Source organism: Haemaphysalis longicornis, unplaced genomic scaffold (genome assembly GCF_048455015.1).
Source record: "Haemaphysalis longicornis isolate Haplotype H1 unplaced genomic scaffold, Haemaphysalis longicornis Haplotype H1 scaffold_1, whole genome shotgun sequence".
Classification (NCBI taxonomy): domain Eukaryota; kingdom Metazoa; phylum Arthropoda; class Arachnida; order Ixodida; family Ixodidae; genus Haemaphysalis; species Haemaphysalis longicornis.
Genome location: NW_027526203.1, coordinates 399,540,739 through 399,605,032, shown reverse-complemented (window position 1 = coordinate 399,605,032; position 64,294 = coordinate 399,540,739). Strand labels below are relative to the sequence as shown.

General features: G+C 48.3%; 1 protein-coding gene across 1 annotated transcript; it reads left to right on the top strand.

Annotated features, from left to right (window-relative positions):
* Positions 1-8,175: 8,175 nt before the first annotated feature.
* LOC144161128 (uncharacterized) lies at positions 8,176-63,878 on the top strand. Its single transcript, XM_077692091.1, has 13 exons — positions 8,176-8,620; positions 8,676-8,825; positions 14,529-14,532; positions 19,915-20,060; positions 21,113-21,373; positions 26,803-26,977; positions 30,753-30,870; positions 41,547-41,750; positions 54,952-55,093; positions 59,079-59,170; positions 63,261-63,324; positions 63,571-63,646; positions 63,746-63,878. Exons 1-13 carry the CDS (start codon positions 8,176-8,178, stop codon positions 63,855-63,857), a joined length of 1,989 nt encoding a protein of 662 aa, XP_077548217.1. The 3' UTR covers positions 63,858-63,878.
* The last annotated feature ends 416 nt before the right edge of the window (positions 63,879-64,294 follow it).

The window sequence follows — 64,294 nt, the reverse complement described above, 5'->3', positions numbered from 1 at the left end:
CCAGGATGGTGTTTTATCTACTGCGATACAGTGTCCCGTCTATCCTGACGCCTCTAAAACTTGCCTGTACCAAACCATCCGCACCCGAAGCTCACAGCCATCCGGGATGGCCTACAGGCACTAACACCGGCCACGCCCCCGTGGGTGCCATCTCTTTATACGGACTCCACAGCGGCGATACGGGATTTACGCCAAGTATCCAACAATTGCACTATTTCAAGGGACATCCACACACTACTAGACACGCACCCCTGCCCTCTCAGGCTGTTGTGGGTTAGGCGGAATACGCTCCCCGCTCACATTGCAGCGGACAGGGCTTGTCACCCTACGTATACATTCCTCGGCCGCTGCCAATGTTAACACCCGGTCCGATAGAAAAGTTTTTCCAACGGAAAGACGATCTGCGTCGCGCCACACGTTCCCTCATCCCACCGTGTTGAACGGACCTCCCCGGTAGACTTGCTCGCTGGAAAGATGTTTTGCTACGCAGACTTTGCGTTGGAGTGGCGCTTTCACCTGCTGTGACCCGGGTGGCCTCCACGCTACCATGCCCCGTTCGATGACACCTGTCCCTTCTGCACACCTCCTGCCGAACAAGCTGATGCATACCATCTAATATGGGCGTGTCCTTCACTGGACTCAGCCAGAAAGCGACACTTGAGAGGCACAGGCCTCCATCCTGGAAGACCCCCCGACCTCCAGCGGTGGCTCTGGGGGCCCCACCACCGCTCCCTTCTTGACTTCCTTCAAGAGACGGGTGCCCATCTATACTTGTAAATAAGTTATTTTTATGCCAACGGGCATTCTATCGCAAATAAAAAAAACGTCACACGTCGGGATACACGCTGGCACGGCGCGCTCCGTGCCCCCGTTAGTGTCTTGCACGTCGCTCCTAGGACGCGCCGCCTTCGGAGACCACCCGACGTTTGAGAAGACGGCCTAGTGGTTTCAGTTGTGGGCGACCACTGAGACGTGCCATTGGTCTGGGCGCCCGACCGGTATACGTCTCGGTCACAGTCCCACACGGCCTCTCTGTTGTTCTCCTTCCACGATCGTCCCTCTCGCCGACCGTTGTCGATGGAAGCTTCCCATTGGCCGGCTTGTAAATGTGGGGTGAGTGACTCTGCAAGACCATGATGATGGTGGTGGTCTCGGGTGTTTGAAACGTACCCGCAGAGCGTGTCTGGTTTATCGCCGTCCTCTTTCTCTTCAAGTCATGACACTCGCAAGAGTTTTTTCTGTTACCAACATGGTTACGCCTCCTCTCGGTATAAGCAGACACGTGGAGTCCCCCAGGGGTCTGTTATCTCCCCAGTGCTATTCAAAGTGCTTTTGAGCTCTATACCCATTCACCGAGATGTGCAGAAGAGAGAAAGTGTTTATTAATATGAAAATATTTACAGGGCATACATATGTCTATGCAGATGACATCACCTTTTTCTCTTCATTGCACGACATTCATTTCTTATTTCATTCCCTTCAATCATTGTCCTGGAAGCTTGGCTGGATAATTTGATAATTTATTTAACCATTAATAAGTGTGCCATCCTCGTGTTCCCTCTTACGGGCCAAATCCGTGAACATACAACATCTGCGCATTCATGACACCAAAGGAAAGCTTATACAACGAATACTTACAACGAAAACGAGTGAAATACAAAGATCAGTTGAAATAAAGTTATACTGTGTAAATTGTACATGTGAGATGAATCTGTAGTGTTCTCCGGTTTGTTTCCGGATTTGGAGACTGAAGCGTGTTTTTCATATCAGTTCAAGTACCGGGTATGCAAGACGACTCATATGTTCCAATCACATAAGAATTAGTTATCATCATCAGTTCTACCACAGAAATCTTTCCTGTCGAGCGGTGAATATGAGACTTACCCATTAATATCTCGTAATATTAACACACTACAAGATGGCTTGCCAAGTGCGACAAATAATTAAAACGGAGTGGCAAATATGGACGTTTAGCGCGCAGTTTTTTAACGATACTCTGTTTACTTACCAAACGTCTTGGAGCTTAACAATTACACTTATTCTGCAGTTCGAGCACGCATGCAACTCAGTGACGTTTCAAGTGGTCAATATTGTCATGGTGCGCCGAACGATGATTTTGTTTCCGCGGTTCGTGCAACAAACGTGTGGATTAAAGAGTCTAAGCTCAAATTGGCCGTCATAGACCCCTGCACGTGCAGTAGGAGTAGATGAGTCAACCTTTCCTGTGACAATGTGCTCCGAAATCAAGTTCTCACACGTCGCAGTGCACTGAAGGATCGTTCGGATGACGCAGACGGCGCGGGGACCGTGAGAATAAGAACCATAAGTTCGAAAACCTCATAAAAAATTAGCTTCACGTTGTGAGCTTGATTCTGCAGTAATACATGAACGTCTTGGATGAAGTCGCACTCGCTGCTCACAAGTGACGGCAGCATTAGCACTTGTGCAGCAAGCCGGGCGATATCAAAATCGGAGGATTAGAGCCCCAGCTCCTCTTGCAAGAATGCGGGAGAGGGGGGCTTCCCCTTGACCGCATCAGTCACGATTCCTTCTAGAAAGGGTGTCGCTCGGTTTTTCCAGTTTTACCGAAGTTTACTTCAGCTTGAGCATTTAGATCTCAGTGCATCTCCCGTCGCCAGACATCGCGTTACTATGGTGACCGTAGTTTGCCGCCGTTACGTGATTCGCCCTCTGTGGCGTGATGTAGCCCATGGAGCTTCATACATAAATAATGATTATTATTGTACGATACTCTACTATGCAGCACTTGGGGCACCATCTCCCAGATGTTGTGTGGCTAAGGCACGGCGGCCGCGTGTATCGACGGGGGTAAGCATAGGGGTGGAAGGCGCGATGGCCGCGATTGGAAGTAAATTTCGTCTAATGATGAATCACGAATAAATGAAATAATAAATGGTGAATAAATCAACTCCCCGGGGCCGTCTGGGGCTCATCGTAATTCTACAGGTGCCCGTTGACTGGGGGAGCCGTGCACCCCTATTTTCACATTAGAGGGAGCCGTCGCTCCCCCCCGCTCCCCCCTGTTCCGGCGCCCCTGTCAACAGCTGGGCCCATAAAGACTCCGCTCTTTTGCAGCGAAGCTTTCTTTAGCCCCCGCCCCCCTCCCAGATTTTTAGGGAGCTGTTGCTGCTGCTTTCTGGCCTGGTGTGCCGCTGGGTTTTATCTTACACCATGCAGATAACGATAAGTTGCCTCCGCGCATCGCACCAACGCCACCCAGAGAAGGTTTCAAGGCCGGGTTTCTTGTGGGCCTACGTCACCATCCGTCAGAGATAGCGGGCTGGCTAACTGAACCGAACTCATGAATGCGGGAGAAAGAGTTCGACCACGGCAGGTACGGACAGGCGCACACTTCGCGTCGGTGACGGGAAGAACATGCCGAGCGACTTTCCTCATTTCAGCTATTTGCTAGCTAAAACTCGTAGTTTGTGCTGAGAGTGTGCTGTGCGTTCCAAGTGAAGTGCTATGTGATGTGAAGTGCACGCGTGGAAGATGTGCTAATGTTGTGAGTCTGACGGAACGAGCTGCCTTGGTCACCGGCAAACTGCAACTACCGGTCACCTTAACTACGTATCGCATTAAAGTTTCTCTCTCTCTCTCTCTCTCTCTCTCTCTCTCTCTCTCTCTCTCTCTCTCTCTCTCTCTCTCTCTCTCTCTCTCTCTCTCTCTCTCTCTCTCTCTCTCTCTCTCTCTCTCTCTCTCTCTCTCTCTCTCTCTCTCACTGCAACGAAGTACACGATCGGTACCAAAACTGCACGTTTTTACTTTTCCTAAAAATTAGCCGACGTAACAACGATAGACGCGGGCCATCCATATCAGAACACTTAAAGGTAAGCACATTTGGCTGTGCCTTTCGGACCTATTTGAACGTTGAGATTCAGTATTGATTGCAGGACATGTAATGGCCGTGTTAATATCGCACGCACTAGATATACTGTAGCAGAAGTAACTCGTAATTACGTAAGAGCACATACTTTTTTGTGTGTGCAAGCGGCATTTCAAGACGGACGACATTCTGTGTGAAGCCAGTATGTCGACGAGGTAACACGACGAATAGTCACAGTGCCAATTTCCGGAGTACAAATTCGCGAAGCACAGTTTCTCAGTCATATCCTAGCTACTTGTGCAAAAAAGAAGACGAGAGAACCGTGTGGCGAAACAAAGGCGATTAGAAATTGCTTCCGCTCGCCCAGTCAGTTCTCACTGCCTGAAGCCGAGAAGCCAAGGGGGAAGCCAAGATTCGTTGCGCAAATAGTTGTATTGTGTGCGTCAGAACCCCGCCGTTTAATATCCGGATCGCTATCGAAAATAGCGGCAGCATAATTCTGCTGCACATTACTGACAATGAAGGGCTCAACGTCACTGAGAGTCTGCACACGACAGACGACTGCGGTAACTTGCTTGTCCCAGCGCTTACGCGGTATGCTGCGCAGTTCGCATTGCTCTTCGAAGCGGCTGAAGTGCGAAAGCTGCAATCGATGCTCTGACAATAAACAATAGCAGCACGGTTTCGTCAATAGATTCCTAGTGCAGCCTCTTTAAGGACATTGACAGAGGTGAACGCTGTGGCCGCCAACTATGTGTTGTCGTTCAAAAACTTTCTACAAAAACCAGAGACAGCTGGTCCCTGAACTAGCGCTAGAACGCTACAACAACTGCGAGGGAGCACGAAAAGGGGAAGTGATGTTGAAGCATGTGCTTTGTTGTAGCAGGAAATTTTGGGCTCAATTAAGAACCACACTTGTACGTAACGCGTTACGACTAATGGATTGCTTGTAATCGATAACACATTACTGTAATTTTGTAACATGTGCAGCTTCCCCGCTCATGGGAGTGCTTTCAACAGTGATTACTCTGTAGTTATTTAGTGAAATGTAAAATATTTTATTTTGCGCAGCTAATATTGGGGATGAAAACTTGCTTTGTGCGCAGCTTCAAGTCTTGCACGTTGCACGACTAAGCTCCAGAGCCATGAAAACTATCTCATATAAATGCATGGGGAGTAAGATTTGACAGTGAATTACACAAAAAAATATTCAGAATCCTGGAAAGTTATTTTAGAGTTTTCATATCCACGTTGACTTTCATATCCACGTTGGCATATGCTTTATGCCAAATATCACTTTACTGTAGTGGTTTTGCTAGGTTCCTGAGAGGTCGAAATTTTGAGCGAGAAAGCTGGGTATGTGCTTCAATTACTTCCTTTCAGGAGTGACGACCCTTGTAATTCAATTACGTTGGTCCTTTAATCGATGACAAAATTTCACATTACAATATTTCTCGACTGAAGTATCTTTCTTATTACTCACAGAAGCGGTGCTGTGCTTCTAAATTGGACACGATAGCGCGCACGACCAAAATAAACTGATGACAATTTGAAGTAGTACATACGTGCTCGCACCGATTTTTTCGATTAGATTTTCTGGCCGCCTCGCTATTTATGTTCCGCTGTATGTGTATATATGTGCTACAGAAGTAGAAAAAGATTTTATAAAAAGTAACATGAGAAGAAATTGATTACCCTAGAGTTATTTTTCGATTGCTTTTCGATGGCTGTAATGGCAATCAGTTGCTTTTTAGAGTGAAATAACTGTAATTGCATTCGATTACTTTTTTTCAGTATTGTGTAGAAGTCTGTGAAGAACCTCTGCTGGCTGCTCAATAACAAAGTGTGTGACGAAGAGAGCCAGTCTCGAAAAACTGAACTCCAGACACGGGCAAATAAATAAGCCAAAGTTTGTTTCCTACCAAAAAAAAACCTGTCTGTGTGTGTGATACATCTTTTTTTTTCCTAGTAATTCGACAAGGTAGAAGCGGGCCGCTGCCGCGGAAACCATTGCAGTCGCATTGCTTCTCTAGCATGTTCGTGCGCGGCCGGAGTCAGCCCATTAGCGCCAGCCCCCTCATCCTTGGCAGTAATGTACTCGAGAGTTGACGCCGAGTCGCAAACCACACCCCCATAGTACCTTCGATGGCCTGAGAGCTAGAATAATTGTTTGCGACAGGATATACTCAGCCATGTGGATTACAATAACAATAAAGCCTTTTTATATTCATTTCACGCCAGCGTTGCTGTTGCTTGTGGCAACATCATTATAATAATTATGTTTTTTACAAGGGGTGACTCAAGGTCTAGTCAGGGATAAAGGAGGTGAGGACGTCTACATCCTCTTGAGTATTCCCGTGGTACTTTCGAAAGTCCACAGGGACATGACAGTCTCTTTCGGGCGCGCCCGACGCAGAGGAGGCGATGCTCAGTCCTGGAGGGTCTTGATGTTCGGCGGAAGATCGGTTCGTCTCTCCGCCGCGAGCCCCGAGAACTCCCACAGCTTGCGGTGCGTTGTGGACCTCGTTAGCGCGTGACATGAGGAGCAGGTCACGATGGTATGTGGTTCTCGGGGGGTTCCCTCAGGTGTCTTGAGCGGCGTGTATAGAGATGTGAGTTGATGAAAAAAAAAAAAAGCAATAAGGAAGAAAACGTTTTTCTTTTTCGTTTTTTTTTTCAACCAGGGTAACCCTGAAAAGAAAAACAAGCAGAGCTTCACCGGGGAAATTAGTTGTGAGGCGACCAATCTGCAGTAAAGGAAACGCTTACTGAACTCAATGATATGACGTGAAATCGTGCGGAGATCTTGAGAGCGGATGCTCTGCTGAGACTTCTGTGAGGCAGCATGAAACAATGATATTCTTTTCAGTGCAAACAGAAAAAAATGATCGGGCACTTCAGTCTCTTAAGTGATTTGAAGGCAAAAGCTAGCTATTATCGAAGACCTTTTCACTGCTGCATCGTGTAAGCGGCGCCGTCACGTTCACTCGTCATGCGGCACGCATGCGGATAATGCTTGTTCCATCGCTGCACGGTAAAGGGTTAGTGCTGTAGTTACCACACTTGGCTGCGGCTTTTGGCGACCCGGGTTGAAATACAATTCGAACCCAATTAAGATTTTGTATATATTTTATTTACTTACTTTCTTATTTACAGATGCCGCAATTTGGTTTTATTCATGTAGTCACCATCAACTACAGTCACGTTTCGCGTTTGATAAGACGTCTAAGGCTTCCGCCTTAAGAAGTATGTCGAATTTTTAATAGATCTGTGCGGAATCGCCTTTTTTCAATTTTTTAAATTTTTTTCTGAAAAAAAAACAAGAAACAAACCTTTTTTTTTTTTTTTTCACGCTCCTCAAAATTTCATGAAAACTTTCGTCTCTAGTCGTGGAACGTATGCCCGCCCCTTTGCGAGCACGTCTTCGTAAGAGCAGCCCCGGCTCTTATTTTGCGCCCGAGGAATTGGGCTCCCCTGGGAAATCTATGGACGTTGCTGTAGGCAGTGGTCTTGGGTGATGAGATGTTGCGGCGCGGGGCTTCGCCCTGCTCTTTTGCTTGACAGCGGCGCTGCCGTCCGCAGGGTCAGGGTCGTGCTGTTCTAGGAGAACCGGGTTCGATGGGTCGGAGCAGATAGTACTTGTTTCGGCGCACGCCCACGCATATGGCCTCGTTTGCGACGCCGTCGCCCGAGTGTTCCGCTGCAGTCCAGCGGCACGGTAATATGTTTCGTTGTGCGAAGTCTCTTCGCAGTCGTCTTGATGAGGCGGCTTGTGGAGCCGCCGACAGGGGCGCCGCCAAGTCTTGCCACGTCCGGCCCCGGCGCTCCTCCGCCTGGTAGCGATGTGGTTCGCCGCCAGCAGTACTGCCTCCAGTTCGAGCTGTGCTGGGCGTGGTGTCGAACTGAAACGTCCGCATCGCCCGCGCTAGCCCATCTGCGGTGACACGATTGGGGGTTGCATCGACGGCGGCGTTTCCCCTTCTTTAGTGCTGTTGCAGGTCGGCTCGCGCCGCGCTCCTCTCCGTGGTGGTCCTTTCTGAAGACACTCGACATGGGCTTGGGGGTGCATAATAAAACGAGGACTTCAAACATCAAAAGAGGAGGGTGAGGATTTCAGTCAAGTAAGTGCAATGGTATACATTTAAAGGAAATTGGGAGTGCCATACAAAATTAATTCCTCACCAGGGCAATCGTCACAGCCGTGAGGAAGAAGGCGACGACGATCAGAGCTGGGCGCCCGGCCGCCCAAAGCGGAGGGGGCATGATTCGGCTGCACTAGTTCGATCACTAAATTTCTCCCGCCCGATTCGGGTCAAAATTGAAGCCCTATGTCCGAGGCCAAGCCGAGTGGTTCGAGCCCCTCGCCGATCGCCGAGGATGCGGCCAGGCCAGCGGGCGCGACCAGTGACGGCGGCGGGGTGCCCGCTGCGCAGGGGGGCCTGGTGCGCTCCTCGTCCGCCTGGATGGGCATCAACTGGCCGCTCCAGAACTGGCCAAACGCCCGCCGGGGCCACTCGGACGGGCACGTGGTGCCACGGGACGCGGCCACCAGCGTGTCGTGCGAGAACGTGGTCGCTGCCGGCCGGCCGGCCGTGATCAAGCGCAAGCGCATCATCGACGTCGGCCAGAAGACGGTGAAGCAGATGAACGAGCTGACGCGCTACCTGAACGTCAGGGGCCCCTGCGCCATCTGCAAGCTCCCGGGGGCCGTCGTCACGCTGACGCAGATCAAGAAGCGCAGGCGCAAGTTCATGCGTTATTGGTCTAAGCACGGTGAGCGCGTTGCTGTGTGTGCCCCGAGTGCGACAGGGTGGACGGCTGCGTGCAGGTGGAACCCAAGCCACCAGGTGCACCCCCGAGGTCTGGTCGCCGGAAGCCTCCGCGCCAACGCTTCTCGCGCCCGCGCCCAAGGCCACCAAGTCGGTCTCCTGGTCGGAGCAAAGTGAGGTCTGCGCTTCCGACTGCAACCCTGCGCGCGGTATACAGTGCCGGTCACGTGGGTGCCTTTCGTAACCTCCGTTTGGCCAAAAGCAAGCAATGCTTGCGCGAACCAGATAATTAACCGCGCCTCTTGCGCCTGCATGTTGAAGCCGGCAAACTTATGCGGCCGTCTACCGTGCAGCGCGACTCACTAATGAGGCCAGGCATCAGAAATAGTCGATACTGTTTGTACAAGCTAAATCAAATCAAATCAGCTTATTTTCCTCAAGTGGATGGTTCCTTAGGTAAAAGCCACTTTTGCAGCTTGACAAAGCCCGAGGAACCGGTACACCAGACAACGGTATGCAATCGGTTTGCATGTGACACGGAAACAGGACAAAATACATTCCATGATAAAAAGAAAAAAAAATCGCCACGTGTTCTACGTTTGCGAAAAATGACAATAACAAATTGTGCAATTTCTTCGTCTTTTTGTTGGGTATTTCATATAGAACTACATTTGCACACATCAGTGCATATATTTGTAGACATTTTTATAATATATTCATATATACTTATACATATCCCATAAAATCACGCACATAATATATGAGCATACGGCAACAAGAAAGAGAGAAAAATAAGGAATATATAAACAGCAAATAATGTGAGAGTGCAAGATGAAAATAAAAATAAAAACCCAAATGATATTTCTATCATAAGGGAACTGTGCGCAAGATAAGAATACGCTTTGCACGCGTAAGATAAGGATAGTAATTAATTCACATGATAATAACCTTTTGTTCATACTCCTTAAAAAAAAAGAAAGATGTTAATCGCAACAAGTAATCATTCCTGTAACAGCACGAAATGATTTCGCAGCTCCTTGCGAGTCATTCCGCCTGTGTTTCTGTGCTGAATCAGCAATGTTGGAATGTTATATGTTAATGACTGTAGTTTATAGTTTGTGCGGAATAGAGGCACAGCCCATAAAGTTGGATTTCGTGTATTAACATTAGTGTAGTGACTTTGCAATCCAGTTAATTGTTTTAGAAAGTTTGCAATAACAGGTGAAGCGTAATACATTGTATCTAATAGCCGGAATTTGTACATGTTATCAAATCGAACAATATTGTATTTAACAAAGGCCTCTTTTGTTGTTTGCACTCGGTCGATGTTATCAATGAGACGAATAATTTTCTTTTGAAGGATAGTAAGTCTATGTTGGATGTGGTTGTTGTCCCCCATACTAGGCTGCAGTTTGTTAAACGTGAATGAAATAAGGCATAATATATCTGTAGTTTTGCCTGCAGTGGGATTAAGGAACGACAACGAAATAAAACTCCATTTACCTGAGCCAGTTTCTTGCATATATAATCAATATGGGTGTCCCAGCTTAAATCTGATGAAAAGTGAACGCCTAGTGAACTCTTGTGAACGCCTAGTGAACTCTTGTTTGTCACTAATGGGTGGCAAAAATGAAAATTTAATAGCCAGGGGCCTGCAGGAGCCACGAATTTCATGAACAGTTTAAGTGGGCAAATCCCGATATGCAAAAAAGAAAAGAAAGTCTGGCTCTTTGCATAGTGCAATATACATGTGTGTATATACATATGAACACTCGCGTATTGTAAACAAAGCATTGGATAAGGGGGCACCCAACAAAGGCTTGTCGTCTTCGAGGCAACAGCGTTCATCCTTCGCATGCCTAATATCTGTAGCTAGCTTGAGAAGGATAAAAAGCTTGGACGAAATGAGCTAAATGGGAACGGGGTTTCTTTTAATTTGTGAGGTGTACACGTGTGACGCCACATATGCGAATGCGCCAGCCAGTACATAGGGAATGTCGCTGTCAAATGCCGCTCGCGAGGTATGGCCTTGCACGCAAATGTAATAAACGCCGCTGAACAGTTACCTGACAAGAGGAAAGGAAGCACGCTTGGGACTTCCAGCACTGTAACATTTGCAACGACACAACGACAAAAGACAGGAAGGGCGTGCAGAAAGTGCAAATAAACCAAATGCTTACATGCTGAAGGGAAGACAAATCGTTAAGAACAAGGAGTCTTTTTTTTCAACACGCCAGACAGCTGCGTCTCCAGCGAGATATGGATCTGGACGGTGGAAACACCACAGTGATTGTATACAGGTTTCCGTTGGAGACAATAGAGAGTTATAGCAGATCGGAGAACCGGTACCGGTACGGTACCCGGTAGGCGACCGCCGTTACTGCGCATGTGCAGACGCGGAAAAACTGGTTGTGCGCATGCGCAGGTGTACCGGGTTTCGTACCGGGACCGGTTCTCCGATCTGCTGTAACTCTCTAATAATTCGAGTGTTGAATTTAATAAATATGATTATCGGTATTTGGTAGCTTTAAAGATCAATTGCGGTGTATGTAGCCTAATTTTGTCAAAAATGTTGCCGTGTTGGTCAAGGTGGGGTGGAACCGTTATGAAGACTTTATCAGCGGCATCTGCCCAGTGCCCGTTGGCGTGTGCTCAGTCACGAACACTGCATTGCAGAAACCGCATGTTCTGAGTGAAGTTGACTTGACATGGTTGATTTCATATATCTTGGGGTCGCAGGTGCGAACCCAATCAGCACCCTCCCCTTATCCGCTCAGTGTTCTGCCAATCCGCCCCTTTCACAACGCTACTGTGCATGCGCGTGGCCCTGGCGGAGGAGGCCGGAAACAGTGTGGCAGGGGCACGGCCGGTCGGCTCCGCGGTGACCCCGCAGCTACTGCCTGCTGTCACTGAGTCCGTTTAGTGAAAGCAGACCAGCGGGCTCGGCCGCCACCGAGCAAACGGAATGTGCGTTTTGCGAATGCGACTGGTGTGCAGACCATAACATGAAGCGGGAAATTTTTGTTTCTGTCGACACGCGCCAAACCCGACACGGGAGTGAACAAGTCCGAATCTGTCCGTCACGGCAACATGCATAAACGCACCGTTCTGCGTCTCGCCATAGTCACGCCGAATTCTCTAAAAAACGGGCGTCGCTTTGAAACGACGGTGTAGCGCCATGCAAATGCATGTGTTCTGGGGTTGGGGCCGCCGCTTTGGGGTGTTTATCACAGGGACTGCGCCGCAGAAAAGCAGAAGCTACGAGCCAAACGACGGGGGGCAGTGGGTGTCACTTCGCGCCCTTGCCACACTGCTTTTCTGCGGCGCAGTCCCTGTGATAAACACCCCAAAGCGGCGGCCCCAACCCCAGAACACATGCATTTGCATGGCGCTACCCCATCGTTTCAAAGCGACGCCCCGTCGTTTTAGAGAATTCGGCCCCAGGCCGACACACCGCTGTCGACAACCGACTCGTATGCCGAATCCCGAGATCGCTTTGCCATAATACGCCGACAGCGACACAAAAACACCCGCCAACTGAAAGTCGACATGGCACGTCTGGCTCGCCGACTGAAGACGACCAGTCGGCCCTGACAAGATTCGTGCCGCGATGAACCTGCGTCTGTATAGTTTCTTCTTTTTTTTTTTTTTTGTAGAGCGTGATAAGCGAGCTAAGATTTGCGATCATATTTGCTGGCTTATTCGGGGGGGGGGGGGGGGGGCGGGCTCGGGAAGCTTAGTGCACAAGCGCTATTCAACGAATGATCAGTTTCTGTGCCAGCAATAGTGTAATGAAACATGTTCACAGTGGTGCACGATGTGAAAAGCTGAGCCTCAGTTTGGTGTACGCGGCATTCGGGAAAAGCGGGGTGCGTCACCGTGGCCGAGAGGTCAGGAACGGCGATCCGCCAAGCGGTGGGGGTTAGAATCACGCTGAGAATTTTTTGTCGGTTTTCTTTTCCTAGCATGCATGCGGAAATTGCTACTTTTTTTTAACACGAAAGTATTTTATTCCCGGATACATGAAGATTTCGCTGACGTCATATCCGTCACAGAGGTGACGCCAGTACAACGAAGCAAGCGGTCTGTAAGGGGTGCACCCCTGCATGCAGGGTCTTCTTGCGGGGAAGCAACCTTGAGTACTAAAGCGTTTTTAGGTTTTTAGGTAACTAAGGTTTTTAGGTACCTATACTTGAAAAGCGTGGACACGCAGTGGTTAAGAAAGACTAGAAGGCTAACGATGAAATAACGGAAAGAACAGTGGGGAATCCAAAACAGCCAAGGTAACCAAAAAAGAGGCAAGGCAGATTGAAACGAATAAATGGAGGGAAAAAATAGAAGCTAAAACGTCGTTAGAGATGTACAGGGCTGAGAAGATGAACATCAGAAAGGAAAATTTCTACGATAATTCCCAGGGCAGTGCTTTGCTTTTTGAGGCTAGAGCAGGTTGCCTGCGAACTAATAGCGCTTTCCATTGGGCGAACAGGAGCACTTCTAACTGCACCCAAAGTGCTCTCGCGAGTTCTGGCGTCTTCCAGTGGTCGGGCAGGAGCAGGGGCGTTGTGTTTCATTGGTTGAGGAGGAGCACTTTTTTGGCGCCGAGAGCAGCCGAGAGCAGTTCTCGGTGCTCCGTCGCCAGCGGCGGAGTAACAGGGAACGCCGAGGAAGTCACATGACCTCTTTTACGTCATTTCTGGTTTTATCCCCGGGTGGCGGTGGAAAAATGGCGGAATCCAGCAGCCGCGATAGTCGCTCAGTGCGTACGGCAGCAGCTAAGCGTGGCCGTGTGGACGATGCTGCTACTTTTAGATGATGAAAGCACCAAAGATTCAAGCGCAAACTCATCATCGGACAGCAGCAGCAGTAGCGACGACGGCGACGATTTGACATTGCATGAGTTTATGTTCGAGCGCATGTTCACCCCGCCGGAGCAGCGACCGAAGGTAGAGTCGTATCTGGAAAAGACGGCGGATGCTGTTATCGTTCGCAGCTAATTTTAGGGAGATACGATGGTGACCTATCATGGACATGAACATGCACTCGGCTTCTTCATTCGTCGCCATGCGGAAGGCAGACACAAAACCACCGGCACGTATCTGGCAAAACTGGCGAGGAACAGCGTGCGGACAACACGAGCGCGCGAAATGCTCCGGGAAGCGAGAGCGGGAAAAGTTTGGTCACATGACTCTTGACATCACGCCCTCCCCCTCTTTTCACTGCTCCCGGAGCAGCGCGAATGTTTCATTCGCGGAACGAAAGCACACGTCCCCGTTACTCCCGTGTGCTGCTCTGGCTGCTCGCTCCACTTGCTCCTGTTCTCCCAATGGAATTCGCCATAACAGTTTTGTGAGGAAGTATTCACAAAATGATGGGGTATGTGTAGTCTGCGGAAAAGAAACAGAAACTATGCGGCTGTTACGAATCGGCCAGCGCCGCCGTACATTCCCGCATCACTCCACGGCTGTGCGGCTAAGCCACTACGTGCGCCTTCGAAAACAGGCGCCACCATGTCGGTGACAAGTCGCGACAAGCCGCGTCAGACGCTTCGCTTTCGGCGCATTTCTGCCGGCGAGGCTCGTCTCCACGCTCTTCAAAGACACAGAGGCCCCGCGAACTCAGCGGAGTCCTCCTCTCTCCCCTCTCCCGGACTCAACGTGCGCCGAGGCTATGAACGGCTTACGAACTCTGGAAAGAGCGTTGTGTGTGTCTGTGACGTTCGTGGCGTGTTGCAGCTTGTTGCGTTTTGACCGTTACCGCTTTTGGGTATAAATAGACCCCCGCAAGCGTTGTAAACCATTTCCTGTTAGAGCAGCGAATCGATGCTGTCGCTCTGCTCGAGTCCTGTATTGTAACCTCGCCCGTCGGGGCATTGTTCTTTGGCTTCGGCTCACCTCTCGCTATGAAGTAAACAGTTACGTTAGCCTACGGCGTCTGGATTTCTTCACGGCTGCAACAGCGGCTGGCCGCTCGCATCATACACGCTACCACTCGTATGTCGGAGGCCACGGAGCTCGGATCGGGTGCCTCCGCCCGGTCGCAACACGGCACATAGTGTTAGAATGTGAGGGTATCCATCCAAATCTACATGAAGGGAATATTGGGCTTTCAGAAGCCCTAGGATTTAAGGGTATCAGAGAGGAAGTTAACTTCAATGCTGTCGAGGGGACGAAAAGAAGATTAGAATGCTGGTGGACGAAAAGCAGAGAGGGGAATATTGCCTAGGACAGTTACCACCTGTAACAGGGAAAAGAAAGTATTTCGGGCCTAATAAGCTTTAGTGCCTGCCCTAAGCAGCGCTAGTATTAAACCAAGAGTGTAAAACATGGTTATATTAGTCCTTTTTGGTAAGATGACATGTCACCACCCCACTTCAAAGGGGAAACCAATAGGAATCATCATCATCATCAGTTCGTTATACTTGAGGTTGTTCGTTTTCAGGTTTATATTTTAACACAAAAGTATTTTATGCCGGAATACTCCAAAATTTCACTGACGTCATATTCGTCACGGAAATGACGCCAGTACACCTTTGCCGAAGCGACCCGCCAGCAGGACGTCGCTCGCCAAGCACACCCACAAAACAGCCGCCGACCCGCAAATCATGCTCAGCGGTAGATTTCGCTGCACATTTCACTTTCGTGTTTTACTGGTTCCTATGAGCAATCAACCACAGTTTTATTCCCAGCGCGATCTGCACTCAGCCCTTCACTACTATAAACTAAACTTTTGTTCTAATGACGCGGAGCTAGTGATTTGAGTAGAAAAGTAGGTATAATCTCGTTAATTCAGCCTCCGTTAATTCAGAAATTCCGATAATTCGTCATTCCCACACCCTCCCTTAAAAAATGTACATAGCCCCATGGCAATAAACATTCGCTAATTGGACGCAAAATTGCCCGCGCCCTGGTTACTTCGGACTGGAGGCAGGTCCAGGGGGGCGCAACTGAAACGAGTTTTGGGAGCACGCATCGTTACCGTCTCAACCACGACTCTCAATCGCCTTCACGCGATTTTAGAGCGACAGCGACCACCGACCGGTTTTTCCGTCGCGGAGTACTTTCGCTCGCCATCCGTCGACGGCAACGGTGCGCTGTCGAAGTTGATGCAACGGTGCGCTGTAGAAGGTGCGCTGTGGCCGGCCAGTTTACCGATGATATTATCAACGCTGCCCTCGGTGTGGCGGATGAGGCGTCCGACGAAGAAGACCCGTGCGATGTTCTACGTCCGGTGCGTCGTACCACAAAAGAAGCCGCGGACGCTCTCGTCGTTCTAGAGGAGTTTTGCTACGATGTTCCAGACAATACGTTTGCGCTAAGGGATTGTCGCATGCCCGAAAACTAGCCGTTTCCGCCCAGCTGTCCGCAGAAAACAAACAAACAATCATCACGCACTTCTCAAAGTAAAGGTATGGAATAAAGGAATTTAAAATGTGCGTTTCATTCGATAATTCGACATTCAGATAATACGGACATTTTTTTCACTCCCTTGAGATCCAAATTGACTAGGTTTTACTGTACTGTGTACCACTTTTATCTTCGCTCGTCAGCTTGCCGCTCTTTAAACGGAATGAACCGATACCAACTTTCAGAACTGACACTGTTTCTAGAGAAGAAAGTGCAATCGTGCGAAAAGCGTGAAAAGTGCGGTTATGAATAAAAGTGTGCCATAAAAAGAAGTTTTCTGATATACGTTGGTGTTTCGGTTGCTTGGGGCTTTGGCTGCTTCGGTCGAAACGCTCCTAAAAGTACCCTGCGCGTGCATTTACGCTTGTTACGATGAGGAAGAGAGAGAGAAAAAATAAAGAACGACGGTATTGAACAAATATGCAGTCAGCTACAAGTGTCTGCATCGCTGAAACGAACATACGAGCCTCAAACTACTGCTTTTATGAAGGCTCCTTAAAGGAGCCATGAAGACAAAATACAAGTTGGGTTTATTATAAAGACTGCATAGTCCCGATAACAATGATAGCAATATCATCGCAATCTTCGAACAAATAACGGAGATATTAAAGAAAACGTGTGAAGCAGTCGCGACCCCTAGCCAATTTCCCGCAACTTTTCTATGACGTCACGGAACCTTGTTTGTGCGATTGGCGGCCGCCTAGCTGACCTGTCGCGACGACAGATGAATGGGGCCTCTAGTTCCATTTGACCGCATCACTTGAACGCTAACGTGCAGTTAACGCACTGAAAATTATATTTTATTGTTGGCCCGTATGACGTCATTATTTCTCATAACACGTCACTGTGGCGCAAAATTTGAAAGCTTTTAAATACTTGCTTTTTTTTCGTTAAAAAACATCTTTTGTGGCTCTAATGGAGCTGAGTGAGATACTGAATCCTAGTTCTTTCAAATTAAACAAAGTTGTATTTTCTCTTCATGGCTCCTTTAAAGGGCCATGAAGACAAGGCACAAGTTCGGTTCAGTCAAAAGATTGCCTCGTTAGAATCAAACTAAGAACACTTTTAACTTAAACTTCGCTCAAATAAGCTATATAATTATGAAAAAAGGGAATGGCCATGCGATTTACTAGCTCATTTCCCGCAGTAGAACCTATGATGTCATACCAGCCAGCTCTGCGATTGGCGGAGCCCGGCAAAAGCAAACGCAAATTTGGCAGAGCTTATAATCTTGACGAACGAGCTATTTGCGCTTAAATTTAGGGCACATTCTTTTTAAAGCCGTCAGAATAGTGGGACAAACGGTGGTAGTTACGAAAGCACTCGTAAACATAAAAGTACCGATGCGTACTACTGTTGGTGCAGCGCGCACTATGCTTGGTTTAGCTGCAAAGCACTGCTGGGCTTTGGGTTGTCTCAGAGAGACGACACTGGCCGATTGACGCAAGCAACGGTGTCTTACGTGACCATATTTGTCGAGCGAGCACTATGTTTAACGAAACGATTGTTTTCTCCCAAAACAAAAACAAGCCAGGTTTAAATACGATCAAAAACAAACCAAAGGCAGAAAACGGCTTGCCGCGGTATGGTGGCGCCATCTAGGTTCACTAACAGTAAACAAGGCTTCGCAATCGGCTGCATGGCGGTCGCTTCCTGTGATGTCATTGCAGACCACGAAAACACACTATTTAGCGGGAAAATCAATATTTTAACCTAAATTGATTAATTTCTCAGTGAATAAAGCATCGCTTGCAACCGGACAAGCGCTGGGGGCACTATAAAACACAAAATCTTTTGAATAAAACAAACTTGTATTTTGTCTGCATGGCCCCTTTGAGCCACTGCGTTTATGCTGCTGACTGACAGGGGCCTCCTATTACGAGACAGAAAAAAAAATTGACGTAAGAACATTGCTACAACAGCCTCAGCTAGCCACCCTCCTGTACTGACACTTGGTCATACGCAGCGTAATGAAACGAACGTCACACGCTTGTTGAGATGATTTCCACGTTAAACGTACGTCTTCAAGCATGCGTAGCATTCTTTGCCGAGTACTCCCACAGCCAGGACAGTGTAACGCCCTGCGGTTCCACAAAAATGCAGATATCGTGGAAGTTCCACCTGTAATTGCTATAATGGCGTAAATGGCGATAACTGGTCGCACGAAATTTTGAAAAACTAAAAAATAAGGAAAATATAAAAAATACAGAAAATGGAGAAATGTGTAACACCCTGCATTTCCACAACAACGCAGATAACGCGAAAGTTCCACCTGTAACCGCTATAATAGCGTAAATGGAGATAATTGGTCGAACGAAATTTTGGAAAACTATAAAAATAAAAAAATATATAAAAAATTACAGAAAACGGCAAACCGTGTAACACCCTGCATTTGCACAACAATGCAGATTTCGCGAAAGTTCCAAACGAATGTCGCACGCTTGTTGAGATGATTTCCACGGTCCGAACAATTATCTCCATTTACGTTATTTTACCGATTACATTTGGAACTTTCGCGAAATCTGCGTTATTGTGGAAATGCAGGCCGTTACGCGGTTCGCCATTTTCCGTAATTATTATATATTCTTCTTGTTTTTTGATATTCAGAATTTCGTTCGACCAATTATCTCCATTTACGTGATTTTAACGATTAGATTTGGAACCTTCCTAAAATCTGCATTATTGTGGAAATGCAGGGCGTTACATGGTTTGCCATTTTCCGTAAATATTTTATATATTTTTATTTTTATATTTCTTCAAAATTATAACGTAAATGGAGACAATTTGTCGGACGAAATTTTGGAAAAACTAAAAAATAAGAAAAATATTAAAAAAATTACTGAAAATGGCACAGCGTATAACGCATGACAATTCGCGAAAGTTCCACTTGTAATCGTTATAGTAATAGCGTAAATGGAGATAATTGGTTGAACGAAATTTTGAAACATCTAAAAAAATAAGACAAATATAAAATAATTACGGAAAATTGCGAACCGTGCACGTGTAACGCCCTGCATTTCCACAACAATGCAATTTTTCGCGAAAGTTCCAAATGTAATCGTTATATTAGCGTAAATGGAGATAATTGGTCGCACAGGATTTACAAAAACAAAAAAAATTGGCTGGAAAAAACTCACACTCAAGACAAGCGGCATAAGAATGCTACGCATTAGTAGATAATTCTCTGAATTTCTGCAGAATTTTTTTTTGAGGCTGCAAGGTGTACGTTCACACTTACGCAAACGCACAAAACGCGCTACGAATCGCCGATTCCCCTTCCGCTGGAGTGGCGGCCCACTTGCACCCCTGCCATATCGCTTCCCGCTGGTACCACGCAGCGCAATGAAAAAGGCGGATTGAGCTGCGAGAGAATCAGCAACACCATTTTTATGCTGCAACCGTGTGCGTGTGAAGGCATCCTAACTCAAGAGCAGATAGGGCGGTCCCTATTTCTTGCCCGTTGTCAGGACACACGTGCGTAGGCCAGGAACTGCTGACTGTCAGAAAAGCCCCTTAAGCAGCCGGCATCACGGCGACTGCCTACGAGGCCTTCGCTATGCAATTATCTGGTTATTTTTTTGCTCCAATGAACAAACTATAAAGGAAGAAGGCGGAATAGTTCATCCTTTACTTTTAATTTGGATGCTTTAGAAAAGGCGGGGAAAGAAAATGGCCGTATCACCCCGCATTAATCCTGCTCCACGAGGCTTGAATTCCAGCCGCATATATATATTCGCACGGCCGGTGACCCCATAGCCCTTCGACCAGCGTGATACGGAAGACCACGAGCCAGATATTGGCCCTGTGGCGAGTCGCGAATGTCGCAGGCACTAGGCGCTGATGATACGTGCCGGCGGCGGGGTGCGCAGCCCGACCTGGGCCGGGCGATGCTGAGCAACGAGACGGGCGCCTTCCTGCTGCTGGTGAGCGTGGTGGCCTTCATCGTGGGCATCCTGGTGATTATCAAGGCGACCGAGAACAACGTCAAGGAGTACCTGGGCCTCGTCACACCCACCACGTCCCTGTCGAGCGCCCTGCAGGGTGAGCGCCTCGCCCGCTCGCCGATCAAGGCCGTGCTGGCAGCGGACGGGCCGTAGTCACGCACACACCACGCGACACCGCTCGTTTACAGCCCAGTGCTCGACGTAGGAAGAACGGAGTCGCGGCCCGCACAGTTAGCTCGTGGGAATTACGCCGGCTGTCAAGAGCTCTTCCGGGTGTTTGACGTCCCTCCACAAAATTTTTCGTCTTGGTGCACAAGCGTTCGATAGAAAGGCGTATGCGGGTGAACACGTGCGACAGCCTATACCGTACCTGCTTACTGCCGCCGCATATATCTCCAACAATCACCAATAAAGTCGGCTCAGCCGGCGAGCAGGCAGACTTCCACGCATGCACATGTTGAGCCATGCACGCGCAAAGCGGAGAGGATCGCGGTGCATGGTCCGGCTGGCTGCAGCGACACGTCATCAAGCGCACCGCGCTGGCCTCAGGTAACCAGCGGGGCGGGCCTGTCTGCGAGGCAGTAGAATACGCAGACTTCGCCCAAATGAGTTCGGTGTACAGCCAACATGCTAACGTAGAAACTCTGACAAATAACCCGCACCAATTTAATCGCGAGACTCGAAAGCATAGCCCGCCGCAAAACTCGAAGGAGCACTCTGCGGCTTTCAATTGCATACCAGCGCTCCCGCATTTGAGCGCGTAAGAAGTGTAATCGTGTGTTTTTGTATTATAAATTTGTACTCCTGTCTTAGTTTCCAAACAGTTCTATAGCAATATCTTGCTTTCTTGTAAATCGCTTCCTGCTGCCTGTCCCAACCACAGGTTCACGTAAGAATAATAATTGCTATTTTACTAGTTAGTGGGCCATAAATATCATCGATCATACCCATGAAGCAGTTACGTTCCCAAGGCAGTTACGTCCCTCAGGAAACGTCTTCGTGCTTGTCCTCTTGGGCCCCTCGCTGTATATGCTTCATCTCCGCTGAGTTCCGCCTGAAATGCGCCCTGTAAATACTGATGCATTGAAAAGCGTGGCGCACTGTAGCGGTGGACAGCGCGACAAGAGTGCGCTTCCGCCGCGCGTGCAGTGGGCAGCGAAGAGCTGGCCGCGGAGACGGCACTGAGCGCGTCGGCCGAGGACGGCGTGGGGGTCCCGGTGGCGGGGCCCAGCAGCTCGCTGTTCGCGCAGGACCGGTCCTCCGGCCACACGCAGCGGTGGTACCGGAGCGGCCCGACCTCCTCTTCGCACACTGGACCCGAGACGGACGGCCCGCGACGCAAGCGCCTCGACCGCTGGGCGCAAACGCTGCGATCCTTCTTCAGCCGCAAGAGGCTCAGCCACTTGCGAGGTACGCTCGCTCGCCCTCGCTGTGCCTTTTGCGCCACGCGCGTGGGCCAACGCTATTCCCGCACAGCTTCAGCCCATTAAACACCAAATTTATGTTTGCGTTTTTTCCCCCTGCAACAGCGTCATTCAACACTCAGGTTCCACGAATGAGCTGCAGAGCGCACGAAACAAGCAGAGATAATGATCATCGCTTGTCGACTTCGAGATGTTAAATCATCTGAAAGCTTGCGGGGTGAATGTTCATTGACATTGTCTAAGCATTGCTTACGCATACTGTACGGCCCCACGCCCCAAGATTTGAATAATAATTAAATTATTCTAAGATACCCAGACTTCAAAACCAAATGAGAGCCTCGTTTCCTCCTAGGCGAGAGCATTCTTATGCAAATCTCAAACCAAGTTTTTCAATTGTCTGAACAAGTGAACAGTCTAGCAGTAAGAATGGATAATGGGGAGGCCAAATGTAGCCAACTCTCCGTTAGAGTCATGACGATGGATGCGAAAATTAAGCATCGCACGGTTGGCAAGATGAAGTCATCACGATTTGCTTTACGGGTCAGGTCGCGAGAAGTTGGTTCCGCGCGCAATTCTACCGCTCGGAAAGTAGAAAATGAAGAAGACTAAAGGAAAGCAGAAAAAGACTGCGACGTTAGTTCAATACAACTGTAGGAGTATTAGAAACAAGATAGGGGACTAGGTCGCGGGTTCGATTCCCGGCCGCGGCGGTCGCTTTTCTGATGGAGGCGAAAAGCAAAAACGCCCGGGTGTACGAGATTTCGGCGCACGATAAAGATCCCCAGGTGGTCAAAATTAATCCGGAGCCCTCCACTACGGCGCGCCTCATCGCCTGCGTTGCGTCGGCGCGTTACACCCTACAATCAATCAAGATAGGGGACTAAAAACTATACGTTTATAAACTGGACCAGAAACTGGATATCATATAGGGTTACAAGAGACCAACGGCCGGGCTAAGCTCGTGGGATACATTACATATACGGACCCTAGCGAAAAGGGTACTGCGATCTTGGTACGCATCAACGTGGCGGCTACACAGCACGTGACCGCTCAGCGAGGCTGCGAACATATGCCCATCGAAATTCACAGCAGAAGAGTGGGGGTGACAAGAACATTTTCGTCCTAAATGCGTATTGTCGACCGTCCAGCGGGGTCATTGACTTTGAAGGCACCATATTGGACTGCACTAAAGAAGCAAGAACAACACCGATTTTAGTGCTAGGAGATTTCAACGCGGCCCACACGATGTGGCAGGGGTTACAAGCATTCGTCCAAAAGAGGAAACCAATTGGTAAAAGCTATAGAGGACTACGACATGGAGGTGGTTAACTGGCCGGGCGTGCCGACCAGGACAGACACTAGCACGGGCAGAGACACCACTCCTGATCTGACGTTAGTACGAGGCAACCTCCATGTTACTTGGTGTAACACGGGGGAGAATCTTGGCTCAGATCACGACATCATTTTGTCACCCTCGGGGGAACCGCCATCAAGTCAAGGCGAAATTGGTTCAAGCCAACATTACAGACTGGGACCGGTTACGTAGAAGCGCCGACAGTGAAGGCGAGGACGAGAATCAAGACACCAAGACGTATGGGGCGTGGGCCAAGAAGCAACGCGAGTTTGTCAGGAAATTTACGCAGACGATTACTGCGACTACGCAAGTTCCTTCGTAGACAGCTGGCTTAACCACATGTGGGCGGCCAGGCACGGTCTTACTCGAAGCTGGCTGGAAGAGACGAAGACATACCAAGAAGCTTCGCAGGCGTATACATGCGCTTAACAAGCAGGCGGCCGAGTATGCAGAGCAGCTATGCATCGAAAATTGGATGAAGATATGTGACGACCTGCAAGGCACACTGTCTACGAAGAAGAGTTGGAAGCTGTTGCGGCACCTCATAGATCCGTTGAAAAACAAGAGTGCAAGCGCTCGAGACCTCACAAGAACGATCAACACTTACGATGGGTGCGGAGAGAGGCTCATCCGTGAACTCACAAGTAAATACCTCAAGACCGAGAAGCTCGAGCGGTAACCCGACTCTCAAGTACGAAGGGGATAGCAACGTCGAGATGGACGAAGCCTTCACCGAACTGGAGCTGGTTGCGGCCATCGACGAAAGTAATCAAGGCAGCGCAACGGGCATTGACGCCGTACTACGTACAAGATGCTTAAATATATGAGTGACCAAGTGAGCTGAACTGCTGAGCCTCGCCAACGCGGCCTGGGAGAAGGGTTCGTTACCCCAAGAATGGAAGGAAGCGAAGGTGCGTTTCGTTCCCAAGACAGTACGAAGGGGATAGCAACGTCGAGATGGACGAAGCCTTCACCGAACTGGAGCTGGTTGCGGCCATCGACGAAAATAATCAAGGCAGCGCAACGGGCATTGACGCCGTACTACGTACAAGATACTTAAATATATGAGTGACCAAGTGGGCTGAACTGCTGAGCCTCGCCAACGCGGCCTGGTAGAAGGGTTCGTTACCCCAAGAATGGAAAGAAGCGAAGGTGCGTTTCGTTCCCAAGACAGTGAACGTTATTATACGTAAGGCAACCAAGATGGCGCTGGGCATGCCCAAGCATTCGCCGACCGACAAGCTTCTCGGCATGGCCAAGCACAACGTCGTTGAAGGGTTAATAGAAGCTCACCTGTCTAATCAAAGAGTTCGGCTCCGTGAAACTTCGGAGGGACGTCACGTTCTTGCCAAGTTGGGCTGGCAAGAGGCAGACCGGAAGGAAACGTGGCCGTTACCCAGGTCATGGGCGCATAAAATCGATACTAAGCCTCTGCCTCGAAACATGAGGCCGAGTCGTAACGACGGCCGCAGAGCGTCTCGAATAGCGGCCTTGACGGAGACTCTAGATCAAATAGAAGAAGAGGAAGAGGAGTCACTCTCTTCACAGACGCTTTAACCCAAGTTTTTATCGAAAGCCATGCTGGCAGTTATGACGCTGGATGTGCTCGTAATCTGCGCCTCCATCAAGACGTCTTCTCCGGAGGTGGCAGAAGAGGCCGCAATAGCGATAGCACTCGCGCAGCCAAACGTATACTGTCAGACTCGCAAAAGGTATATAACAGCTACAGAAAGAAGTGGGTGTCTCTTGCGGCACTAAGTATCCTCAAGAGTAAACGCGACGTATCTGAAAGGAAAGTTGAATTGATATAGACGCCGGCTCACTCTGGGCTGGAGGGCAACGAACTTGCCCACCAGTTCACCCGAGAGACGGGACACCGTGTAGAGGAAGGTGAGCCACAGTCCATAATTAGTTATAGGACCATTACGAACCATTACAGGACGGAGCGGCGATGTTACCCCGATCCTCACAAATCGCTTCGCAGAGAACAGCAAGCGATTTACAGGCAGATACAGGCAGGATTCTTCCCGCACCCTTACCTTCAAACCAAGATGTATCCGAAATGGTACAAAAAAGGAATGTAATTTCTGCAAGACTCAGTTAGGCGCGTTCCAACACGCCATTGGAATATGAGATTTCTTCAAGCCAATCCCCCCCCCCCCCGTTACCTTTCCCCCTACCCCACCCCATCCTTCATCCTTCCATACCGAGCGATGGGAGACCTTGCTGACCAGCACCGCCCTGGAAGACCAGCTCGTACTTATCTCCAGGGGCCAGGCGGCTAGAGAAGCATATGGGTCCTGTGAAGAGGGAACCACTTTCATCGACGGCGTCTAGGAAGACGTCGTAATTAGGTCGGTTCAATAAAAGTGGTCTCTCTCTCTCTCTCTCTCTCTCTCTCTCTCTCTCTCTCTCTATATATATATATATATATATATATATATATATATATATATATATATATATATATATATATATATATATATATATATATATCTCGACTCGAGATTTCGGCGCACGTTAAAGATCCACAGGTGATCAAAATTAATCCGGAGCCCTCCACTACGGCGCGCCTCGTCGCCCAGGTGCAGCTTGGGCGCGTTAAACGCACAATCAAAGCAATGTTTCATACAATATCAAAAAATAGACAAAAAGGAATCAAAACCTGCAAAATTGTGTTTTTGTCGAGTTCGAAGAAGAATGATTATAATGTTTAAACATAAAATAAATATAAATTAACAGATGCATCAACAAAGTAACCTGGTCTAGTAATGTCTCCAAAAGCATCTGTTTAAAGATTTTTGATAAATATAAATAAAGACACATGATTTTATAACTTAGGAAGGGGGTTTCACCTTGTGAGGGTAATTTATCATAGTTGGTTTTCATTTTAGGTAATAAATTATTGCTATGAGAGAATTCTGGTGCCACTGTAAGGATGAAGCCAAGGAGGGAGGCTCTCAAGAGAAACATCAATAATTTGAAAAAGTATGGAAGGTAGCTTCTGCTGAACTATGTAGCGTAAAGGTAATATGTGAAGGCCAAAATAAACTGGAGCTGCATACCCGTGGATGCGAAAAAGTGTTATTCGAACTACCTGATTTTCCATGTTTTGTAAACGCGATAAATGCGATTTTGAAAGACAGTGGTGCAAGTGGCGGTGCATGAAAGTGTCGTAGATGGAAACGAGAGTGTTCTGTGGGAGATAAGAATGAATAGTAAGAACTCGCAATCCAAATCCAGTTCTTTTTCTATAAATTTTGTCTGTAAATCAAATGGTGTAAATTCCTAATGTCAATAGTGCGGCAAGCGGAGAATCCTAAACTTTGCTTTAGTGGGATTAATATGAAATTGATTTCCTGCTATGATAGAGTTCGTAGATAGGGTTTAAGGTGGTCACTCACGGTACATATAGAAGGGTGCTGGGTAAACACCATGGCATGGTCGGCAAATGGTATATTATGTACACTGGAGATACAATAGCTGTTCTTATTACGGACCACGACTAATGATATTGCAACGGTCATCTCATTGACTAAGCACTAAAGAAAGTATTCGCAAGGAACCGAGCGACGGCAGCTTGTACTTCGGACCTGTGATCAGTAAGAGGTCTGTGATACCCACCGTTGCTCAGCTGAGGCATTTCTTCTATAGCCCATTCCGCAAGCTGCGTGATGCACCGTGGAAGCTGCACACATTGCTGCCAACGCTCCACCCACTGAGCGCACTTAGAGCCACCAGATCAGGTGATTAGCTAGAGCCACTATACCAAGCGTGGCTTTTTTAGGGGCTCTAGCGAAAGGAAAAGCGACAGTCGGCGTTGGGGCCTGTGGTTCCACCTTCCCGTAGGGGAACGGTCATTCCAAGGCTTCAACGCCTACTGCGGCTTTTGCTCAAGGCGAGTTGGCGTGCTCAGTGGGTGGAGCGTTGGCAACAATGTATGCAGCCTCCACGACGCTGCACGCAGGTTGCGGAATGGAGGACTGCTATCCCGTAAGTCCAAAGCCAGACTGCTATCCCGCGAGTTGGCTGACGTGTCCTGCCACCCCTGCATCCCGCAGCGGGCATCCAGAAGCGGTGGGGCAAGAAGCGCACCGAGGACCTGGCTCCCCTGCAGGCAAACGAGGCACCGCCAGCCGCCGTCAGCGCGCGCAGCGCCCACTGCTCACAAGATCTGGCTGCGCAGGCCGCCGCGGCGTCCTCGACCAGTGCCGGCACTGCACCGGAACCAACAAGGTAAGGCTCATCCCGCTACTCGAGTCTCGACTTGTCAGATGGCGACGGTATACGGCACATCCGCTGCATGCGCCCACTCTTTCTTTGGCGCAGTTGAGCGCCAGTGCAGGCCATGATGCTCGGTGACGCGCAGCAGCTCAGCATCACGACCGGCTTTTTAGATAGCGACCTGCCCATCGCAGCCGGCGACAATGGGAGCCAGCGTGCCAGAAAATTGCCCTGTAGGGAAGGCGCGCTCGGTCAGGTGGGGCTAAGTTTTATCCCCAAACTCGCCGGCTTCGTTTTCTCGCAGTGGGGCCTGCGGCTGCTCGCATAAAATGTAGCGGTCGTACAAATCAATGCCGATGGTGACGACCACTACCTATAATACCGGCCAGCAACGAGAATTCACGGTAGATCTAGAACCGTTTCTTAGCTCTGCAAACGTCAGCGTACACAAGTAAGCCACACTGCTACCATATGCGTCTGTTTGGCTAGCGTTCTTTATTTTCGAGCGTTTTCGGTCGTTTAAACATGCAGAAACTTTGCCGACTTTCCCTTTACTACGAGGGGCTTTGTTTTGACATGAAGCTCGTCTATGCACGAGCAAAAGTTCATAGGGAAGGCTTGAATTTGTATAAACCCCACAGCAGTCCCATTCTGTGCGTGGAAGCGCCGTCATTCTTGCGGGAAAACAATGCTTTTCCAGCGAAGAGAGCACTAATTAACAGCAACCTTTTCAGCGGCTGCGTTGTTTGCACCATAACGGGAGCGCCACGCCGGTAGGAGCTCCGTCGGTGTGGCTTACAAGCCCAACAAATTGCAAAAATGGGTATGCAGCCATCCCAGGTCAATACTTGCGGTTAGAAAGTTATCTTCGAGATATCTTCCTGAGCCACTGCCGCCATGCCGAAGCGATCGGAACATGGTGAAAACAAATTGCCTTTACTGTGCGCCTGATCTTGTCCGCTGAACGCAACAAATACCATCGCTTACGATATGTTCACTGAAAGTACGGCGCAAAAATGTTGCAGGATCTTTCAACATATGCATTCGCGAACGCGCTTCTTTTGGCTATGTTTGTCGCCGAGCCAACAACCTACAACCTTGGCATCAGATTCACCGCAGCTATTTTCTCAAGTATCACTATTTATGCTACTGCTACACAGCCTCAGAAGATCAAGAACAACGAAAACTGCACGAGGAATATCTGACACGCGGTAGTTTTTTTTTTTTTTATATATATATATATACTCGTGCTAAGCATCGTAAGCAAATTAGACTATAGACAGTGCGCTGAGTGTTTCTTGCTGTTTTCCCCTTTTTTTTATTCCCTATCTAAAACAGTGCGCGCAAAGTGCTTCTTCCTGTTCATTTTTTCTGATCCATGCTATAGAACGAAACACGCTGAATATTGTTTGTTGTTTTATTCTTTCGGATGTGCGCACGCTATCAAACGCGTGGAATGCCGTGGAACGCGTTAGCAAAGGGTGACTAACTGTGGAGTTTTTCACGGGCGATATCCGGGTGGGTGCGCGTTCAGTGGACGCCGTCCAGGTGCGTGCTTTCGAGAGCCTAGCGAAGTAACAATTTCGCGTTAAAAATCTCTTATTTCAGCCCACCGCCGACCACACAGAATGCGTGCACTTCCCGCAGTGTGAATCGGCAAAGACTGAGCACAGTGGACCGAGAGAAGGACGAAATGACAACAATGGACTGCCGAGCAAACGCGTATACAGCGGAGAAATGGGGATTAAATACAGCGCCAGCCGGTGCAGGGGCGTCTGTAAAACCTTGAAAAAAAGCTAAACAAGCAATAACAAATTCGGCACGCGGAGTCAGCGCGCGTGGGCAGGTCGCTATCTATAAAGCCGGTCGTGTTCAGCATATGGAATAAACTGGGCCCCAATTTTGCGTTAGAGATTTTACGTTAAAGAAAGTGGTGAAAAAATGCCCGCCGGGTGGGATCCGAACCCACGACCACCACTTTCTTTCTAACTCAAAAAATTCATCATCCATTCCTATGACCTACCACATTACCCCCTTTGCTTTCCGAGGTTTTTTTGACTGCTAACCCTAATTCTGTCTTAATTCACCGAGCCCCTCATTTCCCATTTCTGATTCGCTACATGCATAGCGAGGGCCTCTGTTTTGGTCTTGGTGCCAAAGGTAGCTTAAGAGGGTGCAACGCTGGTCGACCACACTCGACATGTCGCAGACACTCGAGTCTCGGCTCGGGGGTTAAAAAAAAGGTCCCCTTCCCCCCGAGTAGTCTGAGTGGCGCTGGCTACCACCCCCAAGTGCAGGAAACAAAAATACCTAAACATAAATACCCCAGAAAGTGGAGGAGAAAAAGACCCGCCGGTAGCGTAGTGGTCATCGCACCAGACCGGTATTCTGGAGGTCGTGGGTTCGGATACCACCCGGCGGACTGTTTTTCACCACTTTCTTTCTGACTCAAAAAATTCATCTTTTCCTATGACCTACCGCATTACCCCCTTTGCTTTCCGAGGTTTTCTTGACTGCCAACCCTAATTCTGTCCTAATTCACCGAGCCCCTCATTTCCCATTTTTCTGATTCGCTATATATATATATACAGTCTAGTCCACTTATAACAATATCCAAGTGCCAAGAAAATCCCATCGTTATAACCGATAATCGTTATAAGCGGGTCGAGAAAAAAAAAAGCCACAAGAGAGATCAAAACATTTTATTAGCATGCAAGTGAGGTAGTGCAACTACTCGTTTGCAGAAAAGCCATAGTCAGTCAGCTTTGACTGCTTCACGCGAAGCTGACGCACATCTTTTTCGAGAGCATCTAATTGCTCCACATAGCTGAGCGGGAGGTCCTTCGCGAAAATGAAGTCCCGTAGGGACTGTATCATTCGTTGGGCCTCGTGCGATGACGGTACCTGGGTACGCTGCTCAGCCGCGTCGTCGTCGTCGTCGCTCTCACCGCTGTCCGCTGCACCACGCACACTCGCAACGATCGCCTCGTCACTGAGGCACTCGGACGTTTCCACACCATCGTCGGCATGGAGAAAATCGTCGAGACCCGACGCATCTTCGTGAAGCGCCGACCATAACTGTGGCACCCCTTCATCATCGGGTGCTTCCGTGGCCTCCCCTGGGATCGCTTCCTCCTCGCCTGCTTCCTCCTCGTGACGCATTTTCGCATTTTCGGCGCGCGCGGTAAGCGGATTCAATCGCTATATCCGATATCGCGGCTCGGGAGCATCGTAATAAGCGGGTTATTTTACCATAGAAAGCATACAAAATTGGACGGTGCAATCGTTGTCCATCGTTATATCCGATATATTGTTATAAGCGGTATCGTTATAAGTGGATTCGACTGTATATATATATATATATATATATATATATATATATATATATATATATATATATATATATATATATATATATATATATATATATATATATATATATATATATATATATATATATAGTCTGGAAACAAAAACTCACAGAGAGCGCGAAAAATAACAGGACACACGAGAAAGACATTAAAAATAAAAAATAAAAGTTTACTGACGTTTCAGGAAGACGACTTCCTTTCTTCAGAGTACTCTGGGATAGGGGGGGGGGGCAGGAAAGTGAAAACGTTCCACATGTGCCCCTGATCATTGGAAATGATCCCTTTTGAAGCTTTATGAGCACAGACAAACATCCCCCCCCCTTTCCCATGATGCATTTCCCCGCCGAAAGCCGCCTCTTTCCGACCCGGGCCCCTCGCGCATCTCTGTGCCCAAATGGCGGGAGCCCCCCTCTCAGGTGTCGATCGTGCGCAGGTCTCACCGCTCCGTGGCTGGAGTGGGCCAAGAAGGAGCGGGCCCACAGTGCAGCAGCGCCCGCCTTCTGCACCGTTCCCGGAGCCTCCAGTGACCGTCGAGTATCCGGCAATAAATTTACGCCCCGTTCAATGTTTCATTTGAGTCGCAGCAATCTGATTTGTGAGCCACTCCCCGTATTTTCCGTTCATAGTTCTATTCGAGTGACTCCCATTTTAGCGCGCACTGTTAATACAAGAGTCAGGCGACATCTCACGCTATGCGTCGATAAACTCACGTGGGACATTATAAGGAAGCGCTTGGGAGATAAGAGTCGCTGCTCATGTCGCACTGTACAGCCGGTAAAACGCTTGTCTATAACAGCGATTTTGACTTCAACCAGCTACATCCAAAAACCATACTCGTTCCAAACATGTCGGAGGCAAAAGCGAAGGGCTAAGACTTCAGAATTCCGCAGTAGTTTTATTCAAATCCCGCTCCGGTGGGGCAGGATAGGGCTGAGAGTACGAACGCTGTGTTATAGACAAGCCTTTTGCCGGCTGTACGAACGCGAAGTCCAATCGTAACAGGCGCTGTTGGTAAGTGCGCCAACGAACTGCGCAACGTTAACATAGTATCCAGTGTCCTGCGTGTCGGTGTGCCATATATCGGTGTAAGCGCGGCATGCGACACGTAAGGAAGTAAATTGCTGGCTAGCAGTTGGTTCGTTAGGTCCTGTGGAACCAGCGGAAAAAACGCAGAACAAGAAAGCCCCGTGTGTGTTGCCTTCTATTGTGTGAGTGTCTTCCGTAGAATTGCTTGGGATTGGGCGAGTTGGTTAATATCGACGTGAGACTTCAGCTTGAACGAAGAAACACAGGACGTTAGAAGAAAACAGGGACGCAATGCTGTGGGCGCGTCATTAGACTCTACACAACACGGTGGGCTCGTCAAATCCTATTCTACATTAGTATTCGGCATGTAAAGTCCGTGTCAAGCCTATTTAACATATAAGCGCGAACTAATTGAAACTTGAAAGGGAGCATTTTCAGCTATAGTTTATCTGGCTATAAGTGCCTATTTTGACTAAGGGCTTTTAAGCGCCTATTTTGACTATGTGGGCCTATATGGGCTCTGAGGCGCTTAAAAATACCTTTTTTGGGTTGTATACGCTTTTTTGTTTTTAGAGTCGATGTTCTGCAAGGATTCTTCTCGCTTTATAAGGCCGCAACTGGGCGTTTCTCGCACGCCGTTTACGAGAAAAATCCGCCTAAACACGCCGAGAAGCTTAAACCGCCGCCACCACCTCAACCTCGCCACATCGGCCGAGCCACCAGAGGCCCGTACGCAGTGACAACGCAGCCAACATCGCTGAGGTCGCCCCCTGTCCACACGAGATGTTTTGTTCTGCCCTTCTGATGCGCTGTGCCCGCGTACCGACGGTGAAAACGTTTGTCGTTGTGCCCTATCTATTGACAATGCAATCAAAAACAAGCAAAGAAGAAAATGACCTGGACACAGCCGTGCACATGCCACTCAAGGACAAAGAAGCGCCCTATAGGAGAAAACCACGTGCAAATCTGACACACAAAGTGTTGAGGCGACTCCACGAACAAGTGCACAGTCGTCCGCCCATCACGGGCACACCGCCGGCCGGCAAAATGCAGTAGTAGTAGTAGTGCCACTTTATTTTACATTGGGTTCAGGGTACGTGTAGGACGAAGAAGGAACGAGAAACGGAGCAAGTGCTGTCGTCGTGACAACCATCATTTGCCGTGCCTGGTAACCTTCAAGGGCATTCGGAAACCTAGCAATAAGGGAATTAGTTGCAAAGAATCTTGAGTGCTATTACAGTAAAAGGTCGTTAATTCGAACTCGAAGGGGACCATAAAATTGTTCGAATTAAACGGAGTTCGAATTAGCGGGCGGGCGCTATAGAATGAATGGACATCGCGCCATACTGCGCGGGCAAGCCACCTCTAGACTCGTTATCGCAAACTAGGCGCTACTAGACGTCTATTGCGCACTCCATATGACCGTAGGCCCAGACCAGCGACCGCGGCACAAAGAAAACTTGCAACGGTATGCGCCGGAGCACTGACACCGGCGGCGCGGCGGGCGGAGGCGAAATAAGCTGTCGCAGCAGCGTAGCGCGCCCGCTACGCTGTGTTTTTTAAAGACGATAGTCTTTCTTGGGGTATACTTAAACCCGGAAATTTTGGTCTGTCTGTATGTCTGTCTGTCTGTCCGACTGTCTGTCTGTAACTCGATTCAGCCACCCGGCCAAAGTAAAATGTAAACGTCTAAGCCCGGTTTATATGTTCATACTTGTCAACTTTGCTGAACAAGAACAAGACATTACGCAAATATAAGACAGGAAATTAGTACATAAGGAATATTTACAGTGTTCCTTTATTTAAAAAATTCCTGGATGCTTGGTTTTTCGATATCAAATAATATTCTACATCTACTGCAGAAAACCGCCGCCTGCTGTTGCCCGCGCCACCTCCTGGCGGCATATGAGAAATCACGCTGCAACAGCAACGAAAGGTTCCACTAGCTAAGTTTCACGCTTGGAACCACGGCAACGTGGTTCTATAAAACTTGAAGTCGGCCGCCTCGATTCATGCGCGTCTCCGCCGCACTGCAGCGCTGGCATCGAGGAACCCCGGATGTAGCAGTGGAAAGCGGTAAATTCAAATCGCCTTGAGCAAACCTTCAGTGTGTTTACCTTGGGATGAGCGCGACGGAACAGGAACAGCATGAGAGGTGAGCAGGAAAGCAAAGGGGGCATTTCCTTGGCAAATGTCTACAAAGTCTATCGTCTTTTGGTGACATTTTCAACGAAAGGAGCAGATACGCGGCCATTTTTTTCTGTTTCGTTCTTTTGCATCTCTAGCAAATTTGGTTTGGTCTAAGTTTGCAACACGTTGTAATCACTCTGGGCCGACTTCTTCTGCGAGAAGCGATAGAAAATCAGGGGATCCCAGTTCGAATTAACCGTTCTGGATACCGACGCGTTCGAATTATCGGGAGTTTTCCCCCACTGAAATATACAGGGCTGTGCCGGGACCAGGGCATCAGTTCGAATTAACTGTAAGTTCGAATTAACCGAGTCCTAATTACGATCTTTTACTGTATTGATAATCGGTTTATAGTGCATATTTACTGAATGGTGGCATTCCCGCAGCTTCGCTGGTCATTTGCTTCTGCAGAACAGAATAGTGCACAGAAAAACGGAATAGCTCAGTAATATGTACGGATTTATTGGACTTCCCTGTACTATCCATGAGATTCATTGGTGTTTTGAAGAGCTCAGGAGGTCGTTCTGGTCTGTTAACGATTAAATACCTGCAGTTGAGATGTTTCTTCGAGGCGCAGTTTGGTCTTCAAACAGCAGTTATCTGTATGGTGCCTCTTTCACCAGAGCCCGCTGTTACCCCTTGAAAAGCTCGGCTAAGGGCGGAAAACTACTACAAAAACCCTCGCCGACGGTATTAACAGCTTTGCAGTCGACAAAAGCGCCTCGGTCCAAATTATTGCAAATTATTGCGGGAAATTATTGCCGCAGTTGAAAGCTTGGGCGTCACTCTAAGAATGCTGAGCTCATTTCGAAGGTCCAGGACAGATCCGCCGCCTTCCCCATATATGACCGGTTGCTGATACAGCCATTCCTTTCTGACATAATTCCTGCATTCCCTGTGCTGAAAGAACTGCCGAAGGTTCTGAGCCCCAAACATTCTGATATACCAGATGGAATTAGATCATGAAGCGTCCCGAAGTACAAGCACGCTCCCCTAACTTCAGTGAACGTTGGGCGTTGTTTTTTTCGCACAGAATTATCGATTGAAAGGAGACAACTTCAAGCCGCAAATCATTGAGATGGGCCTGTTGTCATGGCTTTTGAGCCCTTCTTTTGTTGTCAATCACCCTGAATTTTATGTAAACCTATTAAAACATGAACTCTTGTGTGCCTTATTTTCACGAAGAAGAAATCACTTTCGCACAGCACAAGCCTTGTCCTCTGTTTTTACTGCAAGTAAAAAATGTGTCGTAAAATACGCTGCTGAAGTAAATAGTAAATGAGCCGATATGTGCCTAAACGACAGTATTTGGTGCCTATATTTGCCTGATTGTCGCTTTTCAGTACCTATTATTGGCGCCTAAAGCCTTGCTTTTTTGTGCCTAACGTTCCGGTCTCTACTGGTGTAACTTAACAACATTGCGTCGTGAGTCAAGCAGAATGATAACACGATTTTTGCATATTGTATATATGCTTTGCTCCTATCAATACGGATGAATTTCGTTTGAGGGTAAGGATAATTCGACTAACTGGTCGTATTGGTACATAATTCAAAATTAGCGCAAAAAAAAAAAAAAAAACCAGACAAGGACAGAGAGAGGACGACGAGGACTGCGCTGACTTCGGTATAAAACATAATGCCCAGAATGCCCACACTAAACTTTTTTCATCCTTAACTCATTTCCAAAAGTGGGGAAAAGTTTACGGTGATTACACCCCTTTTTTGTTGTCCCATAACCCTAAATTGCACATTCTCTGGGTATGCACGCGTGTGTTAGAGACATGTACAGTCATGGACAAATGAAATGCGAACACGAAATATGAATCGGAGCAGGCAAAATTGAAAAAAAAAAATACTGTTTGTGGATTTCCAACAATTGCACGCTATTGGTATATTTGGTAATCCACGTTTCCAAACATTGTTACTGTAATTGAGCCATGCGTCCATTCGACTTGCATGGAAAGAAATCGCGCTATTTGTGTGTTCTGTTCATATTTTTGTTATTGCGTTTCATTTGTACATGACTGTACTGCGGCATACAGGAGGGATTCTAGCGTGCTAATTACAGAAGTAGCACTTATGTGACTAGAAAAGCACGTTTTCGTTGCGCTAGCAAGCTTAATTGTCTAATCGTTAAAGCAGTTGTAACTGGAGCAAGAAAAAGACGCAGAAGAACCAGCGGAAAGGACGCAGGACACGAGAAGAAGGAACACAAACACGTCGGAGGGGTGCTTGTGTTCCTTTTTCTTCGTGCCTTCGTCATTTGGTTCTTTTTATGCGCACGCAGAGGAAAAGAGCGGTGGTAATATTGGGATGACACAGTCGCACCACTGGACACATTCTGCCCAACCCTATATGATGAAGATGGTTCCACCTCATGACTGTACATAAAATGAGGGCGCTACCTTCCCCTTGAACAGGTTCCTTGAACCTTACCTGTGCGGTGTATCAGAGAATAGAAGTCAACAGCAGCTGTGAAGGTTGGTCGCCCACGGCAATGCGGCACTAAACAGGAGCGGGAGGGGCGGAACGCGTCAAAGAGACCCAGACCAGTGCATGCGTGGCATTGCCCGCCACGAAGCAAACCGAGAGCGGAGCACCTGAGACCGCGGGAAGGGAGAACCAGGAGGGGCGACAGAGGAGGAGCTGAAGCTACTGCGCGCTGCACTGTGAGAGCAGACGTGAAACAACTGCGATTGTACGGCGCTGTCCCCACAGATGTTACGAAATTGCAAGCATGCACCACGTACAAGACGAATGAAACTCGACGATGGCGGTACACACAGTACCGGCATATCCGTTCGACAATTCAGCACTAACGCTTTCGAATTCACTACACCACAGGGAGTGCTTAGGTCTCCTAGAAGTCTTGCTTTTTTCCACGCTCTGTCGTTTGGTACGTCGGCAAGGGTGTGGACATGAACTGTTCGGCAGCTACGCAAAGAATGTGTTTTAATACCGTGGACATTTGTAGGCCTTGTCAGCTCGTCTTTGCGAAGGCTCCGTTATGGAAGATGTGAAGAAGAATGACGAGGTCACTTGCAACGCGTAGAGAGTTCACTCTTAGGCAGTTCAAGGCCACTCTAAGGTCATCTGCTCGAATTGTGTTCGGGGTACAGGCCATATTCACAAGCCGGGTGCTTATGGGACCCCTTATGTATAGTACTCAGCAAAACGCTAAAATAAAGGCTCAGTGTCATCATTCCACAAGCATACAAGAAAACTACTGGACTGCAACCGAAAACATCACTAAGGGATTAATTTAGCCCACACTACACAGCAGATGGGAGAAGATCCAAGCGGCACACCACACCTTGAACGTTTGCGCCTAACCGCAATGGGAGGAGCTAGAGCCTAAAGGCTGGAATATACAACACCGCGAATGCAAGATCACAAGGAACGGGTTCCCTTCAACAAGCCATCATGGTAGACCGCCCGATACTCCCAAAATGCATCCAGTGCGCAAGGCTGGACGCATATATCCAGAGTACGACCCATGCATAACAAATACGGCGATAACCCCACAACAAGATATTACCCGTCCTCTTACGGGGACCAACCAGCCCACATTGTATGCGTCACTAACGCAGCATAAGAAACGACCACCATCTCCATCCGCACCATATCAACAGAAGCCACCGAAGAAACTGCCGTTGCTCCAGCCATCACGGAAGCAACAGATGCCACCACAATTCCTGAGGATTCCTATAGGCGACATGCAGCAACTACCGACGAGCTCGCACCAGAAAGACGGCTTTTCACTCCCCCAGGAAGATTCTGATACTTCAAACACAGTTCGCCTGGGTACCCAGTCAGGAATTCATCGAGGATAATGAAGCGGCTTGCGCCAATGCCCGCGCGCTTATACACCGGGCCCTTACCCGAGAGGGACAACCACTGCTTGTGGCTCCCAAGACAGAACTGGTTGTCACGTATGCTGACATATTCAGTCACCACGATCAAGACAGGCGGAAATGCCCGACTCCTCATCCCAAGTTATCAAGGGCCGAAGGCGTTACTTTTCGAAGACTACCGATACCTCCATAGCTTCTTTACTTCATGTGATTTACTTGACCCCATTATCCTCTATCTGCAATACCTGTCCTACACGCCAAGCACATTGTGCCACCAGAGTCCCAGCGGACCCCAGACCTTGCCCCAGTACCCCCTATTCCAACGAGAAGAGGGTGGACAGCCCGCTGAGTCCAGACCTTGGAATCCAGCGGGAACTGGTGGCGTGGTCCTGGACTGGCAGCCAAGCACAGGCCATCCCGGTCCACACACCGGGCGGCTGCACAAAAGCTCGATCAATCAAGATTTATTAATCGTCATCATCCTGGTTTTTGCTTACGTTGTTTGTACACCACGTGAGGCAGTCATATACAAGTGTCGTCCTTCAATAAAAGCCAACTTTCTCTGTCGGTGAGGATGAATGATCGTGGGTGGAGTGAAAGAAAAAATCCCGGGCCATCTCCACTAACGTGAAACCTGGGGAGGTGCGAAGCATGCAGTTTATAAGTGCATCCTTGGCGCCTTGGCGTTTTTGCTAACGGAAATGAAACCGTTGGGGGGTATGATGTATACAGCTTTGCTGTAAAAGTCTCGCGTCTTTGAAACACAACGCGTTCTAGCGCGAGGCGTAAACGAGTATGCCCGTGTTTTTTTAGTACGCGTTACGAAGCGTTGTAGCGCGAGGCGTAAACGAGTGTCCTGGTGTTTTAATACCATGACTACATGAGACGGTGGTTACGACGACGACATTAGACGCCGACAGCCCGAGCTCTTAATAAAGTTCGTTTCAAACTGTGCGTCGTGTCGTGTGTACTATTCTGTTCGGCTTGGTCAATATTTCCCTGCCAAGACGAACAGAATAATACCGTGACCGTGAGGTCTTAATCCTCGTCCGTGTCTGTTCTACGTGTCCACCAAGATCCCTCTGTGTAAGTGAAAGCAGCTGTGTAACCCCAAGAGCTGGGCGTCGAACTCGATTTTGAGGGCATCAATACTCGCGGAAGACGTATGGCAGAGTTGCGAAGCGTGAGCCTCATCACACCACGTGATTGTCATGGCGTTGCTGCGTCGATGTAAGCACGTTCATGAAGGATGTGGCGTTGCTTTGGCTACGACGGCCGCGGCCAGGCCCCGTCGCGAGGTGGTCGGGATGCCAGCGTTGTTTTCTGGAGGGACCAAAACCCCAAATTTGTGTTTTAACAGGTTTAAGTCGGAAATGTGGTCACGGACGTTCTTCGGGAGCTGCTCAGTTGGATCCGTGGTTGGAGGGCAGCCCGCAGCTGATATGCATGACGGCGACTAGTGACTCTAACGGCGACCATGGCATCTGTGACACGCATGGGGGTGGTCATGGCTTCCTACACGCAGCAGATGAGGTGCATGCTGTAGCGCGGCGGCCTCTTGCTGACCGGGGATGAACCATTGGCAATAGCCAGCCTCATGACATTTTTTGGGGAGAATACATCTGGACACACTATGGAAAATTTTGTGATAGTAGAATTAGCGAAAACAGCATCACGCTGATACCAGCCCCACCGCAGTAGCCGAGGGGTGTACGACCAAGCTTATTCGATGCTGAAATCACAGATGGTCAGGACGCCAACCCCAAAACGCAAGAGTATATGATTACAGAAAATGGCTGTAACTTGTTTTATTAAAATTTTCTCAACAAAAATTCTACGATAATTGGCCGCTAAGACGACTCTATCATTAAGCCGAGTTTCATTTACCTGTCGTAATTGGTTCAGAGTAAAGTTGTAAACGTTACAGAATTCCCGTCTGCAGTCAGTACGTGGACTTGCGGACAGTCTTATGTTTCTCTGTAAACCTTAGCCCTTCCAAGTTTCATTAAGGCTACCGTTACCAAATGGCGAGAAAAATAAATACGTTTCCATTTTCTAACCATGAGTGGGATGTGTAATTTATACAGCTTCGCTGGCCATCCACCTTTACAGAGTTCAATTAATGGTTTTTAATTGTTTTAGAATGCGTACCAAGTGTCTCTATATCTTTTGTGTGCAATACCAGCTAGCTTGGTGGTGATTTCTGTAAGCTAAGAGACAAATTACTCGACGTTATGTGAGAGCTGTATACGTGTACACGTCACTGATTTCTAACACTTCACCCACGCAAAAAAAAAAAAAAAACATGGCTAACTCATGGAGCCATGAGCCTACACTAAGAAATCATCACAGAGTGTTTTCACCACAACATTCCAGTTAGCGTGACCAAAAGTGCGAATTTAGCGAAGGACGAGGCCCAGCACGCATGATCTGAGGAAAAAATGGTATCTGTGCATTTGAGCTGATGTCCCTGCGCAATTAAATTCGATTCAGTTGTGAAATTCGCACATTCGGTCACTGATTCGTCGTCAGGCTTCCTCGTTGTGGTGAAGCCCGCCTGCAGCGATTTCTCGGAGAGTGCTGTGCGTGCGTGCATCGGACGGCGCAGTGCTTGCGTAACAGTAGCGCGTCTTCTGGGAAACTGCGCGCAGGGGGTGCACCCTTGGGGAGGGAAAAGGCTGCCGCGGACGATGCAAGGCCGTAAATAACGCGGGATCGCGTGGCATCCTTGCGCAAGCCGGCCGTCCATAAACGATGGGCGTACGGCCGCCGTACGACATCCCATGACTTATCTTGTTTTCGTGACCCATGCGTTTCGTGGACCTGTGCTGACAGAAAATAATGAATCGGTCGGGCGCGCGCGGAACTGAAACAAATACTTTAGTTTTGTTTTTCTCGATTGGAAAATGACGTGCCCCGCTTTTTAGCTTCCACAAGTGCCTCCCATCGGGTCGCGTCTGAGCGCTGTTTTCCTTCTTGCATTCAAGTAAACGTGTCGTCGGGCTTTTCTCGTGGCACTAGATGCACGTTATGGGTCTTAATGAGCCCCTCTGCGCCTTAAACGTTGAAGCAGGTCATGAACGCACTTCAGTGGTTTCCTGTTAATATGCCAACGAATGGAAAATAAGCTTATTTATTGACATAATAAAAGAACGAGGAGTTTGACGTCAGAATTAAGCCCACAATTCCTGATTCACGGAATTCCCTCCCTCCGATGGAAAAGCGCAGGTTATGCGCGGTGGGACCGGGTTCAACGCGCGCTTTTGTTGGAATATTAGGGATATATATCCCTAATATTCCAACAAATATGGAAGGCCACGTGTCCTTCCATATTTTGGTATACTTCACTATTCGACCAATTTAGGCAGCAAAGCTCTCAAGGGGGAGTGAGAAATTTTTCTAAGGAAAAATTGACATCTGTCAGGAATGCAGCCATACGGATACAAAGGAAATCATCCTCCGAAAGCTTCGCAGCTGAATAAAAATTCGCGCATGCTGTGGCGCTCGTCAACTTGTCCTTAACAGAAACTTGCTTTATTTTTGGAGCTTCCACTGATTTGGTCGTCTAACCGTTGTTGTCGGTCATTTCGCTCGCGCACTACAAACGGCTAGTCTTACTGATTCGCTTAGTTGGTAGAGCTACTGCTCTATAGTGGCGCAGCCCACCTTCCCCGAGTTCTAGCACCGAACCAGGATTTTTTTTTTTCAATGCGAAGCTTTCTGGAAAAGCTCTAAAGCTTTTTTTGAAGTCGTACGGCTCATTTCAAATGCGTACGCCCACTTTTATTTTGCAGACTTTCGTGCAGTCTGGATAATATAATAATAAATGTCGGAGCACCGGATGCATGCAAGCCGGTCGACGTCCTCTCGGTGCACACTGGATGTAGTGGTTCCTTCTCGTAACTGCGCTCCTAGTTGCGCGACATTTGACTCAGCTGTCACCGTGCGGCGGTTAGCTGCTAAAAAAAAAAAAAAGCGAGAGTGCTCCACATCGTACACTTGCAAGACGCCGCGGGGGCCACTGATCCTGGTTGGCGCGGAACCGCCGGGTTGGCCTCCAAGCGTCAGCGGTGAGGCCTTCACCTTCGCACCGCCGGCGTCCTTGGGGGGCAGAAAACGTGATTCGCAATTCCAACCGATAATCCCGCTTGTTGCGTAAAGGCACGCTGCGCGCACCATGCGAGTACGGGCCATGAATGCCGTCTTCAAAACAAGCCGCGCACTGGCCGGGCCGTTAGATCGTCGCCAGCACGGCACCGACCCTGCCAGGATATGGATAAAGCAAGCAGTTGCCACGAGCATAACGATGGCTTCGGCGCGCGTCTTCGAGGAGCAGCGGAAAAGGTGGGCTCTCCGTCGGCTCCGCGATGAAATGTCGTTACAGCTGACATGACTACGGAATATATCAACATTTACGGTGTGGTGTAATGATCGTTCACTGCGATCTGCAGAGGGACCCAGTAAATGGGTGAACCACGCGAATGAGATCTGAAAGGCGTGACTCGCATGCGGATTTGCCCGCAAAAAAAAAAAAAAAAAAAAAAAAAAAAGACGCAAGTTGTCGCGCTGGCGCAATATTTCTGGAAGTGCGACCTAGGTGCGACTTGCCAGCCCATTTTTTTTTTTTCCTTTTCGAATAGTCGTTGTACTTCATATTTCCCTCAGTGACTCAGTAACTGCATGGATGAAGCATGCAATAGGATCTGAAAGGCGTGACTCGCATGAAAATTTCAAAGTCCCCCTCACACAAAAATGATGTGTGCATGTCGGCGCGCAGGGGTAATGTTTTCTGGAGCACCGTGGAGGTGCTGCCGGCGGGTATTTTGCTTTTTCAATATATCTGTTGACACTACGTAATACTAGTTTTACCACTGCTGTAATAATTACGTGATATCATAGCTGCTCCCACTCCGCGGGGCAGCCGAGTGCGTCCGGGAACAGACATATAGTATTAGTAGAAATTAAGAAGAAGAAATGGACGTGGGCAGGGCATGTAATGCGAAGGCAAGATAACCGTTGGTCATTAAGGGTAACAGAGTGGATCCCTAGAGAAGGCAAGCGTGGCGGGGGGTGGCAGAAAGTTAGGTGGGCAGATGAGATCAAGACGTTTGCGAAGGCAAATTGGTCGCAGTTAGCACAGGACCGGGATAATTGAGATCCATGGGAAAGGCCTTTGCCCTGCAGTGGGCGTAGATATGATGATAATTTTTTATTTATTTATTTAAAATACTTTACAGGCCCGGGGGCATTGAGTAAGAGGGGTTACATGAAAATTACAGAATGTTCAAGCAGCCAACACTCGGCAGTAAAGATTGTAAAGAACTAAAGACTTCAGTACACACATGGCAAAATCAGAGAAAAACAAGAGAAAAAAAAAACGGATAATTACATTGCAGGGAAATAACGCAAAAAGTACTACAATGTTCAGAGCACACAAACCTCATCAAATGAAAGGTACATATCTCGCAATAACATTTGACGATAGAAAATGCGAAAAAAGAATCAACATATTTGCAACAGATAGCGTGCACATGACACGCACAAAAAAAAAAAAAAAAGCTGAAGGCAACGGAAAAAAACCGCACCACTTCAAACACCTAGCCCAGTGAAGGAAAACGAGATGATGTCTAATTTTATGTGCTGCTCTGCAAGTGCTCGTGTAAAAGATAACGAAATTTTTCCTGATTATTTTCAGCAGCAATGCTATCAGGAAGGCTATTCCATAAGCGAATGGCCACAGGAAGCGCAGAAAAGTTAAACGCATGTGATGATGATTATGACGACGATGATGATGATGATAGCTGCACTATGATATAAGGGAGCCTTATTGAAGGGCTGCAAATTAAGTAAACCACCGATAAGAATCTATCATTTGCCTGGGTCTCCTATTTGCTAAGACATGTTGGTTTTTAGTCTCCTTAAAAAAATAACAAAACAGACAACACAACCGCTGCTGCCTACCATCTAACGAGCACCCTCATGTACAGCAGCGCATCGGCTTGTCCACTGAAGCACCGCGGCGGGTGCCCGGTTACACTTAAAAATTCCGAGCACGGTGTGTGAGGGAGGAGACAGGGTGTGGGGTATACTCGGGTACGAGTTAATAACGGCAATAGCTCATGCAGTATCATCACTCCGACGAAGCGACAGCACCAGATATCAGCGCGGGCACGTGTTTTGAAAGGAGATTGCACTTAATGCGTGACATCGTCTGCTTTTTATCACGTAGTTTGTTATCGCCGCTGCAGTAGTTTATTAGCAGATTAATTTGGAAAAGGCTCTGAAACGACTCGCGTCATGCTCAAAATACTCGCAGTAAGGCGCGCTTTGCATGCGCCGCGCGGAGTAACAGCCGGCTGCGGTGATGAGGCGCACGTGGCAACTTCCCTTGTCGTGCTTAAGTTGTCAAACCCGAGCATAGATATATATCTGCGTAAGAGATTGGCACGGGTCTATTCTCACAAGCTGCTGGAACAGCTGCGCATGTATGTGCGCCAATATAAGCAATTTCACGATTGCATTTCTCAACGCAGAGGTATAAACTTGTTTTATGGCATTTACATATATTGCAGTTTTCTGCGCCTTACTAAACAACTTGAAAGCAAACTAAGGTCGGCTCAGCGGGACACGGAAAGAAGAATGGTAGGATTAGCGTTCAGGGACAGGAAACGAGCTTCTTAGATCAGAGAACGAAATAGGGTAGAAGATATCATTGTAAAGAAAAAGAAATGGACTTGGGCTGGCCTCGAATATATTAGGCGAAATGACAATCAGTGGACTACCAGGGTGACACAGTGGACACCGAGATGCGGGTCTAGAATATGGAGAAGGCCGATTACTTGATGGAGGGACGAAGTACGGAATTTCTCGGGCAAGGGATGGACTCGAGTGGCGCGAGGCAGGAGCGGTTGGAGGCCCTCGGTAGAGGCCCTCGTCATCCTAGAACAGTCAATGGTCGGTCTCTGTAATGTTCATGAGAACAGCTAGTGCAGCAAAGGTCCACGTGATGGAGCTCCAGGGCATGCCGCAGCGCCTAACAATAAAATTGCATGCACTAAACGATAAAGCTCGTGCCTAGGGGCAAGGATAAATGTTCAAAAGTTACGAAAAGTGCCTTTCAGTTATCTAATACGACAATGACAATGATGGTATTGGGCAGGAATAATTGTCACGACTGGCATATGACTCATTTTTAATCTTATATAACATAAGAAGAAGAAGAAGAAGAAAACTTTATTTTTGCAAGGATCCCCTAGTCCGGAGCTCCCGTGATAGCCGACAGGGCCACGTGGTTTAAAATTAGCCACCCCCAGCTTTCTCTCGCTTGGCCTCGTCGTACTTCTTGCATCATTTACGTCCCCTCCAGGACAGCACAGGGCTACCTGTAAGAAGGCTCCACTCCCACAAGACTCTGCTGAAGAACGAAAATTTTTTCTCTCTCTCTCTCCTGTCGGCACAGATGTAGTGGTGCTCTTACGCAATCCGTTCGCAGCTCGATCACCGGCTGCATTTGATGGGTGCGAAAGGCAGGAATGTCTGGCCGGATAAGAGGAGCCCACGTTTCGCCCTTATCTTCGCGCGCATGCTGGATAAGAGCTTCCCTGCCTGTTTGCCATGCCTTAATCCGTTCTCTGATAACCATGTTAATTTTTGTAGCCGTATAAATGTTCTTTCCTTCCAAAAATAAACAGTTGTTAGCCAGGGCCCGTGTTTGTCGCCTCTGCTCGTAGTCCCGTCCCTGCGCTGTTCAACTTCATGCAATGAACCAACTAGCCCAGTTACAAACCCTCCTACTGGACCAGTGTGTTTCTTTCGTTCACATTTCGGCAGTATGATGCAGTGGTAAAACCGGGGCACTTGCTAAAAACTACGAAAGCATTCAGAGACCCCGTATTGTGCATTGGGAGGTTGCCCCCATCCCCAAGCTCCTTATGAAAAACACTAAGGCTCAGTGCGTGCTTACGGGTTGTCGAGCATCATCTTTGCGTTGAAACGCGAACAATGTATACGCCACTAATCCACTGATAAAGGATCCAGTGATAAAGGCACATTTCTTCACACTGTTGATAATCCATCTGAAAGCTCGGCACATTGCGGTAGCTTCCCCTAACTAAATGTACCACGTTGTTGCCCAGTGTTTCGTGGACGCAATCTCCGGAACAATCAACTTTCCATTGCCTTCTGCTGTGGGTCTCTTGACTGCTGGTGCCACCCTGCCCACCATTCACTTTTGCCCCTGGCCTTCGCCACCTCATCATGCATTCATGCTTGTGCGAGATCTATAAGAACGTAGGGTGCCTGAATGCACGCGCTCTCCGCGGCAAAGAGCGCGTGCATCCAGGCTCCCTATGAGAACCTAAAGTCACTGGAACTAGAAAGTTCCAGTGACTGTACCCGCCAACCTCAGCGTAAAGCACGCTAGCCGCTATACTAAAACCCTTCATTTTTGCTTGGCTATAGGTTGGCGAAAGCGCGCACCCGGCTCCGCTTTCTCCTCTAAAAAAGAACGTTCTCTCTCTCTCCCGGCTATCGCCCACAAAAAGCTTCCGCAACAGCTATCTTAAATTTCGGCGCGCTCTCAATTCCCGCTGGGTGCGACGCGTTCAATAGCGGCGCTCTAACCATAGCAGTGCAAATCCACCAAATTAGAAAAAAAAATGGCTTTCACTGAATATAAAACAGAAATCGAATTTGCAGTAGTCATAAACAAACAGTAACAGCTAGAATATGGGGATATACAAAAAAAAATCGCAAAAGAGTCATATGCTAGAATTTTTTAAACTTGTTTAACTGTGCTATTGCCAAAGAAATCAAAACTAGTCAATCGCAAAAAAAACACGCACCATCAACACAACATCGCTTAGGAATGCACTCACGGGTTCTGTAGTGTACACGTATAAGGTGACCAGGGATTTGCGACGCGACCGGCAATATTTTGAATCCTGATGCATGGTGCCACCAAAAGAGAAGCCAGGCCGGTGAAATGTTCTCGTTATCACCGAGAGTTCGGCGATCAATAATTATTCGCTTTACATAATACCGTCAATGCCTAGTGGTGACTGACATCGTATATACGAGAGAACGTTTTCTTAAACTGATGCATTGGCGAATTCAGAGGGATCTGAAATATAGCTAACCCGCATCAGCGATTTTCCTGACACAGATTCCCCCAAGCTTAAACTTCACTACAAAATAGAATCGACTTTTTAACAGATATATCTAGAAACAAATGTGAAAAAGTGTGTTTGTGGGATGCCGACTAACGGAAAGCAGTTGTATCAAAGAAGTGGTGATCCCAGAGAGAGAGAGAGAGAGAGAGAGAGAGAGAGAGAGAGAGAGAGAGAGAGAGAGAGAGAGGGGGGGGGGGAGGGAGGGACAAGGGCAGGAATTCAGTAAGAAAACACATTCGCAAGCTAACGTAAATGAATGAATATAACCTATAGTTCTAAATTTTCCACTTGGTTCACTGACTGCCCGGAAATGACTCTTATCTCAAGTGCAATTACTTCCCAACAATTGTAGGAAGCTCCCAGTACACCGCAGCCTTTATATGCATAATAGCGGTCTCCAACTGAACAGAACAAAGGTGGCTTCTTGAATCGTGATGGGAGTCCCTATTCCCAAACTGGCAACCTCAACCGAGTGCTGTTATAGAATTGCACCTCACGCACGCACGCACGCACACACGCACGCACGCACGCACGCACGCACAGAGACGGACGTGTAGACAGACAGACAGAGAGAGAGAGAGAGAGAGAGAGAGAGAGAGAGAGAAAAAAAGGGTTTGGGGCTTTGCTGTTCCACCTGCCCAGCGGAGGGACAAAAATACATGTCCTTCCAAGAAGGCTCCAACGCCTATTCACGGTCCTCTTCGGCGAACTTTACGCGCTCGTTGGGCGGATTATTGAGAGCCGGGAAGCATCCACAATGATGCGCGCAGCTTGTGAAATGAACAATAATATTTTACCCACAAGCATTCCTTCCAGACGCATTGCCGTTGCGTGGCTTGGCCCACGAAATATGCGGCCATCCTTCACAAAGACGACCGCCTTGCTGTTCGAGCGGTTGCATTGACAAAGAGCCGAATGTTTGCCCAGTGTGGCTTCGGACTTCCCCTTTTTCTCGGAGCTTGCATGGGGGCCCTGCAGCATGCAGGTCTTTATAAACAGGCACCGCTTGCAGAACTGCGGGTTGCGCCGAGAACGCCTCGTCGGAGTAAACGTATACGGGGCGATGTGCTGACAGCTGCAGGACAGTTGCGACAATCGCCCCTGAGAAAGAAAGAGAATAAGAAGGGGGGAAGTAGAGGGAGAAGGAGACTTTATCTGTTAGGGTCGTGGAATACAAATTCACTCAACACGGCTGAGCCTCCTCACGCAGGCCTGACCGTAGAAGTCTTCGCCGTGAGACGTCAGCTGTAAGCATCCCCTCGGGTCTATCGGAAAAAAATCGGAACCCACCCACTGGTGCGTGAAGAAAACCTCGAGAGACAAGAACAAGGTGACTCTTTGCACTTGACGCGCATTGTACGTGTAGTATCTTGGTAAATCCTGGAAGTTGCTTCTGCAGAAAGAAAAAAAAATCCTAAAAGGTCTCTCTTCAGCATTACAAAGCACGTAGTTAAGTTCGAAAGCGTGCACGGGTGAAGACTATAGTGCGAGTCCGAGGTCCTCCTCCGCACCTGCTAACCTCCTTTTTACGTTTCACGTTTTAGGCTTCAAATTTCACGACCACAAATGGACAGCTATAGACGGCTTCGCTGTTTGTAAACAAACATGAATGCGCCGAACGGTTCGCCCCAGAAGACTTCCGGTGCGGCACATCCGGTAATGGTTTCTAAAGGGCCAGACACATGTCCGTCTTTGCAGCCGGTTTTCGGCTCCGGTAAACGTTCCGGAAACCGCTCCCCACCGCCGTTTGGTGGAATTGGACACACATGGTGCGCGGGCGCCGTCGACGCGTCGGGTCGCTCAGCTCCGCCCCGTTCCGTCGTGCGTGCATGCAGCCTTTGGCAGCCCGCACAGGGCCGCATTGACGCTCGACGGAGTTCGCCTGGGTGCCCCGCGATGCTCGTGATTTCCTCTCGTAGGAGATTCTTGCTTTAAGTAATTGGGGCCAATTATATCCATTAATAGCGTAAATGGATATAATTGGCCAAGCGGAGTTTTGAGAAAAAAATGTACTACAAAAATAGAAAAAATAAATAATCACAACAGTGAAATTACTAAAAATATGTGATGATTGTTGGGGTTTAACGCGCCGACGCAACGCAGGCGATGAGGCGCGCCGTAGTGGAGGGCTCCGGATTAATTTTGACCACCTGGGGATCTTTATCGTGCGCCGAAATGTCGTACACACGGGCGTTTTTGCTTTTCGCCTCCATCAGAAAAGCGGCCGCCGCGGCCGGGAATCGAACCCGCGACCTACTACTAAAAATGTCATACATCTGCTCGAAAACGAAGACGTAACTTTAAAAAGTCGACAAAAGAACGTTGAAATTACGAAAAAAAAATTGCGGAGACGAGCCAGTCATGTAACGCACTGCAGTTCCACAACAATGCATAACTGGCGGAAGTAATGCATTTAATCGTTGTAATAGCGTAATGAAGGCAAATGGTAAAACACATTAATACCCCCCCCCCCCCCCCAAATACACAATATAACCATTTCGCAAAAATGAGGACGAAATTTAAAAAATGCTTCTTATACATGTCCTCTGTAAAACGAAGACTCAACTAAAAAAGCCCGGAAAAGAACGAGAACACGACTAAATAATCGCGCAAACGGACGAAACCAGCACTACGCCTGTCATCTGCGGAAAAACACACTATTGGTCAAGTGCTTAATCACTATAATGGTGTAATTTAGATCATTGGCGAAAAGAAACAAAATAAAAATCAAAATAAAATACCCCCACGTATTAGGCTACTCATAGCCAAATCTGTCTCTAAAAAACTCAATGAATACTAGCGGCGTAAGAATGCTACGCATTATTGACAATTATGTGGATTTGTGCAAATGCTTCTCTCATTCAATGTGGCAAGAATATGGTTTCGATGGTTGTTCTTTTCACATGAACTTTAATAAAACCACCGAATCAACCACGATAAAGGCAGCCTTCGCTGACTACACGGAGAAAAAAAACACTGCAATGCCGACACTTCTCAAGAGATGTTGCTCTTAATTTTACTTTATGCAGCGTGGTCTTTTGCAGTTACAAGGCAAGCGTAAGCGATACGCAGCTGTTTTCTGGTCCCATACATTTGGTTCTGCTCGTACCAGGGATATTAGCAGATCGTTTTCGGCGATGCGGGCCGCCCTTGAGCTGCTCATGGCTGCGGCGCAGGAGAAACCCACCTCGCGAAATCCAGGAGCAGACGACACACCGAACAAACGCGCGCGAAACGTCATGAATGACGCTTCCGCGCCTCGTGCTGTTATTGGCTGCCGCCCCCTGCCAGTTAATTGCCCACACGTTGGACGCGTGGCGGCGGCGGAAAATATCTAGCAGGTTTGACGCATGCGGAGACCCGGTTTTTGGTGCCAGAGGGGACCGTTCCGGCTAACGGAACGGGAAATCGCGTGCACAGACGCGTCCCTCTCCGTCCATGTGTCATGGTCGCGGCCGTCGCGGCGGTGTTTGCCTGGTGTGTTTGAGTTTGTTGCTGCATTATTTCTGGCGCATTCCTTAAGATGTGTTTACAGCGATGTCTAGCGACTACATGACTACTACTGTGACAACACTATTAACAATGTCGTAATAATGAACACCACTTTTTCACATACGAAGGGGTGTGTACGGTACGCCACTTCACATAAACGGAACCTACGCTTCATCACACGTATTTTAGGCTGCATAAAATGGGCTAGTTGACACACTCAAACGTTTGGCACACAACATTATAAATCGCTTTTTACTGCGCCTGTGTCACAATGAGCAGTTTTGATAGAGATCGGCACCGATCGGAATCGGTCGCGATCTAAGGTGTTCAGTGTGACTGAGATAACAAAACGTACTCATTATGTGATGACGTCAGGTGCGGCTGAGTCACGAGAACTATGGTTTACTGGCTAGTACACTATTAATGAATCAAACTTTCGAGTTAACCCGCCTACATGTAGTCCGCGCTGACACGGAAGGGTAAATTAACTGGAGTACGACGATTTCCATTGGCGGCAACACGACAAACTACGAGTCAGTTGCTCGCACCGATGAAAACTCACTCGCAGGCGTCGCTCTCATAAATAAAAAGCAAGTGTAACGGCGCCACTGTAATTAGCAACAAAACGTGGGCAACGCGACGTATACGCTGTGCGGCGATTCATGCTGAGCGCGTTTACTTTGGTGTCCCGAGTGTTGATTCGAACAGTACACATCCCTGATAATTAAGCCTCCAACTACAAGAAACACCTTTACAATGTATTTTCGGCGTTAGCATGCAGCTTTGCTATCCAACTAAAGCGTCACCGCGGTTACTGTTATGGGTGGAACACGACTGCGTCCGACGTGCTCCTTGTAACTGGGGGCCTTAGACTAACTTCTGAGCATCGCCTCTGTGCAATTGAAGCATACATAGGGCCTTACTTCCTTTTGGTGAAGTGGGCAGAACAAATCTGCGCGCTATTTGTGGGCGTCCAGTTTACCCGCTTAATCGCTGCAAGCCAGGCGCTCCTTCTGCCTTCATCTCTCGGGAAACAGATCGTTCTGACTTCCGATAGCAAATTTGTTCCGGAACGCAGACTGCATCCCGGCACAACACAGCAGTGTCCGAGTCGCGAGCGCTGCATCGGAATAATTTTATCCGCCGAAAATACCGAAACACAAGCAGCTGCCGCCACCAACGCAGGCTGAAACCACGGTAAAACAATGTAAACAGGAAGCTTTCTAGGGCACGTTTCCGGTGAACGCACAATGTTGCCAGAGAGCGGCGAGCGCTGGCGAAACAGTGTATAGATATACGTATAGGCCAAGGACATTTCTCATTAAAATCTGACCGCATGCAGCTGTTAGGTAAATTGTGGATCTGTACTTGCTTCTCTTTAGCGCGGAAGAACTCTATGCCGGACTCGTAGCGCATACTTCGGCGTCTGACGCCTCGAAGCCTCGAAACCCCTGCATCGACGATGCTGGGTTTAGTGACTCAGTGCCGCCAATCACAGTATCGCGGTTATGTCGAAACCAGAAGCAAAGGACAGACGATGCTCAGAGTTTGACAATCCAGACGGTCATCGCAACTGTCAATGAAGCAGACTCGACAATCTTTCGAACAATCACTCAGTGCTGTAAAAACCACAGTTGTGCCGAGAAATGCAACTTCGAGGTTTGGATAGACATGGCGGTCGTCAGCAGCACGTTCGCATCTGACCAGTTGGCCTTAATTGCGCTCCCAGAGGAAAGAGATGACGAGGATTAAGATAAGGACGACGACGTTGTCGTCATTATCAAATCCTTTTGGTGGTTGTGTGCTGTCGTAGTAGCATAGGCGTACGAGGAAAAAAAACGCAGCAAACAGCGTTAATTCATTTCAGCGCCAAGCCAGTCAGCGTCAGGCAAATCAGCGTCAAGCATTCCCACAACCCTTTTAACTTCCTAGGTTCAGCGTAGTTCTTCATTGGATCATCGCGTATTAGAATTAAATATCTATTGCTACATGTACAAACCCAGAAAACGCCCTTTTTTGTCAATCTGAGCTTCAAGCAGCCAAGGTCAATTAAGCCAGCGCCTCGTACCCGCCGCGGTGGCTCAGTGGCCCTAGCGTTGCGCTGCTGACCACGAGGTCGCGGGATCAATTCCCGGCCGCGGCGGCCGCTTTTCAATCAATCAATCAATCCATCAGCGCCTCGTCCGGTTGCGCAGTGAAAGCGCCTGTACCGCTCGTTCGTTCCAAGGGAAAGAGTGCGTAGAGGAGGATGGGGAGAAAAAGTAAGGGCTTGTGCCATCGGGAGGCGATACAAGGAGGCGCCGGCTGCATCCAAGTTGACTGCGCATTCGCGCCGGCTGCGCCGAACAGCGTTTGTGTTTGGTCTTGCGGTGCAGTTATGTGCGCATTCACAGCACGCGCTCGGCTGGAACTTGGTTTATCTGGGTTCAACCAGTGCCCGACATTTTTAAAGACGATAGTATTTCTTGGGCTATTTAAATTAAAAAAAAATTGGTCTGTCTATCTGTCTGTCTGTGACTCGATTCAGTCAACCAGCCAAATTGAAACGAAGGCTGCGCAATAATCTTATATACTCACAGCCAAATCTAAACGTCTAAATCCGGGGGCAGTGTTCATACTTGTCAACATTGTTGAACAAGAACAAGACATTACGCAAATATAAGGCAGAAAATCAATACGTCAGTGATATTTGCAGTGTTCCTTTATTAAAAAATGCATGGATGCTCGGTTTTTGCGATAGTAAATGAAATTTTACATCAACGGCAGGAAACCGTCGCCTGCTCTTGCAGGCGCTACCTCCTGGAGGCATTTAAGAAATCAAACGGCAATAGCAACGAAAGGTTTCACTAGATGGGATCCACGTTCCGTTTGGAACGCTCGTGGAGTAGGGCAACGAGGTTCTATAAACGTAAAGCATTTCACGCGCGCCTCCACCGTGTACGGCCGCGCTGGCATCGAGACACCCGGCTTGGAGCAGAGGAACGCGGTAAATTTAAAATGACTTGAGCAAACCTCTAGCATGCTATCTTAGGAAGAACGAGACGGGAGAGGAACAGCATGAGAGGTAAACGGGAAGGAGAATGCAGGCGCCAGTCGACTATCGTCTTTCGACGACATTTACAAAGAAAGGAAGCAGATACGGGGCCATTTTTTTTTAGTTTCTCCTATTTCAACATTCTTTGCCGCGCCTTCCTTTCCTGATTTAGGATAGCCAGCCTACTTTTGTCTCCTTATATCTTTCGCATGGTATTACCTCTTGGTGATGTATAACATCGCCGCGGTAGCTCTTTAGCTCTTTAAATATCCCTTCACCGAAATAGACCCATTTACACGCAAAATATGTTCCTCAGATATTCCGGCTGACCTCGCCATGACAAATCTGTCAAATGCATGAAATGAGGCAAATAGGGCGCACCTTACTCTCCAACAGTACAAGCGCCAGCAAGAAGAGGGGAAGCGTCGCCTACCGGTGAAATGGTACACTCGGAGCACAACTTCCAAATTCTGAGTATGGATGTGTGTGGGAGTGTACATCCTGAACTCACTGGTCCGCTGTCTCGCATGCTCGTTTCCTCCCCGTGCTTGATCGATTGCTCGGTTGCTAGCCTGTCTGCTCGTGTCTTACTTCGCTCGGTCGCCGGAGCGGTGCAGTAGACCCAGTGACTCTCCTGCACTCCTCCCGACCTTTTGCTCACTTGCTTGTCCAAGGTCCAACTAATGCGAGGCTTGTATTTTGTAACATACTCACTTGTCACAATGCCGTCGTTGGCTGGATGCATGCGTCGCTGTAACGGTAGGCGAAACTTACCCCCTTCTTGCTGGCGCTTGTACTGTTGGCGAGTAAGGTGCGCCCTATTTGCCTCATTTCATGCATTTTACAGATCTGTTATGGCGAGGTCAGCCGGAATATTTGAGGAATATATTTTGCGTGTAAATGGGTCTATTTCGGCAAAGGAATATTCAAAGAGCTGAAGAGCTACCGCGGTGATGTTATACATCGCCAAGAGCTAATGCCATGCGAAAGATATAAGGAGACAAAAGTAGGCCGGCTATCCTAAATCAGGAAAGAAACAAATTGGCAGAAACGGAAGTGCATGCCCATGATACGCACGAACGCGAGGTACCGGGTCATGGAACATGCCCGGCACGGTAAAGCACGTGTTGCGCCGAGTGGCCGATCACCGTCTATTTGGACAGGCAGCTAGCATTCGTCTTACCCTGCCGCACAAGCCTTACGGTCCTTGCCGTTTGGAGGACACGGAACGGTAAAGAATCAGACTTCAGGTTAGATAAAGTGTAACGCTTGTGCGCGAGTTTAAGGCTATGCAAGAACACCCAAATTTTCGCTCAACGTGTCCTTCAAGAAACACACTTCCTCTGACCAGAGCTACACGGGTATACATGTTGCAGAACACGTTCACGGGGACGCCCAGTTTCTCAGTCCAAGGTCTTACGGTCGTAAGGGCGAAAGGTAAAATAAAATATCGCGACCCTCGTCTGCAGAAACTGGTTCAAATCGCACTCAGGTCGCGTACTTCCGCTTAGGCGACCAACACGGCCGAGCACTAACTGGGCGAACATGGCTGGAAGCGTTTTCGCGCGCCACTGCTCCGCATGAGGTCGCGCATTGTTACTTTCTACTCGATAAACTTGAGAGACAAGAAGTCGACCGATTACCGTCGCCGATTTAGACGTGAGTGTCGAGAGGCGGCACCCGCGGACTGCTAATGAGGCGTGGGCGAGCGGTCCTGTCGCGGCCGGTCTCCGTGCACGTCCGATCCAGGAGCTGCACGTCCTCTCGCGCATCCCCTGACCGCGCACACTCATAAAGCTCGTCCGTGCGCGCATGTGCCAGAGTTGAAGGCGGGTGTGCGGGGCTGCAGGCTTGCCAGACGATGTTTCACTTGGCGCTGCTGTTCGCGTTCGTGGCCCTGCCTTGCTCCTGGGCCAAGGTGTTCGACAAGTGCGAGCTGGCCAAGGAATTGCTCCAGGTGCACCGCTTCCCCGAGGACCAGATCCCCCAATGTGAGCTCTTCCCAAAATACTTTCCCTTCGGCGCTGTACAGAATTGTAGGGAACAATTCAGGGACTGTAGACCAGGAGCCATGGGAGCGTGCGTACTGTCTCATTTTTGTTTCAGTCCTGCAGAACTGCTTCCGAATATCCACAGCGGCGCAAGCAGAGAGAGAGGGAGCCAAATGTCGCTTCCTCAGATCGCCATTAGAAAAAAAAAGTGTACAGTAATGGGCAAACGAAATGCGAACACGGAAATAGAAACCAGGGCACGAAAAATTGAGAAATGCTGTCCGTGGAGGTCCAAAATGGTGCACTATTGGTGTATTTGGAAAGCACATTTCCCAACTTTATTACTGTAATCAAGCCAAGCATCAATTTGGCTTGAATGGAAAGAAATCGCGCTATTTGTGGGTTCTAGCTGGTTCACATTTACGTGTACGCATTTCATTTGTCCAGGACTGTACATATGTATATACAGTGCTTCAACAGAGGAGTGGAAGCGTATTTGAATGGTGACAGCCTTCACCATGGCTCCGCAATGAATCCAATGCCTGTTGGCGTGTCACTGAATTTATCACAACAAACTAGGTACTTCAGAGAACAATCAAGACGCACTTAGAAGTGGAACACGCGAGAGCGTTAGAATCATACCCGGATTACAAAATCAAACTATCGTCGCAACAATATTGTTTCAGGTGTAATATTTATTGGCTCCGCATCATTTGCCTTTTTTTGTTCCCCATTTATTTTTCCCCTAGCCATTTTTATAGCTGCCCATTTTCGCTATAAAACATACAAACGGCGAGCTAAGACATTATGTCAGCAGTAAACTGTTTAAGGGGGCTCTTGACCTCTGCTGGACCTAGTTTGAAACAACGAGACGCGTACGCAATGAAAGGAGCTATAAGCGAGTGTGATACTCTTATAGCTTTTCCTCACGCAAGCACAAGACAGGGAACCTTGTATGTTTGGCGTTGAGTCGATAAATTCGCATAAAGGTGTACGCACTAGTCTCGCAATATGTTACTGCCCAACATAACTTAAACGAGCGTTTAGTTAACACGATAAAGAGTTTGCATCGTTCTTTCTCATGCGAGAAAGAAAGAAAATTTTAAAAAATATGCAAATATTTGATTATATTTTTCAAATATTTACACTAGCTATCATCATTACCATCACGATCAAGGACACTTCGTTCCGTCGTTCAGCGGGCCGCGGTTCATTCGCGGGCCCGAGTTAACTCGGAGGTGTGAAGCTCATTCGGCTGAGTGTTCATTCGGGAGGTCCGAGTGCATCCGGCGTAAGTGCTCCTAAAATTGCACATTTCACAGACGTAAAAGACTGTGATCAACTATATTCAGTGTCCGTTTCAGGAAATTATAAAATAACTGAGAAGGACAGGGTATATACGCTCTAAAATACTGAACGACACAAAATGTACTATGTCACAAAAATTCGACGGCGCTCACATCGGTAGCGACTGCAGTTCAAGTAATAAAAAATTCAGGTAACAAAATGAAGCGCAAGCGTCATAACAAAAATAAGCCACAAAAAAACAAAGGCAATCTAATAGCAACAACAAAAAATGACGCTGTATGCTATGCGATAGCGCACGATACTTCCTATCGCGGTTCATTCGCAAGGGTACTGATTCCGGAGTCCAATGTTTAGTGTTTCCCCCCTTTGCTTGCACATGGAGTATAGGTATACATAGCCTCAAAGGCAGTATCGTGATTTTGCCTCTGTCGGTATACTCAAAACTATGCTCCCCCACCGTATTATCTGTGGGATCGCCGCGTATATCCCGTTCCTTGACAGTGACTGCGAGAATCGGGATCACTGTCCCGTTACTCGTGGGCCACTTTAGTCCCTAACGGGAGGAACAGGGTTATCTTCATGGCTACCCCTCACCTAAGCTGGCTAAGCCCATGCCACAGGAATTGGCTTAACCCTGCATGTGCGGTAAATATGTTTTGCAGTTGCAATCCCTGATCCACAGGAGGTAATTGTGCTACCTTGTAAAATACTCATTACAAGCTTATGATTTCCTGTAGGAAGGATCACTTTTGTGAGTCCATCGCTAACAGTTTTGCCTTCAAAGGGGCCATGAAGACAAAATACAAGTTGGCTTTATTGGAAAGATTTGGCGTTTCATAGAGCCCTCGGCACTTGTCCGGCAGCAAACGATGCTTTATTCATTGAGAAGTTGAACAATTCAAGCCAAAATTTCAATTCTCCCGCCACGGTGTGTTTCATGACGTCGGAAATAAGGTATTCAGGGCAGGTTTAAACCAAAGTTATTATGTTGACTAAGGCTGCCGCTCACGGCAAAAAAAATATTTTTGGTTAGCCTGCAGCTACCGTCTCCCTTCATAGTTGGCCAAACGGTATACCGCCAAAGGACCCCTCTCCGCACACCGTGTTTTTCTGACCAGACTTGTTCCTGGCTCATTGTTACGCTTGATAGTAATCGTGTCGTAAGATATTGTATATGACTCGACAGGTAGGGTCACGTAAGTGACAGTGTCGCTTATTCCAGTTGGCCAATGTCGTGTCAGACAAGCCTAAGGCGCCAGACGACTACGACGGCTGTGCAGCGTCGGATGTGCGCCGTACGCACTAGTGCTTCTATGTTCACCTGTACGTTCGTGAATTACATTGCTTATCCCAACATTCTCACTGCTATAAAAAGAATGTGTACTAAATCTAAACAACAATAGCTCGTTCTGCAAGCTTATAATTCCTGTTTAACCTGTTTAATTCCATTGTATTTTGCCGGCCTCAGCCATAATACGTCCTAGGTTCAGTGGGGATGAGTAGCTAGGGTGTCGCATGGGCATTCTCTGTTGTCCTCATTATACAGATTAGTGGAGTGAGGTCTGCGTTAAAAGTTGTGTCAGTGTTATTCTAACGAGGCAATCTTACGAATGAACAAACTTGCATTTTGTCTTCATGGCTCAATTTAGGAGATCAAAGTGTATGCTCTTTTACGGCCCAAGGATTTGTGTGTTTTTATTGATTTACTGTGGCATTTATTTCCCGTGTCCGATTTTAGTTCACTAAAGGCCTTTACATCTGACGCCCAATAAATTTCCGTTGAATGAAATGGAAGTCGGCCTTGCGGTTTGGTAATTTCTTTCAAAGCTTTAGTAGGGACCTGTTTGTTCGATATTTTCGAAGGAACGCAGAACCCTGTCTTTTGACTTGCTGTCTCTGGAATTAGCATTAGTCTGAAGAGTTTTCGTGCAGTTTAAAGCAACTCAATGTGGGTCAAGGTTTATACTGTGGGGATCGTTTCGGCGGGCCTGCGCCCCGTTAGGCAACTCTCCCCACACACTTCTCGCCCGCTGAACGAGCAACCGGCTGCAGGGACTTGGTGGCCGGAGTTGCCGAACGGGGCAGAACCTCGTCTGCCCCGAGACGCGTGGTTGTGACACCACTTCATGTGAGTAAAGAGTTCGTTCGAGAACCGCAGTAGTATGCCTCATTCCTTGGCATGTCGTAGAGAGCGCGTCCGCCATATGTATTATTAAGAACGGTTTGTTTTAGCATAAACTGCTTGAACAAATTCTGTTCAACCAGATCTCTAAGCTCAGAGCGCGTATAGCGACGTGACAGAGAAACTCGACGACAACCGCTGCCTGGTTTACGCACGGACGTCTTGCATCATTACACTGAAAAAAAAAATAACTGTAAAATAAAGGCTGACCTTCGGTAAAAGACCCGTCAATTACTCATTTACTGGGATGATGGAAAAACAGCGCAAAGACGACGGACTTACTAAAAAGAAGGGAGGCAGGACGCGCGCTCCTGTCTCCATTCTTCAGCGCGTGTCCTGTATCCCTTCTTTTTCCAAGTCCGTCGTCTTTGCGCAGTTTTTCCATCATGAACAAGTACCAACTAGCCAAATTGTCAGTCCTTCTGGAGTTCATTTGCAGGCGCCACTTGAATGCATACGGCGCCCACTAAGCGATCTTTTTACATATATTTGCAGGGGTGTGCATCGCAGAACACGAGAGCCTCTTCAACAGCAGCGCTGTCGGCCACATGAACTGGGACGGGAGTTTGGACCACGGCCTTTTTCAGGTGAACAACGCCAAATATTTTGCAATGAACCAAGTCCGGAGGAGTGGGGGATTTATTACTGCAGGCTGACGCTCACGCGTAAGCGTTTTTACTAGGTGTGCGAATATTCTAAACCTCAGTATACTGGCGAAAAGGGTTTGCTATTCGGCTGGATTCGCGGCGCAGTTCCACTCGTCAAGGTATTCGAGTGTTAGGTCGCGGGTTCGATTCCCGGCCGCGGCGGCCGCTTTTCTGGTGGAGGCCAAAAGCAAAAACGCCCGTGTGTACGAGATTTCGGCGCACGATAAAGATCCCCAGGTGGTCAAAATTAATCCGGAGCCCTCCACTACGGCGCGCCTCATCGCCTGCGTTGCGTCGGCGCGTTAAACCCCACAATCAATCAATCAAGGTATTCGAGTGTTCGAAACTTACAAATAAGAGAGCAATAGTCGGAGCCAGTGTCCTCAAGAGCGGTTATCGACGAATACCGGACGACAGGCGGAAATAATTTCGCTGTCTTCAAAATTCTTCACCTATGACGGGGTGCGCTCACGGAGTTGGTCGCGTCGATGGAGGCTCTAGACTGTGATACGCAGCGGCGTCACCCCCGGAGCTCGCTGGCTTCCGTTTCCCCGACGTATACGTTCGGGTTCCTGTTACCAGTCTGGCCACAAATTAGAGAGCGGCTGGGCGATGAGCAGCGTCGGAGCACTATCCGGAAAGGTCAGGGTATGCCTCGTGGGAGTTTCATGTGGCCGTTCCTCATATTACGGTGACGGCGTATGCAGTGAACACCCACAGAATCCCACTCGGCGATAAGGGCAGTGGCCGACTAGATGACGTGCTTCAGCATTCTCCACAGTGGTACAGGGACCGGTTCGGAACGGGACGTCGCAGGGTGCCAGACCCGATTGCTGTGGGGCAGTAGACGGAAACACAGAAGCAGGAGCGAGGAGTAGTAGTAGTGGTTTGATGGAAAAGGAAAAGAAATGGACTGGGGATATTATTGAGCCCAGCTGGGGGCTCACCGGCATACAACCCAGTCCGGGGGGTGGGGAATATAGAAGGGGATGAATAGGATAGGGTAGAGAAAAAAGGAGATAGGTAAAGAGAAAAGTTTAGGCGCCGCGAGGAAAAGAAGCGTTGCCACAGTCACTGGGGGCCACCGAACACAGTACACATCACAAACACAGGTCCTGGCGTCATGCTGCGTCCGGGAGAAGTTCTCGACGGGAGCGGTGGAGCGTAGAGGCGAGGCTGTGCTGCGATGAGTCGTGCGCGGTGGTCCGAAGTGAGGGGAGCTTGCTGGGTGATGTTCGTGGTAGTAGAGCGGTTACTGGCGAGCGGGAGCAGGCGCTCGACGGCCCCACGCAGCAGAACGCTCGACGCCCGAACGAAACACCCATGGCTCGCGACGCGTGGCCGGCATAATCGCGATACCGCCCCGGCCCCGCAGGAGCGAACGAAAAACACGTCCGCACCCCACGACGACCGAGGCCAAACTCTCAGGAGCGAGGACCACATCGGCATAAGTTGCACAGAAGCCGGGATGCGCAGCCCACCCGTGTGGGTTGGAACAGGTCGTTCGACTTCAGCGGGGGCTCTAAACTGCTCGGCGAACTTCAGCGCAAATAACTTAGGCGATGGTAGCGACTGTTGATAGGTGCTCATCTCCCTGTAGTATCTGCAGTTCTTCGCGCAGAACGCTACGCGCAAGTTCCCCGAGGGCTTTCATGTCGTCAAAAGACGATGTGCACGCAGCAAAATTCGCGTGGTATGCGTATACGAGTGACCTAAATGTATACTTATACGTGGTTCATGACATAAATGTATACTATTGTACTCCTCCTTCATGATCGATGCGTGTCTTATCTAGAACCGTTCCTTTTTCGCAATTTTCAAGTAATTCTTTTGGCACAATGGAAGCCCGGTTTCACGCACGCGCCGTGTGTCCGGAGATCTTATCAGACCTTTTCGGTCGACCAACCGGTCTACGTGGAAACGCACTAGTCTTTTGACTGAACGCAACCGGTCCCACAAAGAAATTTTTCGCCTTAATTTAAGAAGCCACGAGAGAGGAAATAAAGCTTCCCTTTGGTAATGGTTACCTGTGCCACACGACAAGCTAACTTTTTAAGCTTCACTGCACGGCAGGCCCATTTGGATCGAGTATTTTTTTTCCGACCCCCCAAAAAGTTGAACAATTGTAAGCCCCCTGCTAACGCTAATGTTTGCTAACGCTCGTGTACGCTAAATGCAGTGGAACGCTACTCATGTAGAATTTATAAGCCGAAAAAAAGTTTTGTGTCAATATAGGGATAATAAGTGAGGAATCAAGATTTACCACCTGTAGGCAATGCACGCAGCAAGGTACTGGTCATATACCAGTCAGTGGCATGTCTAGCCTCTTTTCAATCACTGGAGTGGCTGCAGGCACTCAAATATATTTCTTCTATTCATAGCACGTTGAGAAACCGCATTTCTTCTTGGAAATGCATGGCAAATTTTCGTTCCACTGCTTTCTATCTTGCCGTAATCTTTCATTTTTATTTTTGTACTATTTTTTATCAAGCACTATTACATGGACACTCAGTTGTCACGTCCTGGCTGACTAAGTTACCTTTTTTGCAGCTATGTCTGATTCGCAGTCCTAATTTTTATATTCGCGCACCTCTGGTTTTTACCTAGCCTGTATCGCCGCCGTGTATGCCCACATTTCTTGGTGCAAACAAAATTGCAGTTACTATTACGGCCAGCAATCTCAGTGGAATCCGCGACGTAAAATGGCTGTTGATTCTTTCACATGCTGCGTAACCAAACTTGACTTACAATAAACCCAGTTCCACCCAGTGTGAAAATCTGCTGAAACAGCGGAGGTGTGGTTCTCTTGAGTCGGCTCCAACGTAAACGGGCGCTCGCCCGAGAACGGCAGCGCCGTCACCCCGCAAATCCTACGGTTCGCGCAAAGGAATCGACAGCTAGACGTCAGTGGCGGGAGGCTCTAGGGGAGGGAGAGGAACCTGCTCCGACCCCTGCGTGACGCACGACCTTCAGCAGATGGACGAAAAGGCTCGACCTACAACAGCTCCGCTGTTAAAAAGACGCATTAGCATCGCCTCGGAGGATTCCCTTGAATGGAGTTCCGTCGGCAAACTGGGAATCCGAGCAAACACGCAACCGTTGGTGCGGTCACCGAGAACAGCAGTAGCAACTCCCTCGTGTAGTATAATGGTGGTGCTTTACCGAGCAGATGTATATTATTGTGCCTCCATGCGTGCCTCGCCCGCACTTCCTGCACGAGAACGGCTCTCGTTCGGGCCGTCGTTCCGCCAATGCGGGCCACACATGGGAAGCTCCTGCCAACTCCAGCCTCGTTCGCCCGCTCGCTGGCTTGGTGGCGCATTGGCACATTTCGCTGACCTAAGGCGCAATGTATACCGTAAGGTAGTGCTAAGGCCGGGTCCAGACAGTTGCTGAAACTGTCGTAATAACGTTAAAGAATGACGTCATTTTACGTCTCAGTCAACTCAGCCGTTTTTTACGGCCATAGATCGATATGGCTTTTGCGTCGGTAGTCTGAAGATAGCCCCACACGACTTACCACATCCGAATTTTTTTTTTTTTTCTGGGGCGTTATGGCTTATTCGTGTTACACAGAAGCTTGAATTTATTCCGGGCTGTGAATCCTGGCAATCCTGTGATCTAGTTCTCGGGCAAAACTACGCGGTAGGCAATTGAAAATTCCAATTGTGTGTTTTACTCATGCACATACTGCAGTATATATATATATATATATATATATATATATATATATATATATATATATATATATATATATATATATATATATATATAGAGAGAGAGAGAGAGAGAGAGAGAGAGAGAGAGAGATAATTGTGATTGCTCCAGACTATTTAACCCCCCTTTGTGCAACGAGTAGGTAACGACAGCGCGCAATATTGCCAATACGCTATAGTATAGCGCCGCAGGCGCCGTGCAAGACATGCGCAACCACTCTGTTCGTAAAGTTTTTTTTTTTATTTTCGCCCTATGCAAAAGTAGGCGCAAGAATGAGAGCGCGTGCCGCCGACTGTCTCTCTCCTGCTTTCAGATCAACGACAGGTACTGGTGCAGTCCCCCGGGGCCGAAGAACGAGTGCTACATTGACTGCGCCGGTAATGCAGCCTTTCTGTTACTCACACCTCTTTTTTTCTCCTTCTTGTTCAAAGTTCTCCGCTTTGCCCAGTAGCACAAGCCATCAAGGATTTTAAGAATAGCTGACTAATATTGGGAAATTCATTACGCGTCGTAATAATGGAGCGATGAAATGGGTTAAAAGAAACGACGTAATGCTGTCAAGCCGCAGTGATTTAACTCGTCAGAAACTTGTTTTGTATGTGGTGTATTTCTTTCTCAAACAGATCTGGAGGACGATGACATAACCGACGACGTGGAATGCGTGCGTCTGATTTATAAGCGGCACGGGTTCTCCGCATGGTGAGCACGCAATGATCTTTAAACGCCTCGCAACTAGTATACTGCCGTATTCGCGCAGCTTCTTGCAATCCTTTATTTGTGATTATTATTTCTTCGCAGGGCCGTGTGGAGGAGCCTCTGCAGGGGAGTCAACTACAGCTATTTATCGGATTGCAGCCTCGGCAAACTTGGATCTGTTAACTCAGTCATCTGGACGTATGGGAGGAAATAAAAAGCGGCAGCCATTGGATAACCGACTCGTTGAGCGTATTCGCAGCCCCTCCAGTTCGTGCCTGCTGCAGCCGATTTTATAAATGCGCGTAATGGCAGTGCGTTATATTAACGTAAGAAAAAGCCGGTGTTTTAAGTAAGTATAGGCCTAAAGAGTAATTTAGGGTTTGGTATTGTGTATATGCATATAACATCTGATGTGCGAATATTAAAATGAGAATTTCGATCAGTTATGATTGGAAATTTTTTGTAGACAAACGACGAAATGTCATGTCTCGTAGATGCGGCGGCGCAAGGCGTAAGCCGAGATGGCTGTGGCATATGTAAAAAGGAGCGATTGCATGGTCGAAACCACATTTGCATTTTTAGTCTACTTGGCATACCACTGGAAGGTTCCGCCGAAGTATATTGAGCCCCAACGTAACCTTAATAGTTCGC

What these genes read in the sequence shown, in the direction of transcription:
- LOC144161128 (XM_077692091.1), top strand. Translation starts at nt 8,176, where the DNA reads ATGTCCGAGGCCAAGCCGAGTGGTTCGAGCCCCTCGCCGATCGCCGAG. An exon ending in CCTGTCGAGCGCCCTGCAGG is followed by an intron (nt 20,061 to 21,112) that starts GTGAGCGCCTCG and finishes CCGCGCGTGCAG; the next exon opens with TGGGCAGCGAAGAGCTGGCC. An exon ending in CGAGGACCAGATCCCCCAAT is followed by an intron (nt 55,094 to 59,078) that starts GTGAGCTCTTCC and finishes ATATATTTGCAG; the next exon opens with GGGTGTGCATCGCAGAACAC.